Below are 72,089 nucleotides of genomic sequence, written 5' to 3' on the forward strand. Positions count from 1 at the left end.
TTTCAAAGGATCCTGTACCCTAAGAACTAGGATAGTCATGGACTACGGCCAAGGGTCGGGCTAGGCAGTGTGGACAGGGGATCCGTCTAGGGCAAGGGGCTAGGAGTCCGCCTATATAAAGGGAGGTTGGGAGGAGGATCTCACGTCTAGTTTCCCTAGTTCTTACACTGGTACCAGAGCTTAGGAGTCTCTCTTCCACTCTCTCTATAGGCGTGGTCACTTTTAGCTCCTAAAAATATGGTCTTTAGGTGAGAACCGTGGCTTTAATGGGGTTTTTTCCATTTTTAGCAAAGAACTGTCTAAATCGGGCAGTCTTGCCGGTTTTGGAAACCACTATGTGGTGCACGGAATCGCGAGGAGTTGGGCTTGAAGGAAGCGCTCTGGGGAGCAAGGGGACAATCCACGACCTCGCGGCCGTTCCCGGCCTGGGCAAGCACACACACAGCATCTTCTTCATCACGCGCTGTCGACAGCTGCCTGTAAATTTTTTTCGTCAAAAAAATCCGCAAGTTCATATTGCAAGGCCTTTTGGCCATTGGCTTTGAGCCTTGGCCATTTTAGGCGGCCTTTCCCACAGGTAAGGCAGCACTTCGGGTGCGGGGCAAGCAACAAGCACTCGGCTTTTCATCGAGTCTCAAGACGGATGGCTACGTTGAGTTATTACAGAGGAATTCCAGAACCTGCATATTTTTCCGATTTCGACGAATTCAAGTGGCGTTCAAGCAACATCATAGCCGAAGCTTTCAATAATTAAGCTTCTTTTCAACGGTGACGCTTCAACCAACTACACTGCACGCGTTCAGTCATCTTTTGAACCACGGGCAATTGTGCGAAGTTTGTCTTTTACGCCGTAAGTGCAAATTCTTCTTTTTTTCGACGGTCAAGTGCTAAGACGCGCAAAGGGGAGTTAGCTATGCTTGCCAAGTGCTACCAAAATCAGGTTTTTTTTTTTGAGTACTTCTTTCACTACACTTCGTAGCCATGGATTCGGATATCAACATGAGATTCGATTTTGAGCAAAGTACTCCCGATCTTGCCAATGACGGCTCGCGGTTAGATCCTCTCAAGGAGAGTACCCGCGACGCTACGGCAGGAGAAGATACTTATGAATTGCTCGATATTCAAGAATTTCGTGCACTTCAGACATGCATGACAGTCATGGATGAAAATTTTAAGGCTTTAAATGAAAATGTTACTAAACTTTCCACATTAGTCTTTCAATTACTGCAATAGCAGCCTAAGAGTACTGCTGACACCCACATGCATGAGCACGTTGGAACACAAGGGCAAGGCCCAATTAATGAAACACTGCGTACTCTCACTGCCAAAGAGGTAGATGATTTGTTGGAGAATTTTAAACCACCAGTTTTCAAGGGCGAAGACTGGGACGGCAATAAGGATGCAGTGAACATCTTTCTAAGTAAATGGGATGGAATTCACGCCTTACGGCGAACTCCGGATGCATTAAGAGCTCTGCAAACGAGCTTAACTCTGGAAGGCAAGGCCTACAAATGGTGGATGTCTCTCAAGGAGAAGAACATCATACCACAGAGTTGGGAAGCCTTTGAATCAATGTTTAGCAAGGAATTTTTGCCTACAAATGAGGCCGATCGAAATGGGACCGCTTGGGACACGTGTTCCATGCGCCAATATCCATCACTCCTTAAATATATCTCTCACTATAGGGACGTCATCCTCAGGTTGGAAGGCTTGGATACCTTTCAACAAGTACGAGGGTTCATACAAGGTCTGACTCCAGAACTTAAGAAGTATGTCAAGTCCTAGGACCCTAAAACACTTGAGGAAGCCATAGTGAAAGCACATATTCATGATGACCCTGATGATAAAAAAACACATAACAGTAACGTGCCTGCTAGTTTACATAGTAATACATGCACTCAGTACGAGCACAATAAACGAAAATTTATAGTTGCTAATTCATATGCATCTAAAAAACCCAAGGGGTCCAGGGGTCCTCTCTCTCCTGAGGATTTTGATAAAGCCAAGAAAGAGAAGCTATGTTTTCAATGCTTTGGAAGAGGCCATGGCAAAAAGGATTGTCCCAAGTGGAAATCTGCTACTCAGGGGAAGGAGAAAGCAGTGCACACGGTGCAACTACTGCCTCTCGAGTCTTCCTCAAAATTCTCTACAGTGGAAGTAACACACACTCAGGTGGTGCATGAATGCTGTCTCACAGCTTCCATGTGGCAACAAACCTTTGGACCACATGAGTTAGTACGTATGCACGGATATCTGCAAGGGCACGAGGTGCGCATCTTGGTAGATGACGGTGCTACGCACAATTTCATCAATTATGGATTTGTGAAAAAGCTCAACCTGCCTCAAACTCCGAGTACCCACCGCTAGAAGGTAGCAATGATGAATGGACATGATAGTGAAATATGGGATACTCAATGCCGAGCTGTTCCATTGGAAGTACAAGGGTACTCTACTTGTTTGGATTTTCAAGTTATGAACATGGAAAGGGCTGATGTGGTTCTTAGTAGGGAGTGGTTGCATAGCCTAGGACCATCACTGAAGCGTAGCTATGAGCACAATAGTTTGATGTTTGATTCCCATGGCACACATGTGTTGTTGTTAGGAGAAAAGGATATACCTTCATCACCACTGATTTGTATTGCCGAGCTGATGCAGCTCGTTTTTTATAATGAAATAGAACAGGTTGTCTTGTGTTACTCACTGTCTCATTTTCTTTCCAACATTGAGTCTGTTGAACATTCCTCAACGCCGCATGCTTCTCTCTCTTCTATTCCACCAATGGCTAATTCTACACAAGCAAACGTTGCTAATCAATTACAAAAATTATTAAAGGAATTTCAAGATGTCTTTCCTAATGATTTTCCATCAGGTTTACCACCGACACGCTCAGTACAACATGGTATTGACGTGACTGCAGGCTGTAAACCTGTTAGTAAACCACCTTACCGTATGAGTTACTCAAAGGCTGTTGAGGTGGAACGTCAGCTTGCTGACTACCTTGGCAGAGGGTTTATACAACCCAGTTCTTCACCATGGGCTTCGCCTATCCTTTTGGTGAAGAAAAAAGACGCCAGTATGCGCATGTGCGTAGACTACCGGGGTTTAAATGCGGTTACAGTTAATAACAAATACCCATTGGCAAGGGTAGATGAGTTATTTGATAAGCTAACACTTGCTCGAATTTTTACGAAAATCGACTTGCGGTCAGGATATCACCAAGTCCGTATTCGGCTTGCCCATATACCTAAGACTGCATTCCGAACACGGTTTGGACATTACGAGTTTTTGGTGATGCCCTTTGGGTTAACAATGTGCCCACAACATTCATGACACTTATGGATGGTGTCTTGAAGCCTTATTTGGGCAAATTTGTCATTGTGTTCCTCGAGGACATTCTAGTTTATAGTGCTTCTGAAGAAGAGCACTTACAACATCTCAAGCAGGTGTTTGAGTTGTTACGCGCAAACAAGTTATATGCCAAGGAATCTAAATGTGATTTTCTCAAGGAGAAAATTCATTATTTAGGGCATGTTATTTCAGCTAATGGCCTATACATGGATCAATCCAAAGTGGATACCATTCGGAAATGGCCACCTCCTAAAAATCTAGAAGAATTACAGATCTTTTAAGGCTTTGCAGGGTTTTACCGAAGGTTCGTTAAAAACTATGCTCACATTGTTGTACCTATGATGGACCAACTAAAAGGCAAAGGTAAGGCTTTTCAGTGGGGTTCCGCTCAATAGCACAGTTTTGAAACACTCAAAGACGCAGTAGCTACAGCTCCTATACTGGCCATTGTAGATCCTTTGAAACCATTCATTTTGGAAACGAGTGCCAATGATCGTGCTATTGGAGCAGTCCTATTACAAGACGGACGGCCAATTGCATTTGAAAGTAAGTAGTTGGACGCAGCTCAGTAGAATTATTCTGCTTACGAACACGAACTCTATCCAATAGTGTTCGCCTTAAAGACATGGCGACACTATCTGTATGGTGCTCAGTTCGAGATTGTGTTTGACCATGAAAGCATCAAATGATTTACACGACAAACAGACTTAAAGGGTCGAAAAGCCAGGTGGACCGAGATCCTTCAGGAATATGACGCCAAGTTAAGGTATCGCAAAGGCCGATACAATGTAGTGGCAGACGCTCTCAGTCGATTGCCAGAGATCAATTCGCTCTTGTTCACGGAACTTCGTAGTGAATTTTTGGAGTCTCTCAAGGGCAAATACGAGCAAGATGAAACATATTCCAAAGTGTGGAGCCATGTTCAAAAGAGGGATTCTTCTCACTCCAATGCAGGTAGTGTACAGTTAACCTCCACACCTAGTTCTCCTTTATCAAGTGATGAACTATAGTGATGGAAGCATTTTACCATTGACAATGGGTACCTACTCCACAAGGGGAGAGTTTGTGTACCGACAGACACAAACATTCAGCGCCAAATTCTTTATGAATGTCATGATAGTCCAAGTGCAGGGCACCCGGGGATTAGAAAAACTTATTCTCTCGTACGAGGATAGTTTTACTGGCCAGGTGTACATGGCTTTGTTCAAGCTTATGTCTTGCATTGCCAAAAATGTCAAGTTAACAAAGCAGAGCGCCTGAAAGCAGGAGGACTTTTACATCCTTTGGAAATTCCCAATGGAAAATGGGAAAGTATCTCCATGGATTTCATTGTAGGTTTACCAACCACTATACGAGGTCATGACTCCGTAGGGGTGGTTGTAGACAGGTTGACTAAACTATGTAAGTTTATTCCGACCAAATCAACGGTTAAGACACCGAAATTAGCAAAGTTATTTGTGGATAATCTATACAAATTGTATGGGTTGCCAAGTAACATTGTTAGTGACCGTGATCCCAAGTTTAAGAGCCACTTTTGGAGACCTGTATTTAAACGATTGGGTACACAACTCAACCTCAGTGCAACTGATCATCCAGAAACAGATGGTCAAACAGAACGGGTTAACCAGGTGCTAGAGGATATGCTAAGAGCATACGTTAGCAAAAAACAGACAGACTGGGAAGAATACTTACCTATTCTCGAGTTTGCCTACAACAGTTCTAAGCATGTCACAACAGGTTTTAGTCCTTTCATGCTCATGTACGGGTTTCAACCTAGGTCACAAGTTATGGTGGGATTGGCAACCGAAAAACTCCAACAGGTTAAGGATTTTCTCCAAGACCACATGGATATGCTGAAACTTGCTCCTTAGAACGTTCACCAAGCATAGGATCGGTATAAGAAATACGCTGATGAGAAACGTCGGCAAGTTACCTTCGAAGAAGGGGAGGAAGTATTTTTACGTGTGCCAGAACATTCAGAAAGTCTGAAAACTGGACCAACACCTAAATTATCTCCCCGATATTGTGGGCCTTTCAAAATACTCAAGCGAGTTGGTGATCGTGCCTACAAACTATTACTACCATCACATTCTCGCATTCATCTGGTATTTCATGTAAGCCGTCTACGAAAGCGGTTACATGGGGACGACAACGTCATTGATCAACAGGTTTTGGTCGATTACATTGAACCTCCTACTTTGCTGCATGAACCTGAACGTGTTCTGGATTATCATGAATTGCATACACGACATCACGTATGACAACAAGCCTTAATCAAGTTTAAAGACCGACCTGAAGAAGGTGCCACTTGGGAAAACATTAGTGTTCTTTAAAAAAAAAAGTTTCCCACTTTTGTTCTCGAGGACGAAAACTCTTCTTTAAGGGGGGAGTAATGTTAGGACAAGGGTCCTGTACCCTAAGAACTAGGATAGTCATGGACTACGGCCAAGGGTCGGGCTACGCAGCGTGGACAGGGGATCCGCCTAGGGCAAGGGGCTAGGAGCCCGCCTATATAAAGGGAGGTTGGGAGGAGGATCTCAGGTCTAGTTTCCCTAGTTCGACAACTAGGGAAACTAGACCTGAGATCCTCCTCCCAACCTCCCTTTATATAGGCGGGCTCCTAGCCCCTTGCCCTAGGCGGATCCCCTGTCCACGCTGCCTAGCCCGACCCTTGGCCGTAGTCCATGACTATCCTAGTTCTTAGGGTACATGACCCTTGTCCTGACATCGTTATTGATGAATTACATCAGCATGTTCCTTTCATGGAAAGTGAGAAGAGGTATTCTTTGCGACATCTTCTCTTTGCGATAACTCAGTTAGTATAGTCAAGTGAGTTCTAAATAGAGTTTATACGTTATGTTAGATATGGTCCGATTACACAAAACGGTTGCAAAGGGACAACAATGTGGAAAATCAAAATTTTATTCTTGATTTCATTGAGCCTCCTACTGAACGGTGTTCTGGTCAAACAAACAAGTGGATCCATGAACGATGCCACTGTGGAAACATTAGTGTTCTTATGAAGATACAATCACTTTTGTTTTCTAGGAGGACCCTATTATTAGCTAGGCAGGGCCTATATAGGGCATGGTTGGGTGGAAAGTGGCATGCTCCAGCAGTCCTCGGTTCTCACACTACACACACATACACACTCTATCTCTTGCATTGGGTAATTAGTGTAATAAGTAAGTATACTAACATGAATGCTACCCTTGCTAATCCAACCTAAACCTTTCAGCCCTATGGTTAAGGATGTGTCACTAGAAGTCCACGGCCATCCAATGAACATCAACTTTTAGGATATAAACATGTGAAGAACCGATGTAGTTCTTGAGCATGAGTGACTGTACAACCTATGATCTTTTTGGAAGAGTAGTTATCAACATAACACTCTCAAATTTGAGGCTGATATGCTAATTATGTTTTAGTTTTTGGCTACAAGATGTCCCCGCTTCTCTATTATATGTACAACTAAGCTATAGTCATTGCAAAAAGAAACAAAATAGAGAATAATTATTGTGATACTACTTGTTTAGCTTCTTTATACATGAAGATAAAACTATAATTTTGTTTTTCAATGTGATGAACTTAATCAAGTTTTTCTTGAATATAAAGATTTTTTTCCGAATGATTTACCTTTGGGTTTACCTCCAAAGAGGGAAATACAATAGTGTAGATATGCACTTATACCAAAAACCGAAAAGCAAACCAACATTCCGGCTTAGTCAAAGTGGAAGCTAAGGAGGTGGAATGCAAGCTAGTTGAGTATGCCAGTAAGGGTCATTATACTCAGTTCTTCTCCATGGACGTCCCTACTGCTCTTGGTCAGGCAGAAGGATGGTTCTATGCACATGTGCATAGGCTATCAAGGTTTAAATAAGGGCACCATAAAGAATAAGTATCATATGTGCATAGTTGATGAACTTTTTGATCAACTCTATGGGGCTATAGGCTTCACGAAGATTGATTTGTGATCAGTATATCATAAATTACAAATTGATGCTAGAGATATTCCTAAAACAACTTTTCAATCAAGATTTATACATTTTGAGTTTCTTTTTCTTCCCTTTGGGTCGATAAATGCTCCAGCTTTGTTTTTGACACTTATGGACATGGTCCTACGACCTTACTTAGGTAAATTTGTAAATTTATTCTTCAATGACATGCTTATTTACAACCATTCCAAGGAAAAACATTTTGATAATCTATGACATGTTTTGGATCTAAATTGGAAGCATGTCTTATATGCCCAAGAAGAGCATATGTGTTTTTTGGCAAACAAAGGTACAATATCTTGGCCATATTATCGTTTCTGTTGAGGGTCAAAGATGAATCCTAGCAAAGTCGAGGCTATTTGAAACGGCAGAGAGCTTCAATTTTTTTAAGGCATGGCTAGCTATTTCTACAAATTCATTCAGATTATGCAAAGATGGTCGTGCCTATGATTGAATAGTTGAAGGGTTAGGGTTGTCAATTTACTTGGCAAGCAAAGAAACATAGTAACTTTGACAAGCTTTAGCAACTGCTCCCCCATTGGACATTGTTAATCCAACAAAACCTTTTGTTTTGGAGACTGATGTTGGCAATAAAGGTATTAGTGTAATACTACTTCAAGGGGGTAGACTAGTTGCTTTTGAAAGTAGGAAATGAGATAGTGCTTAACAAAATCACTATGTGTACGAGCTAGAGTTGTATGCCATCATACATGCCCTTCATAGATGAAGGCATTATTTATATGGTGCAAAGTTTGAGATTGTGTTTGACCATGAGAGTATTGAGTGATTTACCAATCAAAAAGACTTGAAGGGTCGCAAGGCTAGATGGGCAAAGAGCCTTCAAGAGTGTGATTGATCTTTACGGTATTGTAAAGGTCGATACAACATGGTAGGTGATGTGCTTTAAGCCGCATGCTAGAGATTAATTATTTTTCTTTTACAAAAATTATGGGTGAATTCTTGGCCTCTCTTTGAGGGAAGTGCAAGCATGATTTGTTGTACAATATGATGTGTGGTCATGTAAAAATGAGGGATCCTTCTCTGTTAACCCTCACGCACATTCCTATCACCTACAACGGGCGTTGTATTATTTATTTGGTAGAGTCAGGTACTGGGCTTGTCGGTCCAATAGGAAAAGGGTAAGAGTGATCGCCGATGAGAGGCACACTCTAATTGGAACATTCAAGGGATTAGTTAAATAAGCATGGGTGCCCAAGTGTAAATGGGGCGAGCTCATATAAAAGTCAACTAAACCTAAAATTCACTCATTCTTTCATTGGTGCAATTGAAGAGTGCTCTTGCTCCATCTCCATCTTCTTCTTCTTCACCTCTTTGTGTGTGTGTGTGTGTGTGTGTGTGTGTGTGTGTATGCGTGAGAGAGAGAGAGAGAGGGACAGAGTGTGAGATCGAGCATTGTGACAACGGCACGGCGGCGACGAAGCGGTTGAGTGCGACGCATCGGCGGCTCCTTCTTCTTCGCGGTGAGGAATCCTCCACGACAGCAAGCGTAGAGCAATGAGTGACACACCATCACCATCTTTGAGCTTACTAGTTTAGGCTAGTTGCGCGCTTGGAGCCATTTGTGGCTCACACACAGTGTATCACCAAGTTCCTTGCATTGACACGTGCGACAGACACGCACATTTTTGGCGCCGTTGCCGGGGAAATGTCATACACTAAGCTTGAGTGGAACTCTGTGCTTATTTGTGGTGCAATTTCAATTGTAGGAAAGGTAGGTAAGGAAGGTGTGTGTGTTGAGAAGAAGGATTTTGTTTTGCTACTGTGTATTTCTTTGTTAATGAAGTTTTGAAAGGTACTGTGTTTTCTCTGTGATAAGGTGTTAGTATTAAGGTTGTTAGTTCCGTGTAATGTAAAGTACAGGAAGTAGGAAGTAAATCTGTTAGAGCTAATAAAGTGTGTTAGTGTGTAACAATAGGTGTATTAGTTGTAAGTAGGTAGATAGAGTGTGTGTGTGTGCTCGTGCGCAGGTTGCGGCGACTTTATCCCAAAAAAAAAAAAAGGTAGGACCGGGATTGGGAATATCTCCCATACCCAAGCCCAAGCTCACGCTCACGCTCAGGTTCAGGCCTCAGTTGCCCTTTAAAATACGTATTTTAGCTTTACACGTAGCTAAAAATCGACTTTTTTGAGGACCAACGGAGCTTCAAGTGACCGAACGTTGTGCTGTAAAGGACACCGCGACCCTCTGAGTGATACGCTCATTTTGAGCTATCACACACTTTAATCAAAAAACCGATCATTAAAAAACATAAAAGAACGAGTGAAAACGGACGCCTAAAAAAGTAAGCGGTTAACCTTCGTTATTAGCCGACGCTTGTAGGGTGCCAAAGGCTCATGCATCTGCGCTCTGGTCGTGTGCTAGAGATGGAGCAACTAGAGAGAATTTAGACTTACGCGAGTTCTCAATATCCACCTACCTTAGGTTCCGGGCCCTCGGCGGGGACCCAAGGTAGTACAAACCAAGACCCGAACATAGCGGCTACTGACTCTTCCTCTGACTACGACGTCATGGAGGGTTTCCCAATGCCTAATCCCAATAGCTCAAGCCAAGACATGCATGCCATGGGCCCACGGTCCGGGCCAAGCGTGCTTAGCCACTTGAAGGAAACCTTTAGTAGAGCCGCTCGCTCCGAACATGGAGCTAATGATGTAAATGAGGGGGGTGGGGAAGTAAATTCTCCATTCATGACCAACATAGACCCTATGTCCTTAGAGAATGTGCATGTGAATACTTCATTCACTGCACCCCGTGACTCTTCAGAGATATTCCCCTCCGAGGTTATATTACCTGATGGTAGAAGCCTTACCGAAGTGCAAGAGGTTGAGCGGCATATCCTTGCAGCGAGGGAAAAGGAAATCGAGAGCTTACGCAAGGCGGAGCAACGAAGAGAGTTAAAAGCAAAAGCCCCTATGTCAATATCCTTTCTAGGAGAGCAATCGAGTGCTCCTGACTTAGCAACCGCTAAGGGCCAACCCCTAGAAAGCAGCATTGCATCTAGCTCAAAGGACACCCCTAGCATCTCAATCCTAGATGGAGTGTTCTTAAATGAGAACCGGGAGTACGAACTACAAACGGAAACTCTAACCGACCTATACACATGTCACACCTATCACGTGGGTTGGTTAGATGTCCTACAATCCACAATGGGTGCTACTAGTGTGGAGGATCAACAACAAAGAGTTTGTGAGGTCATCCATAGGGTCATCGAGTTAGAGAGACAGAACAAGGGGATCAACATGCCTTCAACGGGTCTCATGAGACTCTTGGATACAGGAAATGCTAAACAACCGACCTTATCGCAAATGAAGACTCCCTCGGTAAGTCCGATGGATCCCCCATATGTTGTTTTGCCAGGGGTCTCAGTGCAATCGGAGCCCACAAGTGATAGCTTTACCTTTCCAAGTCCAGCTCATCTTTCCCTTGATGACACCACGGCTACCATGCCTACCCCAATGATGGGCATGCCAAGAAACACGCCATGGACCTCATTTGTTAGTAAAGCACCACTACATGGTAGCTCAAGGCCTACAACAGTACCTACAAGTGTGTACCAATCGTATGCACCTATGGGTCATCGCACTCATGTAGTCCCTACCCCTCCCATTGTTTCAACTACCTATGCTCCACAACCACAACACCCAAGCTCTTATTTCCATGGGACTATACCGGCTAGCATTAGCATGTCACATCCGACGTTTGTTATGCCTAGAGCCACACATATGAACTTTGGGGCCACCACATGGCACAACATTGTACCCAACATGGAACCTAAGGGCTTCCTATGCGCCAAGCCCAATGCCAATACCTACTCCACATGTAGTCTCTGGAGCACCTCGAACCACGGTTCCTGCTCACTTAGGTGACTTAGCAACATTTGCTCAAGCTATCAATCGATCTATTGTTGAGAATATGCGTAAAATGCCTGCCTAGAAGTAAGGCGGTACAAATAGCCAAGCTCACATAAAAATTTAGTGGAGACGGGGATGTGAGAAAGCATATCGATGTGTTTGAACAAATATGCGATTCTCTAGGAGAACACAATGACCTGCATAAGAGTAATGCTTTAAGCCTAACCTTAAGTGGGAAGGCAGGGGATTGGTATAAAACCCTAAGGGTGGAAGAAAAAACGATTTACCCTACTCTTAGGAGACTGTTCTTGAAAGAATACATACGAGAGGGAGTGCTTTGGGGTGTAGCCTCTCAGCTCCAGAAAGCCCAATGAGAGGAAGGAGAGTCGGTGAGAGACTTTATTAGTCGCTTGAAGCATTTGAATTCTCGTTGTAATCCAAATGAGTGCTTCAATAATAATCAATTGCTTGATAGATTCATTAGGGGGTTACGACATGAGGATACCTACAATGGCCTAGTCATTAGAGGTATCACCACTTGGGAAGCGGTCACCACCAATGCGATCCAATTGGAGGATAATTTAAGGATTCGAGGAGAAAGAGTGTCTATTGAGCCTAAATCTATTAGCTCTCAAGCATCAAGGCATCATCCAATGACCCTAAAGTCTATTGCTAAGGAGCCAAAGATATCTGAGATGACTTTAGCACATCTCACCAAGGCTATTCAAGAGAGTCTTAGAGAAAATCGTGCTCCGCAGAACAATCATATGTATCCAAGAAGGGAGCAACAATGGTGCTCAGTATGCTATGCACCGCATAGTACCAGTGAATGCCTTACTTTTAGAATAAAATTCAATGGGAACTGCAATGCCTGTGGGAGGTATGGTCATCAAGCTAAGGATTGCATAGTATTTAAGCGCGCGATGGCCAATAGACCAGCCTTAGCATGGACAGACACATCTCGAGTGCCTGCATTGATGCCGGCCCCACCTCTTGAACAAACATCACAACACATGGTCCCTAGGTCCAAAATGTTGTTCAAACAACACCTTTACCACCTCGAGTGCTAGAATCGCAACCACCATATCCGAGAATCACCTATGTGACTCAAGTGGGTTGTGAGTCATCTATTGCTTGTTTGGAAGGCTGTGAGGAAGGTATAGATCCTAATATTGCCTATGGGATGGATGTGCTTGAAGAAATTCCACAATACTTCATGGAGGACTATTGGAGACAAGTCAAACATGTCTATCAAGTAGCTGCTCTTGCTACAAGAGGCCAAAATATCAATTACATTGCTAAGAGACCACCTCTTCAATGCTATGAGTGTGGAGGTCCACATCGTGTAGCTGAGTGTCCTATTAGGCTACAAAAGAACGCCATACTAATGCAAACCAATCAAGCGAGCACGTCTGGAATGCCGATACTCATGTGTAATCGGTGCGGCATAGATCATTTGATTGCCCAATGTTCAAATAATCCAAATGCACCGAAGATCATGCCATTAAACTTGATTGAGGTTACCAAGGAGCCATCACAAAGTACACATGTGGTACCAGTAAACGTACTCACACGATCGATTGCAAAAAACACCACAGTCAGACTCCAGTTCAAAGACTAACATAGGGACTGGTGACGACCCCGTATATATGAACGACGCTGAAGAGGATTCTGATTCAGGTGAAACCATGGAGACCTAAACGACCAGTAAGATAGAAACCAATAAGGAAGATCTTCATGAGCCACAATGGCCAGGATCCAAGAAGAAGATAGGTACTTATCCAAACCCTACAGAGGAGATTGAGTGAGTCAAGCAATTAAGGAGTTTGGTAGAAGATACCCAAAGGGATGTAGAACCAGCACCGAGGCATATCCAGATTACAGACACTGTGTTCCCTACCCAACAACAACCTCACCAAGTCCATAGACCCTTAGCCATACCTAGTGTCATCCAAGAAGAAAGTGACTTAAAGTCATGGGAAAGTGACCGTACTCACTTCTTGATGGAAAGAATGTTTACGGAGGGACTACCTGACCCTATCGAAGAAATAGAGATCCCATCTTTCCCATGTCAAGGGACTCAAGGCCAAAAGGTGCCGTTAAACATTGCCAAATTGATGGATTTCATGTCTTCAGAAGTTAGAACCACCATCATGTCCAAACTACATAAAGACATTGAGCTAGTCTCAGCTCTTCGAGTCTTCCTCAATGGAGAACTAAAGTTTGGGCTACCACAATTTGCACAGATGGATGGAGCTGGGGAGATGCCAATAGAGGAGGAACACATAGATCCACAACCCAACCTAGATAAGAACCTTGTTATAGAAATACATGTTAACAAGTTGGGACAATACTTTGAGGGTGATGAATCCAATGCGACTATACCAATCACTACTAAGTGATTAACTGTGAAGGGAATCCTTGATGGTGGCGCTGGGGTTAGCATTGTGACTGAAAATTACTGGGAAACTATGGGAAGACCTCACCTTGTGACCACAACCATAGTAGTGAAGATGGCCAATGGGTCTATTGTTAAACCTATTGGGATGCTAGAAGATCTCAAGATCAAGGTCTTTGGACATAAAATAAGGATTACCTTCATTGTTATGGATTTCTCCAAACACACTATGGCATCGGAGATGATCTTAGGACGTCCTTTCATGAGGGAAGCAAAAATGGTGCATGAATGGTCTAAAAACCATGTCTACTTGCAGTTCCAAGATTCTGTCATTCACGTGGATCTTGTTACTGGTCGAGCACATCCTCTAGGAAACAGGTTTATAATTGATCATAGATCTGACACCACAATTCACTCGGCCCCATTGTAGTATTGTTACACGTGTAAAGCGGACACTGATGTTGGGGAAGATTCTCCTTATATGGATGTACTGCTTGGGATGACTGAGTCGGACAATATAGATTGGGTCCACCTAGCAGCAACCATAGACACTTGGGGAAACAAGGGGACAACCTGGGTAACACCTGAGGGGGATGAATTGCCTGTACCCTTAAATATGCTACAAGCAATGCATATAGCTTCTGACAAGACTCATCCTTATATAACGAAGAAAACATACAAGTGGGTCCCTAAATCTTCTTTATAGACCGTGTTTATGCTAAAAAATGGAAGCCTTATAAGAAACGTCCCACTCGCTCCAAAAAATGTAAGGAAACGTGGCGGTGGATTCCTAAACGAGTATTGGAAGCCCAAGGCTACTATCAAGGAAATGATCAAATCTTGGTGCCAAAACGTAGATTGTTTTCTTACTTGTCACCTGACCCATGTGAGCCCAATCCAGTAGCTCCAAAATGAATCAAAGATCGCGGAAAGCAAAAAAATCACAGAATGCTACACACCCGCTCCAGAGCTAGTTTGGGTACCAAAGAAAGAACGATTTGTTCCACCTAGCTCAGGAAGGGGGGAGTCCCATGAGGCTTCTAGCTCCTCATGTAGTGCATCCATAGAGGTAAAAGCTTCTCCATAGCCTCCACCTACAATAGTGGACCTCCATGAAGCTACAAAGGAATCCACACCTCCCAGTGTTCAAGAATCACTTGATGAACCACTTCAAGTTTGATCCTGGGTGAGTACCTTACCACCCTTGCAACTCGACGAGACACCTAAGATAATAGAAAAATAATGGCAAAAATCCTCACCTATTACCAACTGGAACAATTGGTTTCAAAGGGTGACAAGCACATTTCAATCAGTATGACCTAACCAAGGAAGGGGGGAGTGTTTGCTGACAGTCATCATTCACTCACTTCCCTCTCAACCTTCTTTCCCTGACCTCTCAATCACCAATCTTAAGGAATGTATATATAAAGCCTTATACTCACAAAAAAGAAAAAAAGTAAAGAGCAAGAGCAATTAGCAAATGAGATATGCACAATAAAAGTCAAAACATTGGCCAAACCTACACATTCATATCCGGTACACTGAAACAGAAACTTATGTCATCAAACACCTTTGATCCTCATCACTCGAGTGATGGAGGGTAGGTAGGATTATTACAATAGAAGTGTTTCTATTTTAGAGTTGGGTGATTAGCAAAGTTCTTTCTTCCCACTGATGTGCCTCCTAGAGGTATTCTTTGTGTTTCCTAGTGTGTACAGGAATGTGTTGCTGTTGTTAGGATTTGGACCTTCATGGAATCTTTCTCTCGTTCACACTTCAAATCAAGCACGGCCATCAACACAAACAAGTGTTTCTTGTCCATTAGCGTTGCTCCTTATCTTTTTTGCATCCATGTTTGTCTGCTTTAATTGTGATTGGTAGCATAATATTCAACGCATTTGCTTAGTATCAAACATTAAATTCAATGTAATTTTTTGTCATAATCACTTGTCTAGGTTTAAAAATCAAGTAGTCCGACTAAGCTAGTTTGACCAAGCTAGGCGTTAGAGATTTTCTCTTAATACCATGGGGAATGCCTTCCTAATAATCAATGGTTACTTAGGTTCTTAATCCGGTTTAAGCAGCATTGTGTGAAATGTACTAGGGCTTTCTCGTGGGCTTAGTCCCTATTGACCTTTAGCTTAAGTATTATAAAAGGAGTTTACTAATGTGATGAGCCTGGGAAGGGTAACATTGTTATCTGACCTCCCAAAGTTACAAAATTAAAATGCTGGAAACGAACAAACAAACAAAAAAATCAAAGTGCCACAATGTAAAATCTTAAGCTAGAAGAGAAACCTCAGCTTGATTTGGTACTCCACTGACATGTATCGCCTATGGTACTAGAGCCTAGAGGTTCCCAGTGTGGGTGCTTTTCCTTGAAAAGCAAAAAACCCAAGGCATACAAAATAAGCACACACATCAAAATTGAATCACTGTGAAAAGACTTTGGGGGGTCAAAGAAAAGTAAATAAGTCAGGCGATGATTTCGTGAGAATTCCTTTTATCGTAGCTTAACTACAAGGTCTTCTAGGTATAACCTATAGTCAGTCCTCAGCCATGAAATACTTGGCTCTCGCGATTAAACAACTTAATTGACCAGAGAAAATTGAGAAGCTTGCCCATGGTATTAATAGTCGATCTTTAGTGCCTTTCTCCACAACAACAAGCGTAGAGCGGTGAGTGACACACCATCGCCATCTTTGAGCTTATTAGTTTAGGCTAGTTGCGTGCTTGGAGCCATTTGTGGCTCGCACACAGTGTATCGGCAAGTTCCTTGCATTGACACGTGCGATAGACGTGCACATTCTCATTCTAATGTGAGTGCAATAATTAACTCTACACATAGTTCTACTTTTTCACGAAAGGGGAAACTACAAAGATGGAAGAATTGATGATGGGTATCTGCTCCACTATACTAGGTGACAAATTCTTTTTGAGTCTCACGACAGTCCAAGTGCAGATCATCTTGGTATTAGGAAAACACATGCATTAGTTAGAAGACAATTTAAATAGCCATGTTTACACAAGGATGCACATGAGTAGGCAATAGATTGGTTAAAAAGCTAAGAGACAAAAGCTGAGTGTCTCAAGGTAAGCGAGCTTTTACATCCATTAGAGATCCCAACAAAAACCTGAGAAGCATCTCTATGGATTATATCATTAGTCTACTTATAACAGTTCATGGGCATGACCTATTTAAGTAGTAGTAGACTACTTGACCAAGATGTGTAGGTTTATTCATATAAAGACTACGATCAATGCTCTAGAATTAACAAGGCTATTCGTGAAGAACATGTATAAGTTGTATGGCCTTCCATCTAATATTGTTAGCAATAGAGACAAGAAATTTGATGGTTTGTAAGCTCCGGCCCACTCTTAACTTAAGTACAATCGATCATCCTATGTATATAAAAAGCAGGCAAATTGGGAAGACAATTTGTCTATTTTCTTACAATAGTGCAAAGCATGTTTCCATAGGATTTAGCCCATTTATGCTCATGCAGGGTTATCAACCTCAGTCTCTAGTTACCATAGGATTAGCCAACTAAAACATACATCTAGGTAGGATTTCTTAAAAGAACATTTTGATTTGTTTAGGATTTCTAAGAGCAATGTTAAGTAGGCTCAGAACTGTTACAAAAAGTTTGCAAGTGAGAAACACATACAAGTCTTCTTCACAGAGGGAGAGTGGGTGGTTCTGAAGGTTCAAGAGCATTCAGAAAGTCTGAAAACTGACCCTACATCTTAACTTTCACTCAGGTAGTGTGGTCTATTCCGAATTCTTAAGAAGATTGGTGAGCATGCTTACAAATTAAATTTGCCAGCACATTCACGAGTTCATCCTATCTTCCATGTCAGTCGTTTATGAAAGTGGTTAGGACAAGCAAATAATGTTATTGATTCAGATATTCTAGTAGACATAATCAAGCCATCAGCTCAACCTTACGAGCTATAAAAGATTTTGGATCATCATAGTTTATGAACATGTAATCATGTTCGTTAGTAAGTCCTTGTCAAGTGGAAAGATAGACCTAAGGATGGTGCCACTTGGGGAAACATTAATGTGCTTAAGAAGCAATTTCCTACTTTTCTTTTCAATGTTCTGGAGGACAAAAAATCTTTTCCAAAGAGGGAGTAGTGTCACGACAAAGGTCCTAGCAATTAAGCACGACTTAATGGCACGGCCACACATGGACAATTGCACGGGGGTTCTGCCAAGGCCAAGGGCTATAAAGCTAGGGGGAGGAGTGTTAGTTGTCATCCAAGAAGGCCCGTGGCCTTTCAGGTTTAAAGACATGTGATGACTAATAGATTGTGGCTCAACTAGACTCTTCAAGTACGGTATCCATATTTTTGTTTAAAACAAACTATTGGAGCTGAATTACTTTCTATCTCTCTTTCTCTCTCTTTCAAACACACACACATATACACACACAAACACAAGGACTCACACACACTATGAGAGAGAGAGAGAGAGAGAGAGAGAGAGAGAGAGAGAGAGAGAGAGAGAGAGAGAGAGAGAGAGAGGAGAATAGCACTCTAGGTTGGGGTGGGCGCCCACTACCACGATAGCTTAGCAAGCTCTTTATTCAATATATATAATAATAAGAATAATATGAATGGTTAGTTAAATAAGTGGGTTGGGCGTTCAAATGGCCATGCACATGACCTTTAGACCCAACACTAGCGAAGTTGAAAGAACCTCCTCGCAATGCAATGTTAGGAAGACTACAAGACAAGATGCATGTTGTCTCTAAAGATAGAGAGAGGGGAAGCCACCTCTTAGGGAGCTCATTGATTTTTCTCATCAAAGTGTGACAATACTGGTCGTTGCCTGTTCAAAAAGAAACAAGGCGTTTGGAGATAGACGTTGGCATTGCCTTTCACTCCGACTGAGGAAAGAGAGAGAGAGAGAGAGAAAAAGAGAGGCCGTGCGAGAGAGAAGGAAACCAAAAAGAAGAGAAGCTATAAATAAAAAAAGAAAAATTAAAACATATCTTCCAAAAATTATCCCTCTACTGCCAACAAAGCCCTTCGTTCACAATGCACATAGCTCGTGCCCATGGGCTCCTGGTCAAAATCAAATTGAGGCCTTACATGGAAGGCCTTTTGCCAGTCGTATTGAGGAGACTGTCGAAGTGCTGAGAAGAGCTAGTTCTGTTGGAAGGGACGAGAGAAGGCAAGCTCTGCAACCATGAACGCACCCGACCGCTATGAGCGCTTTGTGGTGCCTGAGGGCATGAAAAAGTAACTCTTTCCTCTGCGTGCAACCTCTTCCTCTCCTCTCTTCTCCTCTCTGCGTTGTTTTTAAAATGTCTGTAAACACAGAGTGACGTACGAACGAGATATGAAGATCATGAACGCAGCCACTTTCACGGTGCAACGAGAGGACCATACCATTGGCAACATCGTTCGCATGTAACGCCTCCTCTAGAGTATAAATTTTGAAATCTTGAGAGGCTTTGCTGCTGGTCACCCATCTTTCTTGGGTCCCAGTCTGTTTGTAAAAGCATTAAAGCTGTAAAATGCCAGTATTAGGGCTCAATGGTTTCCTTTATTTGTGACTGTTGTGCATGCAGGCAGCTCCACAGGGATCCCAATGTTCTTTTTTCAGGTTATAAGCTGCCGCATCCACTCCAGTACAAGGTTATCATCAAGGTTGGTGTTTTTAACAGTAATTGTGCCTTGCTTGTGTGGACATCTCCTCATGTGTGTATTGGCATTTAGGTCCAAACCACAAGCCAATCTTCACCCATGCAAGCATACAATCAGGCTATTAATGATTTGGACAAGGAGCTTGATCATTTGAAAGAAAGCTTTACGGTGCGTTATCTACATGTCTAACCATTAAGTTCTTTTTAGGAAGAAAATGTTCAACATTAGAGAAGACACAATTGTCTTAGCATAGGCTCTATGCGCGCGCGCACACACACACACACACACACACACACACACACACACACACACACACACACACACAGACAGAGAGAGAGAGAGAGAGAGAGAGAGAGAGAGAGAGAGAGAGAGAGAGAGAGAGAGAGAGAGAGAGAGAGAGAGAGAGAGAGAGAGAGAGAGAATTTTATGAATTGCTTTTCCTGTACAAGATTCTTCGCTTTCGTCTTCTTTCTTTGGAGCTTTGGACACTCACTTGTTCGTAGCGTAAATCAAAGGATCTGAGAATTTTGAATACATGATCCATAAGCTGTTGAATGCTAGAAGACTTCTACTTTAGATAGTAGCCTTCTTTCAATCTGTTCCTTGAGAGACACCCTCCGGAAAGAAGCTACTGGTAGGAATGTATCTCATTATCTTTGGCTATAAGTAGACAGAGTATCTCCTTCTTTAAATCTGAGGTGGTTTCATGCCGTCAACACATCGGCTTTGTGCTGGGGTGTCAACCAAAAAGATGAAAGCAACCTTTTGGACTTGACCTGGTCACGAGGTGCTTTTTTGTGAAGTAAAAGCGTCAACCACCACGCTTGTACCTTACCTTTAAGGTGGGACACCACTTTGCAAACTTTGAAACTTTTGTAAAGCTCTCCTTCAAAAAAGCAGTGTCCAATTGTTGAATAAAGGATAAAGCTCGATGGTAATCCTTGTGGCTCAAAATAGTAAAAAAAAATCCTTCTTGCTCTTTCGAGGTTCCAGATTGCCATATTTTGTCTTTTAGATTAAGTGGTTTTTCTTTCTCTCAAATGTTGATTCAAAAGTAGCAGAGTTGTTGTCATAACTATCCAAGGAGAACTGCCCGAAGTCGTAATATCATTTTTATATGAACTGCTCGAGTGTTTTTGAGTTTCGCTTTTTCAATACTTCCGTTTTCTTGATCTCCGTTTGACTTTTTCACTTGAATTGGAGTTTGAACTAGGACTAGAGTCGTCCATGTCAATGATGTTTCCATTTAGATCCATACTCCGCCAGTTTTGTGCAAGTGGGTTGTCGACCCAAATAACAAGGAAAAGACCTAGACGTTTTGTCCTTTGTGTGAATGCTTTCGGTGCTTCATCAACTTGTTGACTTGACGCTCCACTACTTTCTCGAATAGATTTCTTTTCCCCTTTCCATTGTCGACTTAAGTTTAGGGTTGGCAACCTTTTGCCATATCTCATAAACCTCTGTCAGCGGTCGATCCCATATGTGTTTTGCATAAAGGGAATCCTTTGAATACAAGAAAATCTGATGGGCACAAGATTTAATCTGCATTTGTTGTTGTCACGGGGACGGGCACCACGAGCCAACGGAAGAAAACATATTGAACAACTTTAAGTACTTCAAATAACAATTGAATTGAAAGAGATGCACAACATAGGACGGGGAGTGACGGAGTTCCACCTTGAGAGAGCACTTGTCCCAAACCTTGGTGCCCCTTTCGGTATTTCTTTATATTGCTGGAACTCAGTACATCGCTTGTACTCCATCGTCTGCACCTTCACAGTGAAGCGTGCCAGAGAATGAGCCCTTGGCTCATATTTAAAGGCCCTTTGCCTCTCAAAAGCAGTTGCATGAAAAGCTACCAACTCAAAAGCATCTGGTCCAAAAGCACTAGCGCCAAAAGTTGCCAGTGCATTTCACGGAAATCCGTACGCCTGTCGCGTCACAACGCGAATCGTGGAAGTCCGTTTTGCCATGTGGCACTGCAGCGCAAAACGCGGGCGTCCGTATAGGTGCCACGCCATGAGCAGTTTATGAAATTTGTGTGTGTGTGTGTCTTGCTTTATTTAATCTCTTTAGGTCCCTTGGGCCCCATCGGACGTGGTCCCTTAATTTGGAGGGAACTCTTCTTTAAAAATAGGTCACTCGGCAAGACTTTGCAAGTCGGTAAACTTCTTTCGTTGCTGCTGCTTCTTGTGTTACTGCTTCTTCTTCTGTTGCTTCTTCAAGTAGGGTTTAGGCCCCTCAGTCGGGATTTGCATTTTGTCTCTGTTCTTTAGTGGCTAGTTTGTAAGAGCTGTGGTTAATTTGCCAAATTTGGATCCATCATTTGAGTCTCGTCAAGTTGAGCATCCAACTTATCTTCGTTAGCTTGCCTTTTCTCTTTAGAATTTTGGGTGACTTTAGGAATAATATTGTTATGTACTGTTGTTGAGTTATTTCTATGTTCCCGATCGGATTTATTGCTAGAATTCCATGGTGTGTGTTGCAAACAGTCGGACTGGATTCTCCGTAGAAGAATTGATTGAAGCTTTGATACCACTGTAACTGGTAAGCCACTAACGAGGCAATAAGTCTATAGCAGACATACGTACCGAATTTGTAGATAGATAACACCTCTATAGTCGAGACATGAAGTGGTGGAGTTCCACTTCTAGATATACCGGCCCCAAAGTTTGACATCCCTTCCAAGTTTCGATACTTTTTATATTGATAAAGGCATAGAGTACACTTGTTGAGGGGGCACTCGTAACAGACTTGGACACTCCAAGTCTAGATTCTACCGCGACACAACAGGAAATTCACTTCAAAACAATTCACAGTTTACAATTGATTCGACACGGCCCGACATAGTTCCGTGCCTAGAGGTATTGGCCCCATAGACTGGCGCCTCTTTCGGTATTTCTTTTTGTATTAATCTGTCGCACAAAGTACACTGAGTGGTTGGGTCTCACTCTTAGACTCTGCATCCAGATGCTCTGAGAAGTGAGAGGCCAACTACCCTTATAAAGGGTTACAAGGGATGCCAAAAGCAGAGCCCCAAAAGCTGTCCCAAAAGCATTCTCAAAATAAAGCCTTTGTTTTTCTTCTCAAGCCTTGGAATAAAGCAATTAAAAATAAAAGCTCTCTCTTTCTCCTTGCGTAGCAACTGTCGTAAAAAACTGCCAGCAATCTTCCGTAAAAAGTGCCGCAAAAGTGGACGTCCGTACATGCCACGTCAGCAGCCCGTGATCTTCAGGGTGAAATGTGGGGGCAGTACGACAGTGCCACGTCAGCATTTCGAGACTGTTCCCATGCCAAGGAGAGGGTGTGTGTGTGTACTGGTCAGCCACGTCACCAATTTGTGACATACCCCCTCTTGAAAGCATTGTAATCGCCCTCGATTACGCCTGCAAAACAGACAAAAACCATAAACTGTCTTAGCAGATAGTGACTGTTAGTAGCGACGCACTAGGAACACACATCTAGCACATGTACCAATCGATAGTCACATCACACGACATCACAAGACATCACATGACAAATCACATTCAACATTCATTCGGATCTTAGACCATGATTTATAGGCAACGCAATTAGCAATTGCATCTAGATGCATTCAGGACCTCGTAGATGCCCGATTGACTAATCCCTATTGCAACCATGTCTATCGAGATCATTTAGACCAAAATGTTGCAGTCATTTCGTCTACCAGTTCCTGCACTTAAACAAGTCAAGAACAAATCAGTATCATATTATAGGGAATTCAAGTTCATAAAGTCATATAGCAGAATACTGTTAGCTCACATTATCCTTGAAACTCAAAAGAGACATCAGTGACTTTAATATAAAAAATCGAGGCAATTTGCTGACAAAGGAGCGGAGCAACTCCCCTCTTGTGCATACGTGTTGCACCAGATTCCACCCAAGCTGAGTTCGGGGTTCCATTTGGAATAGACTACGCTAAGCCAAAAGCTTCAAGGTAAAGATTCACAATCTGAGGAGTATCTGCTAGGTCCTCCTCCTCCATCCACTTCGCATCCAATGCAGGATAGTTCTTGAATTTAACCAAGAACGCCTTATCACTTTACCCTTAATCTTTCTGTCTTTATGTGCCAGTATCTGTTCTGGAACAAGGATCTCCTTGTTTTCTTCCACTTCGGGATGCTCATGAGGCTCCCCATCTTCTGCCTGTTGAACAAAGTATTCGTGCTGCCTCTTCTGCCAGAAAGTGCTAGCGCTAGGTTTCTTATGTAGTTGCTTATCAAAATTGCCCTACCTAGTTCCCAACAAAAGTCACTTAAAAATAATAAGTGAAAAATGTCAAAAATGGGGAAAATAGGTCTATGCACTGTAAAAATGCTCTTGATGGGTTCTGATGGAAATCTAATGGTCATGCTGTTGCAATCGGAGGATATGCATCTAATCCAAGTGTCTCGACATGCACGGTCTGCGAACAGACTCACAAAAGTGCAAGATCACTTCCTAAGCTAACTGAATTGAACTCATCTCATGAAGTAGCTTGTCCACGTACACATAGGGTTAGATCTGTCACGTGACAAAGAAGCCTAAGTTTTGCCGAGTTTCTGACAGTTCTACAGAGGACTCGTCTTCAGATAATTCGGACTCCGATGATCACAGGTTGTATGCAAAGAAGAAGAATTTCTATAAAGCCAATCAGTATGACTTTCTGGAGGATAAAAGCAATAAAGTTCGAGAATTTAAAGAAGGATAGTCAATTAAATTTGACACTTTTTCTGGATTCCAAGATGCTTCGAGGGCTATGGCCTTCATACAGGAGTTTGACATATCTTTCTCTGGAGGGCATTACTGAGAGCACTCCAAGATTCGGAGGGCTACCTCTTACTTCAAGGGAAATGCTTGAACATGGTGGTCCACTCTTCTATTGAACAAGAAAGCGCCAATTAAATGGCTGAAATTTAAAAGGCTTTTTATTTCTTCTTGGTTGACTCGGGAGTACGAACGCGACATACGAACTGCTTGGGACCATCTCTGGATGCCCAAGAAAGATACCTTGGATGCATATTGCAAGAGATTTTGGAGCTCTTTTCTACCCGCTTCTTCATTTAAGAAGATCTCGTTTAAAGAACAAATTGAGCAGTTTACCTTGGGACTTCCTACGGAGATCCGAGATCACTGCTTAGAGCAAAAGTCAAAAGTCAGATTCTATCCAAGAACTGATGAGTCATGCGAAACGGGGCTTTGCCATAAGACTAAGACAGTTTGACTTACCCCACAGCTGAGATCATGACACAGAAAAAGGAGCAGACTCCAAAAATGAAAGTAGAAAGAAGAGCCCCCAAGATCAGAAAGATAAGGATGTACGACCTCGGCTCACTCCGCGGGAGAGAGCCAACTACATCAAAGAGGGGAAGTGTTTTGGATGCGGGGAACAGGGACACATCTCCGCGAAGTGCCCTAAAAAGGCACAGAAAGAACAGGATGAAGAAAGGCCAGAGAGTTCAAAAGCAGCTGAGGAACATGGCCGGAAAGGCAAGATGAAAGCAGGACCGGTTCCAGATTGCATGGGTACTGACCCAAGCACGATTGATGAGAGTACAAAACTTTGACGAGCTTGGCGGTGCGGCTCGAGATTACACCCGATCGGATGGGACCACTAGCAAAGGCAATTCTAGCGGCACCCGACAGGGACGTAGCCATTACACCTATCATTGGCAAACTTCGGCAAACTTCGGCTGCATTGTCAAGGGTTGTTTGGGGCACGAGGACTTTTACATAATGCCATTGGAGGTTGTGATGTCCTCCTAGGAATTCCCTGATACCATAAGAACAACGCCGTGGTCGACTATCGGGCGAGAAAAGCGACTTTGACTACAAAAAAGGGCCGAACCATTGTACTTGATGTAAAACTTAAGGGCGAGTCTATCCCTATTGTATCGGCTTCGGTCGTTTCAAAATTAATGAAATTCAATCTGTTTGTTCACTCGATCTTTTTGAAAGAGTTGAATGATGATCATAGGACAAATGTGTCTGATCTAGAAAAAGAACGCCAAGATTTTCTCCACACTCATATCGATTGCTTTTCTGAGGGCCTGCCAAGCGAGTTGCCACCAGCTCGTCTTGAGGATCATACCATTGATTTGATACCTGGAAGCACACCACCAAACCGGCCACCTTAACGTGTGAGCCGAGCTTGGAATGAAGAAATTATGAACCAAGTGTAAGACCTCTTGGAAAAGGGTCTTATTTAGGCGAGTACTTCACCTTACTACTCTCCGGTGTTGTTGGTTTTTAAGAAAGACGGATCTTGGAGAATGTGCATTGACTATAGAGCTCTCAACAAAATCACCATCAAGAACAAATGTCTGATTCCTAGGATCGATGATATTCTAGACCGACTACAGGGATCCTCTTGTTTCAGCAGGATCGATTTGAAAAGCGGATATCATCAGATCCGAATCGCGCCGGGAGATGTCTACAAGATAACTTTTTGGACGACTTTTGGTTTATTTGAGTTTTTGGTGATGCCTTTTGGCCTAACCAATGCTCCAACGACATTTAACCGAATGATGGACAAAATTTTTCGAGAGTACAGACGATTTGTTGGCACTTTCTTTGACGACATCATTGTTTTCTCCAAGGATGAGACAGAACATAGAGAACATTTGCTACAGGTCTTTCAGGCATTACGAGATCACAAGTTTGCGATTAATGCAAAGAAAAGTGAATTTTTCCTACCCAAGATACACTTTTTGGGACACATTGTGTCAGCAGTAGGAGTGCAGATGGACTCGGCCAAGATAGAGACTATCCGTGGTTGGCCCGCTTTGAAGAATGTCCATGAAGTTAGAAGCTTCTTGGACTTATGTTCGTACTACCGACGGTTCATTAGAAAGTTTGCAGAGGTTGCTTCCCCTTTGCATATCTTGACACAGAAAGGAGTCCCTTTCTCGTGGGGACCCACATAGGTGACTGCCTTTCAGACATTGAAAGAGAAATTGACTACATGTCCAGTTTTGACTTTGTTGGATTTGTAGAAGTCATTTGAAGTATATTGTGATGCTTGTGGTCGTAGTTTGGGTGCGGTCTTAATGCAAGAAGGCCATGTCATTGCCTACGAGAGCCGATTGTTCTCAAGGTCGGAATTGACAACACAGATATATGAGAAAGAGCTTTTGGTGGTTATCCGTGCTCTTACTCAGTGGCGACATTATCCACTCGTAGCGGAAGAGTTTACTCTACTTCTTGTCATAGAAGCAACTATCGGAAAAGCAGATGCGGTGGGCGAACATCTTGTCACAGTTTCACTTCGAGATTGTCCATGTTCATGGACATAAGAACTTGGTGGCAGATGCTTTGTCTCGGAAGCCGTTGGTTCTGGCTATTCCCGCGATACATCATAGGGATATGGTCGATCAGTATGCCACATATATAGATTATGCAGATATTTTCACTCGGATACGAAATGGGGAGGTAGTAGCAGGATATTCCATTCGGGATGGCTACTTGATGAAGAAAACGATGTTGTGCGTTACACAGCCGTTGAGGGAAAAGGTTTGAACCGAATGCCACTGTCTACCTTTTACGGGTCACTGTGGTATAGCTACCACCTTGAGAGGTGTGGAGAGATACTTCTTTTTTCGGGGACTCAAGAAGGATGTGGACGATTTTGTATGCAGTTGCTTGGTATGCCAGAAGGTCAAGTTTGACATGCATAAAGCACAGGGATTGTTACAGCGTTTACCCATACCCACCCACCCCTGGGAAAGTATTGCAATGGATTTCATTTTTGATCTCCCGAGAACACAAAGTGGGCACGATGGTATTTGGACTGTTATTGGCAGATTTAGCAAGCAAGCTCATTCATTCCAGTGAAGAAAACAGTCAAGCCGGATCACTTAGCGAGACTGTTTGTGGCCCAGATCTTCAGATTGCATGGCATGCCTGAGACAATTGTCTCCGACAGAGACACCAGATTCACGAGTTTGTTTTGGAAGGCTATTTGGGAGAACATTGGCACGCCGTTGCAGTTCTCGTCATTGTTCCACCCGCCGACTGATGGGCATCAAAGATTGCTAATTCAGTGGTACTAGATTTATTGAAGTCTTACATCTCGGATCAGAAGACTCAATGGGAAAAGTATTTACCTTTGGTGGAATTTGCCTATAATAACACGATACACTCTTCGACGGGGAAGGCGCCATTTGAGATTATTGAAGGTGCTACGAAGGTTCCACCCTTCTTAAGCACGAAAGATGAGATTTTTGAAGCCGACGACGTCGTACATGCGGGACTTGGACACGGCTTTTGCCAAGGTCCGAGAGGCTTTGCAGAAATCTCAAGAAAGACACAAAAAGACAGCAGATCGATATCGTCGCGACTTGAAATCAAAGGAGAATGATTTGGTGCTTTTACGTTTTGAGAAGGCACGCGTGAGAAAGAAAAAGGTAAAGGAGCGGCTTTTTCCAAAGCTTAGCATGAGATACTATGGACCTTTCTAGATTTCCGAAAAGATAAATGATGTCTCCTTTCGACTGAAGCTGCCCGATACTTGGGAGGATTCACAATGCTTTTCATGTGAGTCTCCTGAAGCCTTTTAAAGGCGATGTGCCCGATGATGGGAGCCTGATGAGCAACTCGAAGTGGAGTAAAACGAGGAGATACTCGTTCCAGAACCGATTTTGGCACATAAAGAAAGAAAGGTAAAAGCCATGGAGAATACACTTCGTCAATTTGGTGCTTGGGCAAAAATTTCGCATACTGGGGATCTTTAGAATACTGGAGCATCTGCTGAGCACAAGCATCAATCTACTGTAGACGTTTCATCTCCATTCCTTCATATTTCGTCGGTGGGAATTCCCTATAATCTTCTCTCGTGTCGACAGAAGGTGGGCGTCGTCCATTCGAATCTTTTGTGCTTTCACCCGAACGTGATTTGTCAGGTGCAACTGTTTGCTCCTTTCGGGAGTTGTCGATTGAATCCATATGTGTCGCGGTAGAAGAGATGGGATTCTCCGTAGAAGGAAAATTGATTGAGCTCTGATACCACTGTAATAGACTTGGACACCCCAAGTCGAGAATCTGGCACGACACATGAGAAAATACTTAAAACCACCTATCAGAATCTTATCACAATTTAATAGGGAGACAACACTGCTTGGCGTAGTTCCATGCCCAAAAGTATTGACCCCAAAGTCTGGCGTTCCTTTCGGTATTTATTTTTATATTAATGCTTGATCAAAGTACAAAGTCCGAGGGTCCTCTCTGCTCAGTGCTCCCAGGCTAATCTGAGCGAAAGAGAAACCCTAGATACAAATTTACAGGCCCTTGGCCTAAATATGTGCACTTTAATCGTAAGGTTAGGAAGATCTACTGGATTTATTAAAAGCCATTAGGAACGGAAAACTCTGATGTGTCATATGGGATGACATTCAGCATTGCGAAGGGGTTGTACCGTTAGTTTGGTAGGAGAGACCGGGGAACGGATAGTCCCGATGCGTCATGTGATGGGTGACGGGAGCATCGAAAAGGGAATATTCTATGGGTTTGGCAGGAAACCCAAACTGGAAAAAAAGAAACACACGTAAAGACGCAAGCACAAGAATAAAGAGGGGTTCTGAGAAGCTTTTCTTAAAAAGTGAAATATTTTAACATGTTTTCCAAGAAGAGCAGACGCTTTGACGCAAGGAATCTATGTCTGATTTTCACTTGTGCATGTGTTGCATCTAGGGACGTCTGGGAAGTGCTGTGACAACATTGTTTTTAACTTATAAGGTTTTATTGAGTTTTTGGACAGATTCAAACCATTTTTAAAATACGCCGGCCGCCCACTTAATAAGTGGGCAGCCTCTTGGAAAATAAGCAGCAAAAACCAGCCAGCGCTTTGTCTCTCCCTCTTTTTGGTAGAAGAGAGAAAAAGAAAAAACGGCTGCGATCTCTACGCGGGCAGCAAACACTCAGCTATACTTGCGGTGGCCAGGGAGCTATAAAAGCATCACACGCCTTCTCTTAGAGAGGAGTTGCCAGCGCCAGCAAGAGGAGACTCTTCCGCCAGAAGACGCAAGAGATCGCAAGACTACGAAGCACAAAGGTCTCTTTTCCCGCGCAAAGAGTGATAGGTATCAATTGTGGACTCGCCATACGAATTGTTGTCCTGTGTTTGTGTGTGATTGCAGGTACCGCATCGCGAAGGAGAAGCGGGAAGGTCTCGGTCTACACTTGGTATTTTGAGAACGGGATTCGAAAATTGTCTGTGAAGCCTTGACTCCGAGTACAGAAGGAAAAAGGATTGAGAGCTCATCTCTCAGATCTCCCTTACGGGAAGGAACGACTATAGAGTCTGAGAATAGAACGGGGGGGTTTTCGTGCTTTTAAAAAGATTCTCCCTAATAAAGGATTCTCTTTGGGGGGGGGGGGGGGGGGGGAGACCAGCCCGTCTTCTGGTCCCAAATATTGTGTCGAACTTCTCCCTCAACTCTGTTTAGTTGAAAGATTATTTATTTTCGTCTTGTTGATTATTCATATGCGCTTGCGTTTGTGACAGTCCCCTAGGGGCCCATTGGATGGGACCCTATAAGTTGGAAACAACTTATATTTTAAGTCTTGTCAGTTTCTAGGGAAAACATGCCATGTCATCGTTTTGTGACATTTGGCTTGGAGTGTCCAAGTCTATTGCAGGTATTGCCACGTCGTTATAGACTTGATCCACATCCTCTTGCACATAGATAGTGCGGTTTTTGAAGCTTGGAATCATTGATGCCTTGTCACACGCAGACTCTTGTGTGTTCTCTTTCTGCAATAGGCAAGTGAACTCCATAGCCCTCCTTTCTCTCCCACATAGCCTTGTTTCCCTTCCACAAAGAGCGATGTGGTTTGTAACATGAGGGCCAAGGTTGATGAGCCTTGGGAGTAGTGTCACGTAAAACTCACGGTAGCCCGTAGTTCAAGTGTTTTTATAAACACATTTCAAACCTCAGCGCTAGTAGTTATTAAAAAAAAATGCTAGGGAGCTTAGAGTAAGGAGCGGTAATAAAAAAGGCAAGTTGGGATTTGAGCGTCAAAAAAATTGTGAGCAACCAGAGGCAAATGCAGTAGTGGTGATTTGGAAAACCAATGCTGCCCAAGTTGAGCATTTTTGTCGCGAGCCAAAGGGTAGATCTAGCCTATGCTGTCGTCTTTTGCACTGTCTCCTTGCGAGGTCTCCTCGTTATCGACCAAGTTTACGAACTAAAGACGTTTGATACCATGTCAGAATAGCACAATGTGGAAGTCTAGATGTGACACTCTTGGTAGGAGAGAGAGAGAGAGAGAGAGAGAGAGAGAGAGAGAGAGAGAGAGAGAGAGAGAGAGAGAGAGAGAGAGAGAGAGAGAGAGAGGCGACTCTCCTGTGGTAGTAGCTCCTCCGGGTGTCCATTGTCTGCTCTAAAGAAGTCTGTGATCCGTCTCTGAGACTGGCTGGCCTCTCCCTCATGAAGCTCTCTCTGTGTCTGCGCAGAGAGAGAGAGAGAGAGAGAGAGAGAGAGAGAGAGAGAGAGAGAGAGAGAGAGAGAGAGAGAGAGAGAGAGAGAGAGGGGGGGGGGCTAATCTTGGGATTGCTCCAATTTACTCTAACCAGATAGATACAAAGTCATAGCCCTAGACCCTTATATACTTCACATGTAAAGTTGCTGACCTAGCCCAAATAAATCATGTCAAATACATAAAGTAAATAACGAAATAAATAGGTTAAAACTGGACACGTTCACTTGAGATGCAAATTTTAAAAGGCATGTGGTCAATAAATATGGTTTGTAGAAAGATAAGTCCTTTAGGAACAAGTCAAGCCAACTTGCTCCATAAAGTGACTCCCAATGCCAGAAGCCAATGTACAAGTGTCCTAAGACAGAGCACTACAAAGATAACAACCTTTGCCTCGTTCACCACACGATTCTCAAAAGATTGGACAGTTCCTCTAGGCAAGGGAGTAGGAGCAACTGCTTGAGCATGGTTCTGAGAATGAAATCGGGAGAAGATTTATGGAATCATGATGTTGGCAGGACAGTTTTTCAGATGTGCCCGAGGTGTGTGCAGCTAGCCTAATTCCATTGATTCAAGCTGCCACTCCACCACAGGAGTGCATGATTGCTTGTGAGCATACAATATACATGTTTTGAGGTTTGTATGTAATTTTTCGTCACTTCAATCTTTTGTCTTGTCTTTTGCTTTATACTGGCATTGGATGACAGTTGCTTTGATCGTGATTTGTAAGGGGCGCTATGCGATGGGTTGTAGGGTGAAGGGTCAGGGTTTTTGCGTCTAGTTCAAACACGCAATTGGTTATTCTGTCTGTCTGGCCGATCACAAATACTCTCTCCTCTCCCTAGAAAGCGTGTGGTGGGGCTGTCTGCAGGACAGGGTTTGTCTCTTTCTCCCGCTTGGGGGGGGGGGGGGGGGGGGGGAGGGGGCTTTTCCCCAAAACCATCCCTTCAGTTTGTAAGTTAGTAGAAGCTCCCTTGAGTCACGACTCACAAGTAAAAATGCTGTGTTGTGATAGTTTATTTAATCCAAGGTTCTTGTCTATGATGCTCTGCCTTCTCTTTGAAGATTTAGAAAAGATGGTTCCGGTATGGTTCAGTGAGGCACATATATAACATGACTCAGGCATTATGCGTCCTATAAATGCCTGCTTCTCAGCCTATTTGTGTTTGGGGGTGTGGATATCATGGGCAGCTAATGCCCCATGTCTGGATTTTCTGGTATTCAAGATCCTGAGCTTCTGTTTGTGTTCTAGATGCTTTTAATAATGTAAATGTTTACAATCAGGTTAAATAGTTGACGCGTTCCTGGTTTCAGGCCCTAACTGTTCAGGTATTGACGGTTTTTTCATGTTGTTGCAGACGGAGATGCAGAGAAAGCAAGAATATTACTGAGGCCAAGTGGCTCAATACTGCTGTTTTGAAATAGCTAGGAATTCCTCTAATAGGGAACAGGGCTTGTTACTTTTGGTTGTGCAGACCTTATATGGGCAAAAGTTGAAGTATATACATCAGTGTCTTTTCTGGGTGTGTTTTCCAACAAGTAAGTATACTACAATAATTTTATCAGACTATCTGAAGTTTTCAAATGCAAGTCTAAATGAGAAGCCATGACACCTGCTCAAGTTATGAGTGCAATTTTTTCAAGTCAGTTTGGCCCCTGGCCTTGTAATTTTCTACGGGCGCTTTTGTAACAATCTTTACTTCCCCTTGGGATTGGCACCATTTTGGGTGCTCCAAGGGGGGTCAAGACTCAAGTAATAGAATGTCAGCTATGCTTCTCTCAAGAGGGGGGGGAGAGAGAGGGTGGGTGGGTGGGGGAGGAGGGGGGTTTTTCTTCACACTCCCATGTTGGGGTCATCTCTGTGGCAAATGCATGAGTCTGGAAGGATGGCATCTTGGTGGGCGACATTCATTGCTTGATCCTCTAGCATGACTGCCGTGCCATCTTGGTTATGGGCTTTTCAAATTTGTGTCCAATATTGGATTTCTAGCCTTTCTACATAGTTGTTTGATTGGTCATTTGACTGTGCACATTTCTTTTAGGTATCAATATGATGAGAGAGAGAGAGAGAGAGAGAGAGAGAGAGAGAGAGAGAGAGAGAGAGAGAGAGAGAGAGAGAGAGAGAGAGAGAGAGAGAGAGAGAGAGAGATATGAAATGAAATGAAATGTTATATTAACGTCTTCTAAAGGCCAAAGTGATCTATGAGACCAGAAAGCTACAATGTGGTGGATCTGATACAAAGTCAGAGTAACAAAATACCAACATAACAAAACAAAAAATGCTATGGGATCCTAAGCTGGTCGATGTGAACTAAGCAAAATGAGCAGCTGGCTGGGATAGCTAAATCACAGGAGATCTAGCATCGGTCGTTGGCGGATCTCATCAATCTCCTCCACGGTCAGTAGTATGACCGGGCGTCGTGCATGCTTGGCCAGAGTGCTCCGAATCTTCTGATGTAGCCTCCGTCGATGCTGTGTAGTCCTCCGCAGTCATGGGCGCCTGGATTTCCCCAGCTCAATCGCTCGGTCAATCAGTGTGCCTCTGGTGTGAGACGAATGTGAGCTCTGCTGTGGGAGTAGCTCCTACGGCTATCCAGTGTGTGCTCTAAAGAAATCCGTGATCCGTCTCTGAGACTGGCTAGCCTCTCCACTCATCAGGCTATCTCTGTGTCTGCGCAACTCGAGCAAGAACAAACCCAAGCATCTCTGATCCTCGTATCCCATGACTCTGAAGAGTGGTCCAAAACCTGGTCCAAAACCCTCTCTGAACAAGCAATGGAAGCGGCCTCGTATCTCGTAGTAGACGGGGCAGCGGCATGTGTAGTGCAACTTTGTCTCAGGCTCCATGTCACACAAGGGGCTTGTCTTGGCCTCTGCTGGTACTCCGCTGTATCTCCCGGTCTCAATCCGCAGCTGGTGAGAAGATGTGCGTAATTGGCCAATAGCACATCGTATCCCATGAGATAAGTGGGTGTCCATGTATCTGGGTCTCGTCACAAAACCATCCTCCGTAAGTTGGAGAAGATGCTCTTTGTAGAAAGCCATCTTCGTGCCCAGCTCCTGTGCTGGCTGTATCTATGTCCTCCCGGTGTCTAGCTGGGTCAGGTCTTGGCGGATGAGCCTAGTGATCTTGGACTGTGTAAGAGTGAGAGATGGTGCATCTAATGAGTACTGGAAGGGTGGCAACTTGTCTATGTTGAACCCATGTGCCTGAAACCATGATGTCATCTCCCCATACTAGCATGCTGTATCTCCCTGCATGGCTGACTGTCGAGAGGACTCAAGTGCAAGGTGGGCATATCTGTCTCTACGAAGTTCCCACATGCGGTGTATGAAGGAGACTGATTTGGTGAGCGCCTCAATCACTAGTGGGGGGGCCGCTAGCTCTGCTCGGATAATGGCACGTGGTACTGAGGCCTTGGCTCTAATGAGCCGTGAGATCATAGAGACGAGAGGTTTCTCCATGCTGCCCCATCCATCAGTGCGACCCGACCTCCGGTGAGGATCCAATGAAGGTCCCCACATCTCAGCTCCATAGAGCAATGCAGAAGCCACCAAAGTGTCAAAGAGCCAGAGCTTCGCTCGAGGCTCTTGAAACTGAACCTGCGAACACATCCTCTCCAATCTACCCAATGCTGCATGGGCTCTAGTCAATCTGGTCTCTTCTGCTCTCCTTAGTGAGACATGCTGGTCCGCTAAAAACCACTCCAAGGTAAGTGTAAGCATCTGTATACTCCACAGTCTCCTGGCCGTATGTGAATGTAGGTGCTGACCTCCTGATCCACTGTGGGGTGCTATTAAACACCATAACCTTGGTTTTACCAAGGTTGACAGACAAACCACTTTCGTGGGCAAACCTATGCAAAGCATCCAAGTGACGTTGCATCCCCTCCGGAGATTCGGAGATCAACACAATATCATCAGCATATAACAAAAGTGGAATCCATGTCTCTGTCAGCTGTGCACCTCTATCACCATTGCTCTCAATGTAGTCAGAAACCTCATCCACATACATACCGAATAGAGTAGGAGAGAGCGGGCAGCCCTGCTTCACCCCAATAGTGGAGTGAACCGGTGTAGATAGTCCCTCAGAGGTGCGTACATGCCCTACTACTGATCTGTACAATGCCATGATCCCCCAAATGAGCTCTGTGGGTACTCCCATCTCCTGTAATCTGCGCATCAATCTAGCTCTGGGTACTGTGTCAAAGGCTTTGCGGAATCCACAAAGCTACAATAGATCTGTCTCCCATGAGATCTGCCCTCCTCGATGATGGCCCTGAATGTCTAAGATATGGTCAAGAGTAGAAAAGCCTCTCCTGGACCCTGCCTGCCCAGCTGTATGCATTCCTTCCTTCTCTGCCCATCTACTCAACTGCTGCTCAAGAATGGATGCGTACAACTGTGCCAGTGTGTGTCCAATCATGATAGTGCGATAATTCCGAGGCTCCATAGGGTCTCCTGACTTGAAGATAGGTACAATCGTAGATAGGCTCCAAGTATCAGACAAGCCCTCACACATGGCACGGTTAAACATAACTGTTAGAAGCTCTGCTAGTAGATCTTTGGCATGCATGAAATGCTCAGCCACTAAGCCATCATTATCGTATGCTCTCCCAGTCCTCATCCTGTCAATGGCTTTCTTCACCATCTTAGTGGTGAAAAAAGCACATGTGTGTGGGCATGGATGAAAAAATCGCTCTCAAATGGGCACCTAGATTGCCCAACGAGGACGCTTTGAGGAGGCAATCTTTGAGGTATATAGCTATGCACTCCTGGGTGCGTCAGCATCTTGTTGAAATGGCCTCCACCCAGCTTGCATTAAAGGCAGCGTACGCGGCCTATAGCCAGTGGTGTAACCTTACCGGCACTCCTCGTCTATAACGGATGAGTAGCCGTCTCGGCCAATAACAATAACAGAAATAGGGTCTACATCAAGTGGGGCACTCCATGCCCGACGGGATGGAGGCTCTTGGTGGTGAACCTCAGTAGTTCGGAAATTGGCAAAGGTGGACGGCGGCAGGTCGTCCTCCGAGATCTCTCTGTTAGACGGATGGTCTACGCCGCTCGAGAAAAGCGAGTTGGCAAAGATAGATCGATTTGACGAGGTCCCGCTTAGACTACAAAGGGGCGAGGTAATAACAGTCACGGGTTACTAAGGCTTAAGAGTGCCACCAGTGTAGTGAAATATCCCTTAGGAATGGATTTTTAGGTGGTTCGTTGGCCATTAGGTTCATCCAACCTTGGGTGTTTTGCGTACTCTTTTATTTCCCATTGGCTCGAGACGGTGCTGCTTCCCTTGCAATCGGCTGAGATAAGATGGTACAAGATGACCCATTACCTTGCGAGCGGTAAGACCTACCAAATACCTTTGGTGGGCAAGTACGGTAAGTTTGAGGGGCCTCAGAATATCAAAAAGATGTTTGAGGTTAGCCTTATTCCTAACGAGGGGTCTAAAGCTACAAAGACGTTCCGCCTTCGAGGCGTAGCTGAGGCCTATGACCAGTTTGATCGCCCTGACCTCAAAGCACTCAAAATAATCCAACAGGCCCAGATCCTTGAGAGGTCCCTGGTCACCCCAATGATTTTTCCGGTCGCAAGCAGCGTTGAGGGGGACCAAGAGGTCATGATCCTGGCGCGGGAAGATCGTGCCCATCCATTTCTCAGCCGCCTTTTGCATGGGATTTCATTAACCGGGCATAAAACAGGTGGAGGGAGGTAAGTAATGGTTGATAGAACAAAGGAGAGCACTGGCTCAATGCTTGTTCCCCAGTCGTTTTTAGAGTTTGAGTTGATTTGCGACCTTTTGAACTGCGGTGCCACCTGTTTTTCCAGAAGGGAAAACGAAGTCTCCCAGCAGATAAAGAACGGAGGGTTCTCAGAGAAGATAGTGTCGATAGTGCCGATAGCCGTAAGCATTTCAATAGCCTTTTAGGGGGGTGAGTCAGGATTTGCGTTCTAATGGGATTTCGAGCCCTAGAAAGCGCAAGCTGGTTTGTTTGAGCAAAGCGTCCAGCGAATGGAGGGCAGAAAGACAGCTGGAACGTCGAGTAAGGTAGACCAACCCGTCGTTCTCTAGGCTTACTGGGATCCCCAAGTGAGATTCTTCCAAGTTAAAAACGAGATGCATGAGAAGAACGGCTTCATGGGAGGCAAGTATACGAGAGGTAAGCAACCCGTTGTGGTGTAGGCTGCGTGGTTTTCCCGGCAGAGACTCCTCTTCTGGCCTTCCGTAGTACGGCTTTGTCTGGGAGAGAAGATAGACCAGGCTCCTTGAACCCACCATATTGTGAAAAAGGGCGAGTTCTTGTGGTATTGGGTGCCCCAATACCTTCCTCTGAAATCCAATGAGGTCAGTGGACGGGGACGGAGAGAGAGAGAGAGAGAGAGAGAGAGAGAGAGAGAGAGAGAGAGAGAGAGAGAGAGAGAGAGAGAGAGAGAGAGAGGAGCTGTGAGGGCTGCCCGCTAACCTTCCCTTTGCACCAACCCCGCCACCTGCTCATGTTCTCTGCAGCCTGCGCAAGCTCTAAAACCTGCACCAGCCCCTCCCTCTGCAGCAACCCTGTCCACCCTGCAGATTTCCCCTTGGCGATGCTTTCTCCCCATCAGTGCTGCCCTGCCGTTTCTTCTTTGCGCTGCCCACTACCCTGTGCAAGGCCAGGTTTGTGCCCCTTCCCTCGCTTAACCTCACTGGAGAAGGCTACCTGTGCAACCTTGCCTCCCACACTAGCTTCCCTTCTCCTGGTGCTGCAGACTCCCTGGAAGTTGTTCAAGTGTCTCCCTATGTTGGTCCTGCTGGTTCATTGGTGCCTTGCATGTTTTGGATTTGGTTTCCTTCTGTTCTGTTGCTTTTCCCTCTCCTTCATTTCCTATTGTTCTTGCTTTTGTGTTTGTGTGGGTGTGTGTATGTGTGTTCTTTTTGTTGCCCTCTCAGGGATAGCTTTCGGGTATGCGTGTGCGTGCGTGGGAGCTGTCCTTAGAGTTTGTGTGGCTGTATGTCCTTAGAGTTTGTCTTGGTTGCTTTTTCGTTTTTGTTGCTTTTGTTTTGTTTTGATTACTTTCCTCTTTTCGTTGCGGTCTTTGGGGTTTTGTTGTTTTGGCTTGGGTTGTTGTGGCTTGTTGGTTGCCGGTTTGTTTAGTAGTTGGCTAGCTGCTCTACTCTCTGCTCGCTCTACCAAGATCCTTCAGCCGGTTTTCACCTGGAGGCTGCTTCAAAGCCTCCTACACTACTGTGTGATTTTTGTGGTGCATGGTGCATTGCTTGCGTCTGCTTTCTGTTTCTTGGTTGTTTGTGTTGGATGGGTGTGTTGTGTGTTTGCATGCTTGTTGCTTGTGCATGTTTCTTTTATTCCCCTGCTACTAGTAGATTTCTCCAGGTGCGGTGGTATGTGGGTAGGGGGTGATTTGGTAACCTCGTGTGGGACTTGTCTTGCGTTCTACCTTTGTTTTTGTAGGTCGTGGAAGATCATAACCCTATTGATAGCTGGGAGGGATGGTTTCAAGGTTTTCTTACCTTCTTTCCATTAGTTCAGAAATTTCTCCAGGTGCGGTGGTATGTGGGTAGGGGGTGATTTGGTAACCTCGTGTGGGACTTGTCTTGCGTTCTACCTTTGTTTTTGTAGGTTGTGGAAGATCATAACCCTATTGATAGCTGGGAGGGATGGTTTCAAGGTTTTCTTACCTTCTTTCCATAAGTTCAGAAATTTGATGTGGGAGAGCTGCTATGTGATAGAGATGAAGTCCCTTCTTGGAGTGTGCCTTGGTACAGGTGGTGTTGGGTAGGTGGGGTTTCTAACCTCTTCTTTAGCTTTGTCCTACACCATGCTTTTGTTTTTGCAGGTTTAAGAGGGCCATAGCCCTGCTGATTGCTGCCATGGATGGCTTGAGGTTCTCCCCCCCTGGGAATTTGACACAGAGTGGATGCGCGGTGGTGATGCTGATTCTGTTAGTGTGCGTCTTTTGGTTTTGGAGATCCGTAATCTGATATTAGGGATTCTTTGGTGGAGTCTTCGACCTCTTTGTTGCAAGTCGGGGTGGTCTGTTTCTACTTCGACTCTTTGTTACTTTAGGTTTTTCCTCCTTGGTCACCAGCCTTAGATGGATCATTTATCCATCTGTAATTTTGTGCTGGCATAGGTTCAACAAAGAAGTGCCCCTCCCTCAATCCTTTCACCCACCCACCCCCACACACACACACACACACACACACACTCACTTACACATACTGGCACACACATACACATTCACTTATTCACTCACCTTGTCATCCCTGGTTACTTTCGTGGCCTCCCACCTCTCTACAGCAGTTTGAGCGGTGGATAGCTGCTGGTGTAGCATCTATGTGGGGTGCCATCTCTTCTTTCCATTTCCTGTAGATGGTTCACAAGTAAAAGGGTTTATGTCAATGTCAATTTTGAAGGATTGAAGGATGGACGCACGCTGTTCGGACTCCATTTTCTCTTGAGGCTTAGGGGAATTGTTGAGGGCCTCATAGTGCCCCTCTACAGCTACGGATGTTGACCGACATAGTGTGGCTTGTCAGTATCACGTCAGGTTTTCAGCAGAGACATTGAATCGATAGCTATTGGTGCTTATAGAGAGGTGTTTCTATAGGGGTCCTTTATTAGAGGCAACCTGGTGCTGCAGATGAGCCGTTGGGCTCCAGATTTTGGTAAGCTGCCGCACAGTCGTGGTGAATCCCATGGGTCACTTGATCTAGTCCTTGGGTTGCTTTTGGTTTTGGGCATTAGAGGATTCTAATGGATTATCCATGGGGATCAAACTCTAAGCAGATACACTAGCTCCAGTCGCAGTTCAGTGGCTACACTTGAGGCATGTTGTTTGGTATGCAAAATGGTTGGAGAGAGGCTGTCAGTGAGCTAGCTTCTAGACTTCAGTTGCGTTATTCACGCCACCTGATTTAAAGATTGTGATGGTCCTTCCATTCGGGAGAGGATGTTGCAAGGTCTAGTTTGAGGAATCGATGAGACTAGCCTAGCATTTGCACAGAGTTTCCTTAGCTTTAGTAGATCTTACTGTTACTTGTACAAGTGGAGGAACCTAGCTAGCCTCGTCAAGGGTCTTGTAGTTACAATGAGATTTATAGGCCTATTGCCAGAGTGTCATTCGCATGTTATGGAGATTGATAGTAGCCTTGATGTTGTGTTAGGTGAGTGTGGTGCACTGTTTGAGGGTGTATATACCCCCACTCTCACATTGATTCCTCAATCCTCTCTCGTGAAGAATCCTTCTTGGTTCATTTCTTCTGACTATCCATGGAGGTGACATACAACAAAAAGTATTTGTTGTTGGTTTACAAAGACATTGTTTTATGTGTGGTGGAGCAAGTCATATGGTAGTTGGATGCACTAGGAGGGTTAGGAGGCATTATTAGGATCTACAAGGTAGAGGGTCAGAGAGCTAGGAGGAGAGAAGCAAAGAAATGTCGGGATAAAGGTCCAGACATCACCTCGGGATCGTTTTCACCGTGTAGCTCTTATTGAGAGCTTCACATGTATATTTTCTGTATATTTGTAGCCCACCATTTTGGGGCTACAAGCATTATACTCAATTTATTTGCCTTTGGGTCACTTAGACTATTTTAAAAGGTTTCACATTGTTCAAGTGGTCAAATAGCCTATTTAAAAAAAAAGGTTCCAAAAACCTCATCACTTAGTTTTTTGAGGACTTCTTTGAAATCGTTGCTTCTTCCTACTGCTAGTGCCACCTCTCAACGTTGCCTCTTTTTGCCTCTCCGCACTTGACCTGCGCGTACACACTCCGCTGCCCAAACTCACTCAACCTGGGTTTGCGAACCTCCCCTTCCAACTAATATCAGAGCTCGGGCAAATTTCTCGTTAGAAGTTTGTCCCGAACAATTGAGTATTTCAGTCCTACACCCTCGAGAAGCTCTCTCCCATTTTAGGAAGTTTTCATCGCGGGAAATCTCTCCAGCAAGCAAGTGTCCTTTTCGACTCTCGGATTATAGTTCCTTCCTCTCACAACAAGTAAGAAATTGCACCTTTGCGTATGCTTCACGCTTGGGTGGGAGCATGCTCCGTATGTAAGAGAAATGCGAAAATTGCTGGAAATTTGTGAACAAGAGGTGTTTTTAGTCTAATTTTGGACAGATTGCAGCATTTATAGGTCAATTTCAACAACGAAAATTGGACGTTTTGATGCACATAGTTGTCGCATGCATCAATTTGCACCTTCGGTGAATTTTTTACAAAATTCGAAGAGAACTTTCTAGAAGTGTTGTGGCACTTATTTTTGCAAAAATCATTGAAATTTCAACAAATTACTAATTTTTGAAGTTTTCTTAGCAAAAAACATTTTTTTTTGTTTTTTGTGCACAAACGTGATATTCTGACTTCCTCCTCTTCGGACGTGAAGAATCTCTTCAAAATCAAGAGATTTGAAGGCATTGGATTTGATTTGTGGAAAGAGAGAATGCAAGGCATCCTTTTCTTAAAAGATTGCAATGGTGCACTGTAAGATGCAAAACCTATAGCCATGACAGATGAGGCGTGGCTTAATTTAAACAAAAAAGCTATTGTGTATGCAAAAATGGCGGTTGTGAATGAAATTTTGGTAGACCTTAAGGATCTTGACACTGCCTATGATGTGGCGGAAAAGCTCAAGGCCACTTATGAAAATGGTACGCTGGTGAGCCAGGTGCACTTGATGCGTATACAATTAATCTGCAACTGGGCACGTTGGTGCTTTTATAGGTATTCTTTTGCATATGCACAATTCTAGTTTGTCCCGTTTTGATGATAAGTTTTGTCCCGTTTTGATGATAAGTTAAAGGCCATTTTCTTGCTTATGACCTTGCCTAATTCTTGGGAGGCCTTGGTGGTCTCTTTATGTAATAACCCAAATCTTACCTTTGATGAAGTAAGGGGTTCTATCCTCAATAAGGAAATTAGGAGGGCAAGTGGTGAGGCTAATGCCTCGGCTCACATGATTAGAGGCAAGACATATGGAAGGAATGTTAATTAAAGGAACATGAGCAAGAGCCAAGGTAAGCAATCTGATGTCACTTGTTATCAATGTGGCCGGAAAGGCCATAAGAAGCCGGATTGCAGGTATTATAAGAAAGAGCAAGGAAGGAAAAAGAATGCGGGTGGCAAGAAGAAAAAGGATGACAAGGCAGATGTATCTGATAGTTTCAAGAACAAGGAGAAGGTCAATGTAACCTCCAATGTGCCGATATAGATGATATTTTGTGTGCCACTGTCTCCTATGGATGCTCAGGTTTATCATGCACAGGACATGCAGATCACCAAGGGTGATGTCATTGATGCTTTATTGTCTATGAGTGATGGCTTGTTTCAGTCCTAGATCGTGGACTCAGGTGCCTCCTTTCATGGGACTCCATCTCGGGAGCGTTTTGCCACTTTTGATGCATGCAATTATGGCAAAGTTTCCCTTGGAAATTATCATGCCAAGTTTACCTTGGAAATAATCATGCTTACACGATTGCTGGAATAGGCACTATACATTTGGCCCTTGATAACGGTTAAGAACTTGTTTTGCATGATGTGAGATATCTTCCTGGCCAAGAAGAGTGTGCTCTGTGTTGAACAACTTGATTTGCATGGTTATAACACCATTTTTAGCTGTGGTACTTGGAAGCTCACGAAAGGTGCTATGCAAATTGTAAAGAGCACAAAGAAGGGGACACTTTATTTCTTGCATTGCAAAGTCTTGCTAGCCAAGTTTGTTGCTATAGCAGAGTTTGTGTTTCACTTGGAGCTTTAACACAAAAAATTAGGCCGTATGAGCCAGACATGACTTGATGTTCTTTCCTCTTGTGTTGATACTAAGGGCTGAAATTTGAAATGAATGCAAATATGGAAAGCAATTGAGAAATTCTTATTACTCTAGTGTCTCTCGCAAACCTGATCGTCTTGATCTTGTACATTTTGATGTGTGTAGCGTGCCTGTAAAGAGTATGTGTGGTGCTGCATATTTTGTTTCCTTTGTTGATGATTTCCCTAGGAACATTTGGGTTTCTTTGCTCAAGAATAAAAGTGACACGTTCGCTTGTTTGAAAATTTTTAATGCATTTGTGACTATCCAAACAGATAGAAAGTTGAAATGCTTGCGTGCAAACAATGGGAGTGAGTTCACAGTTGTTGAATTTGTTAAAAGTTTTGCCAAGAGAATGGTATCAAGAGGGAGCTAACAACCCCTTATAGTCCTTCGTCTAATGGTGTGGTTGAGAGATATAGCCGGATGTTGTGTGAGAGGGTTCAATACATGTCGTCCACCGCTAATCTCTCTTAAGGATTTTGGGGAGAGGGGCTTAAAATTGTAGCTCATATTTGCAATCGTTCACCCCACAGTGTTGAAAGTTGACATCCTTGAAGATGTTTAGTATGGCAAACCTGTTTCATATGATTGCTTACGCATTTTTGGTTGTGAGGCATTTGTGCATGTAAGGCTTGAGTTGAGGAGCACGCTTGATGCTAAACCCCATGCAAGGAATCTTTATGGGATATGGAGATGAAGGAGAATTGGACTATAAACTATGTCTACCTCAACTTCAAAGGGCTATATGCAGCAGAGATGTATTAATGAGGCAAATTTCTTAAAAATAATGTTGCCTCTGATGTCGACGCAAAAAAGGTCAAATTTTAGCATGTACAGGCACCTATTAAATCTGAAATTGACCATCAGGATGCACCCAAAGGCTCGAAACTCTTAATGAGCGAGAGGTTATTGAGCTACAAGATGTCGGACAACCATTACATGCACATGAAGGCGATTTGCAGCCAAGAGAATATGTTGAAAATAGGGTTGAAGATGATGGATAATAGCTGGTAAATGATGATGTTGTCGTTCCACCTGATTTAGAATCTATGCCAGATAATGTAGATCATTGGGCAAGGAGATCTAGCAGGGTGAAGAGACCAATTCAGAGATTTGACTCCTCTTTGCAATACATTATGTTGATTGCCGAGGGAGAGCCTCTTACATATAAAGAGGCCATGTCATATGAATCTAAGAGCAAGTAGGAGCTTGCTATGTAGAAAGAAATCAAGGCATTGCATACCAATGATACTTGGGTTTTGGTTAAGTTACCCAAAGGTAGGCTTTCCATTCCTAACAAGTGGGTGCGCAAAATCAAAACTGTTAATGGAAAACCAAGTACAAAGGTAGGCTTGTTGCCAAAGGATAGTGCAGAAGGCAGGCATTGATTTTTAGGGTGTTTTTTCATGTTGTGAAAATAACTACTCTTCACGTTCTTTTTGCTCTTGTTGCTAATTTGGATTTGGAGATGGATCAGATGGATGTAAGACAACATTCTTGCATGGTGATCTTGAAGAAGAGTTGTATATGATGCAGCCGTAAGGTTTTGTCATTTGTGGCAAGGAAGAGCTTGTATGTATGCTCAAAAGAAGTTTGTAGGGGGTTGAAGATGCTTAAACATGCGTTCAAACGCAGCCATGCAAATCAACGTTTATACATCGAAAGAGATGCGGGCAACAACCCAATGATTCTTGTATTGTATGTGGATGACATGTTGTTAGTCGGGAAGAACAAGAGCACTCTTGACACTCAGAAAAACTAGCTGAATTGAGCTTTTGCAATAAAAGATTTGGGTACAATTGAATGTATTTCGGGCATGTACATAAGAAGAGATAGACAACAAAAACTGTTGTTTTTGTCTCGAGAAAAGTACGTTCAAAAAGTACTTGACATGTTTAATACGGTTGATGCTAAGCCTTTGAGCGTGCCATTGCAGTCACATGTAAAGTTGAGTGCAAGTAATTGCCCAAAAAGTGATGATGCAACCAATGCTATGAGGGGAGTACCTCATGCTTCAGCTTGTGGCTCTCTCACGTTTTGCTCCGGTTGCCACTAGACTGACATTGCTTATTTAGTGGGAGTAGTGAGCAGGTTTATGTCTAATCCTGGTAGAGCACATTGGGATGTTGTGAAGTCCATAATGACCAAAAGCAAATGCCTGTGCTATGGAAAGGGTCCATTAACACTGCAAGGAGATTCTGACATGGTAGCGCTAGTGGGTACTAAGGTGGTGCTATTTCATGGTGCTTTAGACTTCAGAGGATAGTTTCGCTCTCTACTATTGAGGCTGAATATATTTCGGTCATTGAGGCTTCCAAAGAAGCCATATGGTTTTCCCGCCTTATCAGTGAGCTTGGATTGCTTGATGACATGCTCGTCCTTGGTTGTGATAGTCAAAGTGCAGTCTGTTTGGCTAAAAATGCCATGTTTCATGTGCGTACCAAACATATTGATCTGCGGTACCATTTTATCAGTTGATGATGGTTTGGTCTCATTGATCAAAATAAGTACACATGAAACTGCAGATGCTCTTACCAAAAGTCTGCCTAAGGCACAAAATGAGCTTAAAGGCGACTCTTTGGGCGTTTAAATGGGAGGTTGTTGGGGAAATGCCCAGACGTCACTCTAGACCCTTTCCATCGTGTAGCTCTAGTCGAGAGCTTCACAAATATATCTGTATATTTTTATAAAAGCCCACCATTTTGGGGTTGTACATGCATTATACTCCATTTATTGGCCTTTGGCCCACTTGGACTATTTTTAAAGGTTTCACATTGTCCAAGTGGCCAAATGGCCCATTTTGATAAAAAGGCCCCAAAAATCTCATCCTTTGGTTTTTTGAGTACTTCCTGAAATCGTATGTCCTTGTTGCTAGCACAACCTCTCCGTGCTATCTATTTTTGCATTCGACTTGGTGCACACACTCCACTGCCCAAACTCACCCAACGTGGGTTCACGAACCTCCTCTTTCAAAGAAGAGGAGAAGAAATGGTAAAGACAAACGTAGATTCCTCCAATCAGATATGTTTATAGATGCAATGATCCACTGAAGGATCCACCATTACAAGCTTCATGTTCTTTGATAGAGATACCATTTGCAGTAAGGCATATGGCAGTTGGATGCACCAGGAGGATAGAGCGTGCACAAAAGAGACAAGATACATTGTTACAGGAGGGACATGAGGTATCACTAGGATCTAGAAGGACAAAGGTTGAGGGAGTCGGGAGGAGAGAAGCAATGAAAAGGAGAAGAAGTGGTAGAGGCAGACAAAGGTGCCTCAATTAGTCATGTTGATAGACGCACGGATGGACCACAAGATCATGCTTCATCTTCTTCGACAGAGATACCACTTGCATCTCTTGAACCCATCAGGGTTCTTAGGGACTTTACAATGCCTTCATGCAGAGGATGTTCCTCTTATTGTGCGTACAATGTCCCCCTCTTGGATCAATAAAGAATGTTATGATAAGAGACTTGCGAGAATTTTTATGAAAAAAGAAATTAATGGAATTTTGGGATCACACCTTTGTAGTGATCGGCTTTTGTACATCTTATCTTGAGGTTGTGTCCTTGAGACATTTATTTTTCACTTGGGAAAACGAGAGAGAGAGAGAGAGAGAGAGAGAGAAGCTCGTAAACTTTGCAAACCCTAGCCTCACCTTTCCCAAAACACTATATCCTATCGAAATCCTAAACCCGTTGCCCGATACCCTATCTTGCTCGTTACATGCTGCAGGTTCATTGTTCGTTGCCCAAAACCCTACCCTGTTCATAGCTGTTGCCCATTTGCTTCCTACGTCACCTACCTGCTACTGGCACCCTACCCGTTTCTATCGCCTTTGCCAAATGTCCCATGCCGCCTGCACGTCCCTTTCTGTCACCAGCCGCGGTTTTCTTGGCACTGTAGCCTTGCTGTTGATTTGACGTTGCACATCACTACCACCTGCCACCCCTGCCGCCTTTTGTTGCCTGCCACCTTTGCGTCCCCTTGGTATTGCAACCGTGCAAAAGATCTACCTCCGCCTGTTTGCAACAGCCTTTGCCTGCCTATAGCGTTTCTGCCTTTGTTTAAATATTGCAGTGTCACTAGTAGTAGCATCAACTAGTTGTAACTTCCTGCTGCGGTTGTTCTCTCAAAAACTCCCACCCCTACTACACACTACTCTTGCAACCCCACACTTGCTCTTTTTTTTACAATTACATATTTCCATCGTCTCTCAGGCTTTGAGGGTGAGACGATAAAGGGTCTCCAAGTGTCAGTATCGGCTTTTTTGGACTACATAACCAGTCCTTAGTAAAGGGTTGGATTTTGGATGCATCTTTGGACCATTGGATAAAGCTTGCGAAATAGTGTCACATGGCAAGCTAATGATAATAAACTTTTTTTCATTATTTCTTTTAGGCCCTTGTGAGAGGGTGTTGACATTTGTGTACTTCTCTCTTTAAAGATGGGCATTGAGTATTGTGTCAAACACAATCTTTTTCATCCTTTTTTACTTTTTTTTTTTCAATTTCTTACAAGTTACAATGCTTCTCAATCATTATTTTTTGTTCTTTTGGAATATATTGTATTCTAAATAGTTCATTATTACTCATTTTTAAAAAAGACATCTATACTATATATAATGCATCATAAAATATTCAAGAATGGGGAGGGCATCCACGTGTTATACATTGATTAACTTTAAAGAAAACCTTATAAAAATTCTAATGAAAAATGAAAAAGTGAAGGGTAAGAAGATTGAAAATGCAAAAGTGAATGGTAACATTGCAAGAAATGAAACGACTTTTGGCAATGGAAAGCCAAAAGACTCTACATTACCTAAACTAGTATGTGACCCGTGCGTCGTTGCAGCTATGAAGAAGTAAATGTGGCACACGCCTTCCTCACCTTCCCCAGAAGGTGGAAACATTCTCTATGCATCAATAATGTAGTGCCAAATATTTTTGGATGCTTCATTATCAAATAAGATGATCCTCCAAAGCTATGATAAGGCAGCTCTAGCTAACTATCAATAGTGGCATCTCGTATAGAACAATGGAGAAGATGACATCTAAAACCTCTCAAAAGACAATCCAATGAAGATTCACCCACAATGATGTGTTTAATTGATCTTTATAACCTAATGGAAGCATAAAGTAATTTTTGGTTGTTTTAAGTTACTATATGGTTTCATTGAACTAGCTATTGTGTGACGTCCATTCGTTAGCAAGCAACTTAAAGGTAATACTTTTTTTTCTCGTAGCATGGTCCAATTGTTTTGGGACCTACAAATACAATGTATAACCTTGGTATACGAGGTGTATAATTTATGAGTATTTATAGACTTGCATATCATATAATAATACAATCCTAATTTATAGGAGTGTTGATATTTGATTAGCCGAGAAAAGAGACGTGCTATTATCGAAAAGTAGATGCATGAGTCTCTCTCTCTCTCTCTCTCTCTATGTGTGTGTGCGCGTGCGTGCGCAAAAGGGGATGTTCACATACTACTATGTTCTCTTTCAAAGAAAGACATGTAGCTGTATAACGTGCCATTGAGAATTTCCTCTGACCATATTTTGAAGTAATTGTACCCCGAAGATGCCTACTAACCTAACTCTGTTCACTTATGTGTTGGGATAGGTAGTGGACATATTTGATGCTTTCTGTGTGTCGGCTTAGGTTGGCCTTATTTCTCTACTTGTAATTGTTTGAAAAAAGAGAGACATTCTTTCTTTCTTAATCACTTTGTATTAACAAAATTAAAAGAGAATGTTTTCATAATTGCTATGTAATTTTAGCTTGAAGTTAGACGCAATGCAACTCTAAGTCATTACTACACTCAAAATTTGTCTACTCATATCAACATAGCGTAACCTAATGCTCACAACTCTCCCCATTGCCAAGATCCATTCTAACATCATCTTTACCCTTAAAAAATTCTATGTCATGTAGAAAATTATATGGAGCTTAGACTACTAGCATATAAAGGTGAACAAGAGATTGAGAGAGGGGGAACACAAGCATCAATGATTTTCAACATTGAGTCTCCACTCTCTGAGTGTGTGTGTGTGTGTGTGTGTGTGTGTGTGTGTGTGAGAGAGAGAGAGAGAGAGAGAGAGAGAGAGAGAGAGAGAGAGAGAGATGCAAACTGGTAGACCTTATAGAATGGGAGATAGAATTGTAACTTGGTGGGTGGGATCAAAAAATCAAATTTCACAAATTTAAGGCTAAACGTGATCGCAAGAAGGAAATCGGAGGATCCTAGCATCATTTCATTACTTCAGTACACCAAAATGAAGTAAGAGATCCATGTCTTTGGAGCATGAATTTTTATATCTACTAAGAAAAAATTTGTCCTTAAAATTGATGACTGACCCTTGATCATCATCTCCATAGACTTACTAATGCTTTGGTGATGAATGATGATTTGAGAGAGTGACATTGAATCATGATAGCCTTAATCATGCTGCGGTGATGATTGAAGAGTTCAAACATCAAGGTTAAATAGTAAGTTATGACAACTTATGACAATCTAAATCACCACATTGTGATCAATTGCTAAAGCATGTTAATCTTTGAGAGATGATATACTAAACTCACCCATAGATGCTTGAGTGTATCTCCCCATCTACACTTTGCATCTTAGTAGTGATTTAGCTTAGCTCCCACTCCTTTTGATATGAGACATGGCATTTGGGCATTTGAAAAGTGTTCTCCATTGTTGCACACTATGTCCCTTGCAAGTTCAGTACTCTTAGCTTCACATACCCTACCTACTTGAGTGCTTGGCTTTTACCATATTTGAGTTTGTTTCCCTCACGTTTCTAGTCTCCTAGCTACTTCATGGATGCTCAATTTCCACCCTCATGTCCACAATCCTCAAGCATCAAGAGTCATTGATCAATTTAGAATAGAGCATTTGACATGTTTGATTTGGTCCCATTAGTCATATTATAATATTTGAGACGATAATACTCTCTCTCTCTCTACACCCCCCTCCCCAACACACACATCTTTTGGTCTTGTTGGCTCTGTGTGAGCCTCCTTTCTCGTTGAGATCATCTATGCTTGGCTCTATGGGATATGGGAGCAACCTTCTATATTTTTATATTTTCCATTGTCATTGGCTATGTGGGAGAATTCTCCCTCTCACACACACTCTCATTTGATGGTAGCATACAATCAAATTTATTTAACAACTCCTGTTGACTCCGTGAGAGCCTGCCCTCTCTCCCTCTCTCCCCCTCTCTCCTCTAATTAAAGTAGCAGATCTTGAGTTATGAAGCATTAAATGCTCTTTGCCTTTTGAATTATAAATATATTATTTCACTTAAGAGACTTGCCTCTCCCTTTACATTATGTTGTTTTGAAATTGCAACTCTTCAATTTACTAATTTAAAAGGCCAAAGTGACATGATAATCGTGGAAAAAAGATAACAATTCCTTTCCATCACCTTCATTCTTAATGCTCAAATTTTTGCATCCAATAAGAAAATTTTCAAAAAAAAGGACCTACAAAAAATAGTAAAAAAGGAAGTTTGTCATCAATAGCTTTAAAATACTAGTGTGACTTTTTATTTTTCTCTCTCAGAAAGAAGCCTTTTTTTTTTTTGCCATACTCACAATTGTGAGTGGAGAAAATTTATATTAACTTGAAAAGAATACAATCGCCCTCAAGTACAACATTTACCTTGAGGTGGCAACGATTCTATATGGGGTTAGCACACAATCACAACCAAAACCAAAATAGGGGTACTATGAGGAGCCTTTCCAACGGTCAAGGCAACCTAGCGCATGAAGCCATTCCTCATCATTACTTATTGACCCTCTTTTAGCCCCACACCGTGAATAAGCTCGGAGCTCAGACGGACAATATCATCATATTGAACCACAACCAATTTGGCCTCAAATACCCAAAGGCTCTTAGACTTCCAGACCTGATTAAGGCAACAAAATTTGGTGATTTGGTGCATGCGAGAACGGCCTAGCTTTGGAAGTTGTACCCTCCCAGGATCAGGTCATCTCTGTAAAGAAGATAACCTTCCATGTTTTCTGTACCTATTTGCAAACTTTAGCGGCCAGACCCGCGAGGCAAGGTACCTGCTAAAAACAGATGTAGGGGGTCCTCCAAAGCTAAACTGCAACCATAGCAAATGTCTGTTCCTATTCCTCTAGCTTGAACCTTAACCCCTATCGACACGAATCCCCAAAGGACCTTCCAGATAAAACACTTCATATATTCACGCCATTTGATCTCCCAGATGGCATTAACACTTCTTTGCCAACACTCTTTTGACCAATTTTTGCTTGGCTCACAAAGAAGCCTCTTATTTACAAAATTCTTTTGAATAGCCTTCTGTAGGTCATAGTGAGTTTTCACCTTGTTTGATTGGGTTTAGTCTCTTGAGTGGTCTGGTACCGTCTTTTGTAAATTTTCAGGATCCACTAGCACAAAATTCGTGAATGTATTGACGTTCTCTCTCAAAGAGGGGTTGTCAGCCGCTTGGTCGGATGTTCCTATCCTCGTGACAACGTCCAAGGGTGGCTCACATGCACTCAAAGTCGATTAATGAAGGCAAAGTAGAGGATATCATCTTGCTTGGCGGAGGTACTTTCATTGCTATTTTCCCATCAAAGGAGCTTGCCTCTAGGGTCATCAGCCACACTCCTCTTAGTTTTAAGGACATATTAGTTTTTCTGCATCCATGCTATGAGGATTTTACATCGCTTGCTTTTGAGGACATATGTCAAGCCGCGAAGTATCTTGTAAAAACAACTTTTCTAGAGTTGGGCCTGCACAATTTTGGTTGCCAGATATGTTGAGGCAAATGGATTCTATCTTTGGCTCACCATTCATGAGCTTAGATAGATCCATACATATGTGCCATCTATAAAGGTGGCTACAATCCCTTCCACGGTCTTTCCAAAAACCATCACTTTTGAGTGGAAAGGGATGTTACAGTTGTGGAGGATCGTGGTTACGGGAGATCGAACCAGTACCTTAAATGTCATGAAGTGGGGCATTTGGTAAGGAATTTCCCTAGAGGGCGACAACGGAGACAAATTGGATGCTGAAGGAGACAACCTTCAAAGCCACAACAAACCCAGTAGAGTTGTGCACAGAGCCCTGGACAAAAACACGATAGAGATCAGAGTGATCTGAATCAAGAGCACTAGAATGCACAACAACAACATAGAGATGATCAGACGTAGAGACAAAGACACAAATAGGCATGTAGAGAGCTACATGCACAACCTATTCTTGTTTATAGATGGATAGTGAGACAGAGGTTGGCTGAGGCGGAGCAACCCCATGCCTCTTGAGGAGAGGTTACTAGATCAAGATTGGGAGGAGGTACTTGAGCAACTAGACAGAGGAATAGAACATGAGGATCAATAGTCGATTGCAGTTCGAGAGCAGCCCAAGTTTCTCAAGGATAAGCTAGTTCAGCATGCTTTAGATTTCTTGGAGATTTAGTCACAAGTGTTAGAGCAGCCACTATCAAGGGCGAGCAAGAGATTTGCTCCTCTTAGTTTGCAAAGGATTTTGACTACTTAGTAGGTATTGCATCACCAACAGATGTCCCGTTATTTGAGATCCCGCTTGCACAGTTCTTTGTAGTTGGTCCATCGAGATCCCTTGATGTCTCTTTGAGGAGTGAGCCATTATGTGTCAACATGTTTTTCTTGTAGCTGTCAAGGAAACGCCACGTTTTCCCCTTCCCAGAGAGAGCTCCCATGATCAGATTCAAAGTGGAAGGTTTACACGAGAACTCCTTTTGGACGAGGGAGACTGTTTATGATACCATACATGACCAGATAATGGTTGAGGCCAACTACTTTATGGATATAAGACAATTTAAAGATTTTTTTGAGAGTCAGTTTAAGGGAAGTTGGTTTGATCAGAGAGATGTGTATCTTGGCTTCCTATGGCTTTTGAGGTGGACAATGAATAGGTCCATCCTGCCTCTCTTATAGCTTGGTTGTTCCGTATATCCGCATCCTTCTTTGGGATACATCATCAATAAATATTCGAGTGGTTTTGGATGATTTTGGAGGCATGGACAAGGGATTTCACAACCACTTGGCTTTTGTGAATTGTTAGAGGTCTTTACAACGGATGCTTTATATCAACCAACTACACAACACTGGACTTTGTGGTTTTTTCTACATCGCTCGAGGTGGACAGAGCTTTGGATAGATTTGTGTAGATTTGATCACTATCCATGTAGCTACACTTCACCACCTTATTAGAGTATCTTTATCCTCAGATGTTCCCCATGATCTCATTGTACATCCGTCAGGGTTTTTCCCATATGTCTTGTATATGGACCGTGTATCGACTTTTATGTAATGCAAAGGGTCAAAGCCCCACTTTAATTGCAAAAAGAGACGAAAATGAAATGTTATATGTAAATCTTCAAAAGGCCAAAATGATCTAGGAGACCAAAAGGTTACATCCATGTGTGACTCTAGAACAATGTCAAGGAACATAAATATAAAAATAAATGAGGGTACCTAGAGTGGGTAGGTATGTGAGCCTAACCTACATCCTCATCATCATCAACATCCTCATCACATAATACATCAGGGAGGGGCACAATCACATGAGGGCTAATGAGGTGCATAGTGGGGAAAGTAGACAATGGTGATCATCCCATGAGCTCTCTCATGGGTCTCTGCAGTATGGCCTCAATATCCTTGATGGTCAGCTGTCAGGGTGAGCGTGCTTGAAGTTTTCTTGATAGGCATGACAGTGTCAGCTTCAGCTAATTTTTCTTTAAGGCGGTTGACATGAAAGACTGGTTGTACACTAACATCCAAAGGAAGAGCCAATTTATAGGCAACTTGGCCAATTTTGTTTGTGATTAAGAACGGACCACAAAACCTAACTGAAAGCTTATAAATTATAATGTTTTCCATCTCGCATAGTCTTGGAATCCTTGGGTATCTTTAGATAGACCCATTGTCCCAAGATTTGAGACAATAGGGGAATCATCTTTACAGTGAGGTCACGAAGTCTTTGGTTCTTTCATCCCTCCTTTTAAAAGTTGCATAAGTGGAGCACTAACTTTGAAGTATTCCTTGATAAATTTGTGAAAGAATCGTGTAATGCCTAAGAAAGACTTTACTTGGCGTACAATGGGCCAATTTTGGAATTTATCCAGTTTTTCAGGGTCAACACTAATTAAATATGACCCAAATGCAGAAGCTCTTTCTTAAAGAATTAGCTCTTAGAGGCTTTAGCATAAAGCTTTTTAGCTTCCGATATTTCAAGAACAACACATGTATGTGCCAAATGCTTAGATAAACTTTGATTGTAAATCAAGATCTCATCAAGAAATACAACAGTGAAATTGCCTAGAAACGATCTCGACAGATCATTCATCATCTGCTGAAATGTAGTTGGAGCGTTGGTTAAACCAAAAGGCAAGACCAAAAATTCATAGTGACCATCACACGTATGGAAATCCGTTTTAGTAACATCTTCCAATTTGATTCGTATTTGATAATAGCCTAATTGCTAGTATATCTTTGTAAAGTATAATGCTCCATGGAGTTGATCTATTAGATCATCCATACGTGGGAGCGGATACTTATTCTTGATTTAATGAGTTTGTTCAACCCCTTGTAATCCACACAAAAGCGCATCATGTTATTCTTCTTTCAGGAAAGTAACGTAAGCGCTCCCCATACGGATTTACTTGGCCGAACAAAACCCCCGTCGAGATAATCCTTCACTGAATCTCATCCTCCTTGATTTTTCTAAACCGATAGGGTTGCTTCAAAAAAGACTGACTACCAACCACCACTTCAATCTACTCCTCTTGAAGGCGGTAAGCCAGGAGGTAGATTGTCAAGAAAAACATCCTTGAAATCAATCATGATTTCTTGGATAAGGGTGGATTCGTCAGAATTTGGACGTTCAACAAAAGAACACAAATCGTTTTTACAAAATTCAATGACTGAAGTACCAAGTACCAACGAGTCAAACCACACAGATAGTATACATTGATAAAAGTCGACATTAGCAGACTTTTTATCCTTACAAAATTCCAAAGGAGTAACATTTGGTATTGAAAACCCATTATTTACAAAAATATGATTACAAAGAAAAATAGACACATGAGGCATGTCCTATTGAAGAAAAACAAGGGAGTGATCTACATAGCCTATTTACAATGTATCTTGTTTATCATAAAACCATGGAATTCCTAAGATAACATCTGCTCTATGATGTGAAAACCTAGGTTCTCTTTGTAATCAGCTAGCTCGAGCGTCATGTCTGGAACCATCTGATTCCATACATCCGTATCTTTGCCATGAGCCATCTTCACGTGATATTCATGGTCATTGTCTCGTGTCTGTAGGAGCAATTTTTGTACCAATTTTGCATCCACAAAATTATGTGAGCTTCCATTATCAAGGAGTATGGCCACGTCATGACCATTGATCTTCTCGGGAAAACGAAGAAGATCGTGCTTATCAAACACTTTGGTGCCAAACATACAATCAATGCAACTTGAATAATATTAGGGTTACCCGAGATCATGTGAATTTGAATCGAAGGGTGTCGTTGCATGTTCGTAGGCTTCTTCTTGGGACAGTCTTTAATTTGACGGCCAATCTGGCCACACCCAAAAGCAAGCTCCCTTTTTCACAGCATCAACGATTGCAACATTCCTAGCTTTCTTCTTCTCTTGAGCACCACATGAGATGGTGTTGAGAAAACGTCTCGACGAAGGTTTCGACCTTCGCTAGAATGAGAGCCGCTTCCTAGAAGCACCTCTCTAGGATTGGTGATCAGAACCTATTTTATTCTCATAATTTTCAATGGAATGTTTTAGTCGTTGCGACAACATCCTCCATGTCAATCTGGGCTTTCACTTTGAAAGGTGCAACGATAATCTTCATGGAGACCAATCAGATACATGTGCACAACATGTGTGGAATTCACCTTGGAAAGGTGAGCGCTTCTTTGAAAGACGTTGTATACTGTTAGGTTTCAGGCCAGTGGCCCATGGCTGGTTTGACTAAGCACCGGCCCATTGTTATTCTTTGGTTATATGGAAACGATAATGAGTGTGAGTATATTGTCTCACTAAGCTCCACCAAGACCGTGTCTCCTTCTTCTCCCCCTTCTCTCCTTGCCTTTCTTACACTCACCGATCCTTTCCCACAAGTGTGGTATCAAAGCTCAAGGAGCTCGGTGGACCTTGGCATGCGCAATCCCCCTTGCAGCTTCAATGGAAAGCTTGGAACCTTGAGAGCTTTTGGAAGCTCTGCAAAATGGAGGGCAGCAAGAGCTTGCAAAATCTGGAAAATCGAGCACAGGAAAATCGATTGAGCAAGGCAGGTCTCTTGGAAAGTAAGAGAGAGAGCAATTTGGGGCAGCCAAGCACATTCAGTCAAGCGAGTGAAACCAAGTCGGGCAGCTCGACACATAGGCAGGGCAAGCAACATGGAGTCAAAGAGGAACTCAAAATCTTGGCATTAGGCATCGTCAAGTAGCAGAGGAGATGTGCTTTTGAGAGCTTTGTAGTAGTTTGAAAGCCAGTAAGGCGCGTAAGCTTCAAATCGGACAAGCTGCAGATTCGAGCTTGGAGAGCTTGGAGTTGGGCAGCAGCGAGGAGCTTTGGGTGAATCTGACGAGCTTGGAATTATAGACAATAAGGAATTGCAGTTGGGAGTGGGAGCTCAGGAGTCGCGAGCTTGGAGAGCAGAACACACTTTGCTCTTTGTTATCCTCTACCACACACCGACAGTCGATAGGCTGCAGGAGCAGCAGTAAACAATTTTTTTAAAAAAACTTGACTTTACACACATTGAGTGTGTGTAAAGGCCTCTTCCCACACACTCCTTGAGCAAGCAATAGAAAAGGAGATTGTGCGTTTTCTTGCTCACACAGACATACAAGCGGTAGCTTGTTATCGGCATCGAAGACTCCCGTCTCTGCGGCGGCGAGAGGTGGCCTCGGCATTGACGATTCTCCATCGACATCTGCGAGAGCAAATTGGCTCTTGGCTAGTCTTTGACATCAACGAGAACGGATCAACTCTCGACATTAAAGCTGTTCTGACACCGACTTCATGGATTTTTGACTTCGACGATTTACCCGAGTGTTCTTCTTGACACCTCTCATTACGCGACGGATTTTTGACATCCGACCTCAACACTAGCGTTCCTGCAAACGAGCGTTTTCTTGTGGATGGCTATGCTTGCAACATGCACGGGTGAGGTACCTCTATCATAGAGGAATGACACCCGGCATTGGCATCGAGCGCATGGATTACGCTCTATGGTACACTTTTTAGCTTCGACTTCTTTGATGGCTATTCGACTAGCTCATTTCTGTACGACGAAGGAAATCAGCAGTGACATTCCCATTCTACACCAACATGCAAGTTTATAGGGAGCTTTCAAGCCCACAAACAATAGTTTCTCCATGTTTTCATACGTTTACAGGCACAATGCCTTCACAGGTGATTTTGACAGTCATTTTGGCAGCAACTCCTCTACGGATGACCATGCATTGGTAGATGCATACCTTTTGAGCACGCATAGTGCTATTGAGCTCTTTTGAGAGCAGATATACCCGCAGGGATCCTTTTTACTGCATGCAATAGTTCTTGGCCCCCTGTTCGTGCGCGATCACTCATGTACGTTGAGTTGTGATCACTGTCTTTGTACGTCTTTTGTGGCATCGTTTTGGCTTGAACTTTTGGCAATTTTTCCTAGCCATTTTTGAGACTTAAATAAAAAGAGCCCTTTCTGAGATTGTGGCTAGTCGTTTTGAGTCTGCTTTAGCCTTTGGAGGGTCATTGCGTGAGGTTTTCTTTGAGCTGGGTATTTTGAATGTTGAAATACCTTTGGTGATACATGTTACTAGAGTTCCCCTCTTATGGTACCCTCACCATAGGATATGTATCTGGTCAGACTTTTTTGCTTTTGACGCCGAGTTGACGGTTGCACGACAATTGGTTTTGAGCAATTTATGCCCAATGGTTTTCTTGAGCAGTTTATGCGCTTACTTTTGTACTATCGGGTTTAAGAGTTTGCTCCCCGTACAGAGGAGACTCTGCCGAATTTATCCCACGAGTCCATTTTATGTGTTCTTGGCACCCTTGACTATTCTAAGATAGTGATTTTACTACATTTGGTTTGAATTTTTGCTTCTGTTATAGGGAAAACTCTACCAAAATTATCCGAGGACATTCACCATAAGTTTTTTAGCCACATTCTCTTGAGTCATGGCTGCGAGAAGTTCTTCCAAAAGAGAAGAATATTACATCAAAAAGTTTGATGGCACAAACTTTGCTATTTGGTAGCAACGTATGCAACATGTTTTGATCAAGAAAGGCTTGATAGCACCCTTGCATAAAAGAAGAGAGAATGCGTACAACATTGATGGTCAGTGGGAAGAAAGCGCTTAGACAAAAGCTGGATCCCAAATCACAAAAGTGCATCTTCTTTGGATATGGTGTGGGCGGAGAGATGGGATATTGTCTTTGGCACATGAAATCAAAGAAGGTTACATGAAGCTCGTAGGTGATACTCAACAAGTCTAAGATGCATAGAAAGCCAGTGAAAGACATTGAGTATTGCAGAGTATGGCTTAAAGATGTGGCCTCACCATCAGTTACACAAAATGCCGAACGTGCTAGTGATGCACCTTCCACTAGTACACACACATATGTTGCTCCAGAGAGAGCATAATCCAACAGTGAGGCACTTCGGAGATCACTCGTACATCTCATGCACCTGAGCGTTTTGAGCCAGGATTGGACTATTTGCTAGTCATTGACTGTGGTGCACCCACTTGCTACAAAGAGGCCTTTCAAATGGACGATGGCATGAAGTGGGAAGAGGCTATGCAATCTGAGTATAACTCGATCTTAGCAAATGAAACTTGGGAATTGACAGAGTTACCTGCGGTAAGCAGGCATTGCCATGCAAATGGGTGTACAAGAAGGAGTATACCAGAGATGATCCGGAGCCTAAGTATAAGGCTAGATTGGTTGCTAAAGGGTTCAAGCAAACAAAAGGTGTAGATTTCAATGAAATCTTTTCTTCCGTGGTCAAGATGACTACACTGCATCTTGTGCTTGGTCTAGTAGCTATTGAAGACATGGAATTGGTCCAAATGGATGTGAAGACATCGTTTCTTCATGGGGATCTTGAAGAGGATGTCTACATGAAACATTTAGAAGGTTTTGCGATAAAGCCTGAGAAGCCAACACGGGAACAACTGGTGTGTAGACTCAAGAAGGCTTTGTATGGATTAAAGCAAGGCTTAAGGCTCACCTTTAACATAGAAAGTGCTTTCTGTTGGACTGTTACAAAAGTCTCGTTTAACTAAATGAGTGTCAACTTTCTCATACCAAGCACAAGGAGATTGCTTCAATCCATACACACTTTATTTTCTATGACAAAACCATGAGGCTGCATTACATCAACTCCCTTGAATATATCACCATTCAAAAAAACAGTAACGATATCTGATTGATGTATATCCCATCCAAAATGAGTTGCCAATGCACATAAAAAACAGACAATATTTGTACAACAAGTGGGAGCAAAAGTCTCTTCATAGTCTATGACTTTTTGCTGTGCATAACCTTTTGCAACAAGTCAAGCCTTGTAGCAATCAATCTCACCATCCGGCTTACATTTCAACTTGTGAACCCACTTCGTACCAATGGCCTTTTTACTAGGAGGTAAATGACATAAAGTCCATGTGTCATTTTTTATAAGTGCATCATATTCTGATTGCATGGCAGACATCCAATTTTGATGATTTATGTGCTTCATCAAAAGATAGAGGTTCTTCCACATCACATAAACTAAAAACAACAAAAGAGTAACAATCTGATGCATAAGATACATGGGGAGAACCTAAACGATTACGACTAGAAATAGGTGCATCCAATTTAGTGTCGTGAAAAGTATGCACCAACCATTTTGGCGTACCTCTAGCCTGATCATTCTCAAACGTTACCACATAAAGTACATCTCGAGAGGTCTCTTATGCACACTGAATACAACCTCTTTGAGAGAGAGAGAGAGAGAGAGAGAGAGAGAGAGAGAGAGAGAGAGAGAGAGAGAGAGAGAGAGAGAGAGAGAGAGAGAGAGAGAGAGAGAGAGAGAGAGAGAGAGAGAGAGTCTATGTAATGCCTATGTGTGTCTTGCATGTAAGCACTGATGCACATTGACATGCCACCCTGTCTACATGGTGTTGGTTGCTCCTTTTTTGAAGTTCACAGATTGCACTTCGTCATTTGGATTTATGCCCGAATAATTAAGTGACATCTCATATTAGGAGGATCAAGGAAAGTAAACAAGTGTTGTCATGAGAGTAAATTTCCATTGTCCGATCTGAGTTTCAATTGTGTGAACTAGATCAATACATGAGATGTAAACTCACTAGGAACTAAGAGCGGATGCCCAATAGTGAATATTGCAAGTTTGCGGTTTTCTTGGTGCTGCACACTCAAAACTTTTTGAATTGCCAGTGTTGACTATCCATCATGGAGCATCCACTCTGGATTCTAATTTCTTTCTTGTTTAGGTTGATGGCCATACCTAGATTATGTGGATGCTTGGCCTCGTCACTATCTTATACGGGGTCAATGAGGGCGGATCTAAGGCCCAAATTTGGGGGTGCAAAGCGGCTTTGATCTCAGCCGTTCGATCTTTGGTGAACTAGGGAGTGAACTAAGGGTGAACTCGGGACAAAAATGGTGCCCTGAGTTCACCCTAGTTCACTCGCCTCACGGGGTGTGGGTCGAACCCAGGACCTCTCGGTTGCCACACGAATGCCCTACCACCACGCTAGTGCACGTTGCTGCCTATGTTGGCATGGCACATGATCACACCCTAGTTTACCCGCCCTTAGTTCACCCTTAGTTCACTTCCAATTCACCCCTAGTTCATAGCATGATCCGACGGCTGAGATTGAAGGCGCCTCGCCCCCCCAAATTTGGGCCCGAGATCCCCTCTGAGCCATATGGCCATGCCATATAGCGACGAGGGATGCTTGGAGCAAGGCTTGGGAAACATTTTTTGTGGACCCAGCTTTGGAACTTTTTTACACCCATATGAGGAAGCTAACTCTAAATTTGAGAGGGTTAATCACACTAAAAATATCATATTATAACTAAAAATTCCATAATTTGAACAGGCTTGAGTACTGCAACACATGTGAGCAAATGTAAATAACTGTGCAAATAAATAAATATAAATTAAAAAATTAAAAAATTAAAAAATTAAAAATTAAAAAATATATATATAGAGAGAGAGACACGACATGGCATAGTTTTGCATCAAACCACTGGCGCGAAAGACTAGCGCCCCTTCTCGATATTTCTTTATTATTATGCTTCACAAAATACAATGTCTGAGGGTCCTCTTGCTCTCAGTGCTCTGAGGCTAATCTAAGGAGAAGTGAAGCCCTGGGCACACTTATAAAGGCCCTTGGACAAACTCAAAAGCAATCACAAAAAAAAATAATGCTTCTAGAATCTTCTCACTCCAAAAATAAGCGCCCATAGGGCTGTCTGTATGTAGGGTTGTGCATAGCGTTGCCACGTCAACATGACATCTGTAATTTTTGTGCAAATCATGGCTAGTTTGTACAACCTACCATGTCATCATTAGGGTTTTAGGCCCCTCAGCCAAGTTTTGCAAGTTGGGAGGGTTAGGTTTTTAAGCCTTGGGCTACACGGTAGGAACTTGTAAGTTGTACAAGTTCTTCTGCCTCTTTTTACTAGAGTTTAGACCCTGTGGTCCGGTTCTGTCCTTCAGGCGATGTCACATCATCACTTTGTGACATAATACCCATCTTGAAAGAATTGTAATCGCCCTGGATTACGCTTGCAAAATAGACATAGGACAAAAACTAGTTTAGTAGACACCGACTCTGAGTACCGATGTACTAGACCATACATATCTAGTGCTTGCACGAAGATGACAATCACATCACATTCACATCACTATCCCCGTCAAGATCTTAGATGAGAAGCATGATCGTTGTAAGTTATTGAACAATCACATCCAAACCGCGCCGATCTTTCACGTATGTCTTAATCTACTAAATCTCGTGACTATCACATTCACATCACCCCTTAGGTGACTAAGATAAAATGTTGTAGTCATTTCATCTATTCGACACGTACTCAAACAATACACACATGAGAGAGCGCATGTCACATATTCATTTAGGAAATTCCCATTTCAAAGTACTTCTTTACATAAAGTCATATACCGAAATATTGTCAGTTGTCAGTATCCCTTACATATTGAAAGAAATTAGTTACCTTATTCCCATTGAGGTAATTTGTGACAAAGGAGTTGAGTAAATTCCCTTTTGTGCAATACGCACCAAATGAGATTCAACCTGCTGATCCATCAATATTTCTTGAAATAGTCAATGCTAAACCAAAAGCCTCAAGGTAAAGCTCTAGTATCTGAGGAGTATCTACTAAGTCCTCTTCCTCCATCCAAGAGTCGGAACTTGACCAAATAGCATCGTGTCAACTTACCTTTCACTTTCCTTGTGAGCAAGGACATATTTTGTGATGAGTATCTCTTTCATCTCTTCCACTTCTGGTTGCTCGTTTGGCTCCATCTCCACTTGCACATCAGCTATGAAAGGTCTCAATAGACTCACATGAAATGCATTGTGTATCTTCCAAGTATCTGATAACTTTAGTATGAAGGATACATCATTCACCTTTCTTGTATTTGGAAAGGTTTATAGTATTGCATACTTAGCTTTGAAAAAATCCTCTCCTTACCCTCTCTCTTTTGTAGGTGTGCTTTCTCAAACCCGGGAGTAGCACCCAATCATTCTCCTTCAGGTGCAAGTTACATTGATGCTTGTCTGTTGCCTTCTTATGCTGTGCTTGAGACTTCTCCAAAGCCTCGCGTACCTTGGCAAAATAGTTCGTAGATACTTTGTGTACTAATCTGCTTCAAAATATTATCTTTGGTACTCAAAATGGGTGGAACCCTTGTGACACCCTCAATAATCTCAAATGGTGCCTTCACCGTGACGTGTGAAATGTGTTGTTGTAAGCAAACTCCACTAAGGGCAAAAATTTTTCCCACTAAGTCTTTTGGTTAGAGAGGTATAACAAGTCTAAAACCACTGAGTTGTCTATCTTCGAATGCCCATCTATCTTTGGATGAGATGAGGATGATAATTTAAGCTGTGGTATAACTTTAACAAGTCTAAAACCACTGAGTTGTCTATCTTCGACTGCCCATCTATCTGTGGATGAGATGAGGATGATAATTTAAGCTATGTGCCTATATTTTTGCATATTGCTCTTTAATAAAAACTTATACAATGGGGATCTCTTTGTCCAACACGATACATTCATGCATGCCACGCAATCTGAAAATTTGTGAGACAAACAATTCAGCCAAATGATCGACTTTTATGGTCTTTTTACTGGAATAAAGTGACCATGTTTATTGAACTGGTCAATGACTGTCTAGATGCCATCATGCTCACTCTGAGTCTTGGAAAGATGAAAACTAAAGTCAATTGCTATATTCTCCCAAGGTCGGTTGGGAATGGGTAAAGGTTGTGGTAGACCAGGTGCTTTGTGTTTGTCAAACTAGACCTTCTGACACACTAAACAACTACGAACAAACTCATCCACATCCTTCTTGACCCTTGGCCCATAGAAATACTTTTCCACACCTTTAAAGGTGCTCTTGAGGCCTCTATGCCCAACAAAAGGTAGATTATGGCACTATGTCAAGACCTTGTTCCTCAATCCCTATTTGACACCCATCATGGTCTTTTGCATTAAATGACCTTCGTTTAAAGCATAGCCTACAACTATCTCCCCACTCTGCAAACTGGCCAAAGATGTCTTCAAAATTTGGATCTATGGCATACATATCGATTATATCCTCAAAGTTCTGATGGTGCATCATCAAAATACAATATTTGTGGATTTCAAGACAATGCGTCTGCCATCGAATTCTTCTTTCCCATAACATGGGCTCTTTGGAAGTGGAACTTCGATGAAATGTTTGTCCCTCTCATTTGCTTGTTTGAAAGCTGTTTCTAGGACAATAAATATCTCAAACTTTGATGATCAGTGAACATTGTAAAATCTCCTCCAAGATGGAAATGTCGCCACTCTAGTAAGAGCATGTATGACTGCTAACAGTTCCTTCTCGTAGATCTATACAACCTGATTTGGTCATGAGAACATTCTACTCTAATAAGCTAACTTTGATGATCAGTGAACATTGGAAAAATATCTCAAACTTTGATGATCAGTGAACATTGTAAAATCTCCTCCAAGATGGAAATGTCGCCACTCTAGTAAGAGCATGTATGACTGCTAACAGTTCCTTCTCGTAGATCTATGCAACCTGATTTGGTCATGAGAACATTCTACTCTAATAAGCTACAACATGGCCCTTCTACATTAAGACTGCACCCTCTGGCAAGAAAAACTTTCTCATCTTCCCATTTACCACCAATCAATGTTGCCATAATGCCTAAAAAACCTGTAAGAGATGGTGTCTGTGCTTTGCTTCACTCTTGGAGAATACGATGATGTCATCAAAAAGGTGCCTACAAATGACCTATACTCAATGAAAAGAATATCCATCATCCTATTAAACGTTCCAAGAGTGTTTGTGAGATCAAAAGGCATCACCAAATACTTGTACAATCCAAAGGTTTTCTTGGACGTGATTTTGTATACATATTGATAATTTTGTTGAGAGCTCTATACTTAATGCACATTCTCCAAGACCCATCTTTCTTTAATATAAGAAGCAGTGGGAAACAATAAGGTGATGTACTGGGCTGAATTAGACCCTTTTCAAGAAGCTCTTTCACTTGGTCCATAATTTCATCATTTTGGGCCCTGCTTACGCTATAAGGTGGTCGGTTCGATGGCGTGCTTCTAGGAATCAAATCAATCATGTGATCTTCAGGTCACTGAGGAGGTAGCTATCTAGGAAAACCCTTAGAGAAACAATTATTGTCATTTTAAATCTCTAAGTCTATCATTTAGTTCAAAAAGACGCTCCACGTATTTGACTTCTTACTGCCATTTAGATCGAGTAAACAAAAAGAATGGATTTCATTAATTTGGAAATGGTCAAAACCTATACAAGTGGGACATGGTTGCCCTTCAATTTAACATCAAGAATAATATCCTTGCTCTTCCCATTCTTCAAAGTGGCCTTTCTTGCCATGGTGGACCATGAAACCGTTCTTGTAGTACCAAGGGATTCCCAAAAGGACATCACTCCCCTCCAAAGGCATGATGGAGAAGTCCTTGTGCCCTTCTTTGGTGAGCCATGCAAAAGTGAAACATGGTTAAATTTTATCCACGTTGTGGGTGCTTCCTTTCACCTAAGTAGGGTTGATCGCCAAGTCTAGACATTTCCTTTCAGATAAGAAGATGCTCTTTGTACTTTAGAATGCTTGAAAAAAATCCCTCCCAAGAAAACAATGTCAAACTCTTGTTAAAGCAAGAGCTATGTGGGTGTCTTTATATCATGAAAAGGTGTCAAATTTGAGTGCTTTCCCACCCTCTTTAGAGTCCTTGGTCTTCCCTCCCTTCTTCTCAAGGTGGTCAAACTGGTGCAGTTGGTAACAGTGTCTCCGCCTCTCTCCCAACATTGAATTATCTGGATTAGAACTATCTGAGGACAATATATCCTTGTTAGAATTGTCTTATGTATATGGGATCCTTTATAGGATCTACTCTTCTTGGTTTGTTCATTCTTTTTGCTCTTTCGAGTCTTTCTCTACTTTCTGTGCTTCACATCCTCCTCGTTGGAGTCTAAGGAAGAGGAACTCTTGGAGGTGTCTGAAGGCAAAGATGAAGTGGGGTCATTTGCAAAGCATACACGCTTCTTGGATTTGCTAACTGCTTTGAATGTAGATATGCAGCCTAGGTAGCCAAGGTAATCAACTTCACAACTTTTCTTTCAAGAGTTGTTCAAAGCCTTCATGACTTTGTTGACTTGCTGCTCTACCGCATTGTCAACTCATCATGTCAATTTGAGAGGTGAGTGAATGGCCTCTTGCTATCCCGAATGGATCTCATCAAGTGGATGATTCTTCAAAATTTATGCATAATGCGTATCCTTTGTATATTTGAGCGTATTGTTGGCATAGATGTCAATCTACATTTGATGTTGGTCTTCCATCTTGTCAAGGTCACTTAGCAGAAGAGGGCCATACTCTGCTCTCGATTCCTCGGAAATAGGCCGACTCTTGCTAGACCCTCTGTTGGTCTCTTTGCTTGTGCGAGGGGATGGAACATTTCCTCTTTGCCAGATTCACCATTGAAATCCTTGTGTGTCATGGGAAAAGGGATCGGATTGTTCAAAGAAGACCTATCTGAGCTTTGATACAACTTTAATAGGCTTGGCTCCAAGACAAAGATCTACTGCAACACACATGAGAAATTGCAAATAATTGCGAAAAACTTGGAGAGAGAGAGAGAGAGAGAGAGAGAGAGAGAGAGAGAGAGAGAGAGAGAGAGAGAGAGAGAGAGAGAGAGAGAGAGAGAGAGAGAGAGAGAGAGAGAGAGAGAGAGAAGGAGAGAAGGAGAGTCAAAATGGCACGGCATAGTTCCGCACAAAATGCACTAGGCCCAAAGACTTGCGACCCTTATCAATATTTTTGTATTATTATGATTCACAAAGTACAATGCTTGCGAGTCCTCCTCATAGTGCTCTAGACTACTCTGAGGAGAAGTGAGGCCCTAGGCACACTTATAAAGGTCCTTGGACAAACTCAAAAGCAGTTATAATGAAAAGCAATTCTGCTAAAGGCTTCTGGCTCCAAAAACAAGCACCCATAGGACTGTCCCTACATTCTTCCATGCCAACATGACTTCTGCAGTTTTTGTCGCAAATCGTGGGCCAATCTGTACAATTTGCCACATCATCATTTTTAGGCAGTTTGGGCCTTGTGCTTTATTTTTAAGGGTTTTAGGCTCCTGCAAGAAGGAGGGGTTAGGTATTTTAAATCCTTCATTCTTGGTTGTTGTTGACCACTCCGTCGCACTATAGGTTGATTGGGTTTAATAGATTTCCCATCCCTGACTGTTGCTGACCACCGCATCACACTGTAGGGAGGGGTTAGGTATTATAAATCCTTCGTCTGTGCTGCTGCACTGACTACCACATCGCACTGCATGGAGATTGGTTTTAATAGATTCTTTGTCTCTGATTGTTGGCACCACATCACACTGCATGGAGGGGTTATGTATTTTTAGATCTTTCGTTACTGGTTGTTGTTGACCATCATGTCGCACTACAGAAAGAAGTATCATATCATATAGTTGCTCATTTTCAAATGTTACCTGTCATTGAATTGCTTTGCAAAGCGGACTATTGTAATTTTAGAATTGTAAATAAGCATTTTACTTTTTTTTTTGTTTTTTGCAATCATATGTCAAAGTTATATCTATTCTAGATCCACCTTAATTTTATTCGCTTCGTGCATTTTCACGCTTCAGTCATGGTAGAGACAAAGTTATCGCATTAGCATTGCAAAATCATTTGTGATGCTCTTATTTTATCTCTCTATGGAGCTTCAAATGAGAGTTTGCATCGGGCATTTGATCCACTTCAGGTAAAGTTCAGTGATTTTGTGATTGAACTTGTGGAGCAGTGCTGGCTGAAGCTGTGTAGTGCATTCCCTATTTCATTTGACCTACCTCTGCGCACTAATGGAGTTATGCACAACACACTAAAGCAATTATTGGGCCAAGTCACTAGAAGATTTGAGAGTATGGTTCATCTAGAAATCAAAGCCAAACCTGGTATCAAAGAGCGAATGTAGCTTGTGTCATACCTACATTCAAAATTGAAGAGCAAGAATAGGGTTGGAGGCTCTTCTAAACCTCCTAGGACAGAAGAGGATGCACCCCCTCCTCCAGGTGCCTAGCCCTCAGCTGTACACCTGGATGATATTACATGTCCTCCTGTCCTAGACCATTCTATCTTTCACCTGCAAGCACCCCAGTTAGGTGAAGGACATTTTGCAAATGTGAAACAAGTTTCAATGGCCCATCCCCTCTTCAAAGATCCTGTCTATGCGGCAAAGATCTACAAGGACCAGACAAGAAGCAAGCCGACTTTACAAACACTGCTAGAGGAAGCAACAACTACTATTGTCCAGCACCATGGCATGATATTGCCCCGTGCTCTTGTTCGTATAGCACAAATTTCCCCCCAAAATCAAATTTAAAATCTAGGAGGCAAAACCATATCATGTAACATATCTACAGAAAGAGCATGGGGTGTAGATTACAAATCTACAATCTCCGCTCAAATCGGATACCATATGTAGGAATTATAGAAGGCTTAAAATCATAAAGTTGTCATCCCCCTTTTTTGGGGGGGAAAGTGCATCCTTTGACCACTCTTACACCTCTCTTACACACCCACCATTCTTGCACACATGGCATGCATCTATTTGTCAAAATGTTAATCACCTCCATAATCTCATGGCAAATAAAGAGGCCCTCCTACACCCCATCCTCTTCCTAATGTTGATATTCAAGCTTTGGAATGGAGGTCACCTTGAGCAGTGGATTCAGTCCACACATCATGATGGAAGAAAGCCTGCAATCAGAGAGTTTCAACATACATCTGGAACTGTACAACAGTTCATAGACAACATTTTGCCGATCTGCAATGCTCTTTTGCAGACCATGAAATTCGTGCATAGTCACAGTTTCATTCAAAATGATCTACACACTAGAAATATTCTACTATATTTTGGCGAGCCAGGAGTGTATGGTGGGATCGCAGACTGGGGACAAAGTACACCATCAAATAATTTGGCAACATTTTCCAAGCTCTCAAATCTCAACCCCCAAACTAGAGCTCAATTCGAGCGAGATTATGCATAGACTGTCCCTGAAAATATCAGCACCAATCCTCCTTCTTTCACCGAAGCATCTGATATATATATCTGTCATATATTCTTAAGTGCTTGGTTGTGTGTATTCCAGATCCCCCTAAGGTTCCCAAGCACAAATTTTTGCAAAATGTAAACAAACATCTTGCTAGTGGAAAATTCCCCAAACCCTTAGATAGGCCTAAAATATGGGATTTAAGCCTTTGTTTAAATGGAGCCCATAATGGTAACTACCATGTTGTAACTGATTTTGGCTTGAGACCTTTTAATGATTAAACCAATAACAATATTTTTTGCCATTGATGGTGTGAAATATGTGGTGTTATTTCAGATTAGATCTTTAAATGTAATTTCAGTTAAGTCTTTAAAGTTCTTCAAGTTATGGTTTTAAAGTATTTCAAGTTGGATCTATAAAAGCCTTTAAATTATCTCTCTTTTTTAAGTACATATAGACTTCACTCATTAAAGTTTATTGTTTTGCAATTCAGATATGGAAGATATTGCTCCCGTTTAGAATGCATAGCAGCCTAATGATCCTTTGACTTAATCACGCATCGGCACAACAAAATTAAAAAGAGGAAGAAATCCGGGCTTTGGATGCGTCCCAAGAGCTTAGGCGCTTTGGCTGTCTCCCAAGAGGACGAATCAAAATTTTAAGGGGAGCCACTGAATTACAGGCAATGCAGGTAGCTATGCCCAAATCATTTTGTACCCAATACATTATTCCGAGTTAGTGGAAATGCCAAAGCATCTTCTCCCTTAAAAGTTTCAAATTTGCAACACACTGTACTCGGGAGAAATATGCTTTCAAGATTTATCCAAGTATACAGATTGCCACCAAATAATAGTCAAGTGGCAATTTACTTTGTGCAACAATGCAATTGTTATTATGTATTGTGACTCAAAGCAGATTGGAATGATTGTCCCACTACAGGAGGTGTCGGCAAAGGACGCCTGATTGAGAAGATTCATGCCCGAGAAGCCCATCAAGAAGATCCTCCTCACAAAAGGGGTTACACATATTTTCTCGAGGAAACAACAGTCATTGGGCAGCTCGCAACCCAAGGCGTGGATCTAGAAAGTCAAGAAGAGACCCCAGCCATGCTGTGCGCTCGTATATCAGAGTTGGAAAGAAAGTTGGCATGGTACGAGGCAAGATATGGGCCTGTAATTGAAGAAGAGAGAGGCTATGCTGGTCTAAGCGATTCATTCTGCAATTTAAAATTTTGTGTATCTAATCTTCTACATGAGCCAGTCCATGATCTAAATTAAATCTCCCAAACAATAATGAGCTCTTTTTGTATCTTAAATCTCAAGATTTGTAACTAAAGTCTCTTTTTGATATGTAAATCTCTATTTGTTGGAACAAATGAACATGTCAAATGTTGTTGCAATTGTGTAAGTCTTATTCTCTCTCCCTTTCTCTCTCCAACAATGATAGAAAAAAGATGGAGAGAAAGAGAGACAATGTGAGAGAGAGAGAGAGAGAGAGAGAGAGAGAGAGAGAGAGAGAGAGAGAGAGATTGTGAAGCTAAACTCCACACAGCTTTTTCATTACAAAATTAATTGTGAATATAGTACAAACTTTATAGCTCATCTGTCCCCTCAATCACAAGCATCATGTCATCAATTTCTTTGACATCTAAACATTCCAAATCAATGTCTTCCGGATTCCATTCCATTTCATCATCGGAGTTGAGCTCGTTTGCAATTGCTTCGTGTGTTTGAAAGCGTCTGAATCTTCGTGTGTTTGAAAGCGTCTGAATCTTTCTTCAATGGCATGTGTGGCTAACTTTGCTGGATTATGCATAAGTTACATGTTACAAAATACAAACACCAAGTCCGCAGCTCGTTTATGACTTAATCAATTTCATTTTTTAGTATGCATGAAAGCAAATGAAGACCAATTTCTTTCACAGCTACCACTTGAGGTGGCAACATAGAATACTCTCATAGTCACATGTTGAAGTTCCACTTTTTCTCGACCATACTCCTTCCACCAAATTGGTGTGCTCATCGTCTTGATAGCATCTATATGCCAAGGATCCCCAAACATTCCTTCTCTGCTAGTATAGGCCTTCTTCTATGTGTATGCCACATGTCCATCTACATTGCCTAATAGTTGGGCACACACTTTCTTGAAATCACTGATCACTTCATTGTTTGAAGATTGATTGTGCATCTGGAACTTGGGATCTAAGGCGAACCTTGCTCCATGTGAAGAAGTATGAAGCTGCTCCCATCGTCTTTTGACAAACGACATCATTATGGACTTCTCTTTTCTTGCATAAGATGTACATTCTTTTAACTTGCGAGAGGCTTCTTTGTCCACTAATCATATCAGATGAGTGAAGGGCTCTGTGGTAGTAACAATTTTCTCTACATTTCTCCAAAAAACAGGAGAGTTTTCAAGCTGGTTGCATTTGGAAGCAGCAGGTTCATACTTGGGATATTTATCAAGCCAAATGTCCCATCTTCTATCTGCCACTCTTTCAACAAGGGTTGCTTTAACCTATTGAGTATAGAGAGAACGTAATATGCTGTTGCAAAAGGGGTCACACAAGAAATCTGTAAATTTTTGGTTGGGGACTTTGTTCTAAACAGAGCGTAAGAAAATGAATGCTCTCTTATAAACTTCACCAAGTGTTTTGCATCTTGAAGGGTTTGCTTAATAGAAGGAACTTTTCCAAAGTCCTTCAAGAGCATATTCAAAGTGTGGATAGCACATGGAACTCATGTAATCTCCGAATACTTTGCTTCAATTGCTTTTCCAGCTGCTTTTGTAGTTAGATGCATTATCTGTGACAATGGTTGGCACATTTTTAGGTCCCCCTGCTTTTTTGATCGAATACTCATATACACTAGCAAGATATCCACTAGTTTTCTCTTTTAGGGATGTGTCGACCACTTCAAGAAAGATGGATTATCTTGGACAAATCAACATCACATTAATCATCAGTTTCTTCTAACAAATTTTCCAACCATCTAGAGCAATTGTGCATCCATACTGTGGCACATAATCAAGAGTTGTGCGCTTTAAAATATTCTCTGATATGGCTGCAGGTCTTACACCTCAACTTTGATGTAGTCTTTCCACTGACCAATTCATCTACGTAGCTCCACTCATATCCTTTCACCATCTTCTAAAGATCTGCAAGCTCAAACAACACTATTTACTAAATACACATCTAAAATCGAGCTCTCATACCATTTACATTACTATATTCGCTATCGTTTTAAAAAAACATAGATTTTTAACCTCTTTAAATTCTAAATACCACTTTTTTTTTCAAGTGTGAGCTTTCACTCTATACTTGAGTCACGATAAAAAAATCACATAATCTATCTCAATGACTTCTAAGTGTGAGTAAACTCTATACAAAGCAAGATATTTTTAAAAATCCTACGTAAATTACCTCCAAGTCCGAGTGTAACTCTACACATGACAGGCAGTCATAATTCACTACTTATCTAAATCTCTTCTAGGTGTGAGAATACCTCTACACAAAGCAAGAGATTATTATTTAATCTACCTAAATTGCCTCCAGTGTGAGTATTACTTTACACATGACAGACAATCATTAGATAAATCTAACCTAAGTTAGTTCAAA

General features: G+C 42.5%; 1 protein-coding gene across 1 annotated transcript; it reads left to right on the top strand.

Moving 5' to 3' along the window:
• Positions 1 to 18,701: 18,701 nt before the first annotated feature.
• NRPB11 (DNA-directed RNA polymerase, RBP11-like protein) lies at positions 18,702 to 32,365 on the top strand. Its single transcript, XM_086516665.1, has 5 exons — positions 18,702 to 18,861; positions 18,943 to 19,032; positions 19,194 to 19,272; positions 19,342 to 19,437; positions 32,103 to 32,365. The coding sequence occupies exons 1-5, from the start codon at positions 18,809 to 18,811 to the stop codon at positions 32,133 to 32,135; spliced, it is 351 nt and encodes a 116-aa protein (XP_086372791.1). The 5' UTR covers positions 18,702 to 18,808; the 3' UTR covers positions 32,136 to 32,365.
• Positions 32,366 to 72,089: the final 39,724 nt, after the last annotated feature.

Source organism: Adiantum capillus-veneris, chromosome 7, assembly GCF_014529385.1.
Source record: "Adiantum capillus-veneris isolate H3 chromosome 7, ASM1452938v2, whole genome shotgun sequence".
Classification (NCBI taxonomy): Eukaryota; Viridiplantae; Streptophyta; class Polypodiopsida; order Polypodiales; family Pteridaceae; genus Adiantum; species Adiantum capillus-veneris.

Bases quoted from the DNA above. Each gene is read 5' to 3' on its own strand.
- NRPB11 (XM_086516665.1), top strand. From the start codon at position 18,809: ATGAACGCACCCGACCGCTATGAGCGCTTTGTGGTGCCTGAGGGCATG. The intron at 18,862-18,942 runs GTAACTCTTTCC...CTGTAAACACAG, and splicing joins GTGCCTGAGGGCATGAAAAA to AGTGACGTACGAACGAGATA. The intron at 19,438-32,102 runs GTGCGTTATCTA...ATGTTGTTGCAG, and splicing joins ATTTGAAAGAAAGCTTTACG to ACGGAGATGCAGAGAAAGCA.